The 72089-nt window shown below is 33.1% G+C and overlaps 2 protein-coding genes, 1 long non-coding RNA gene and 1 pseudogene across 3 annotated transcripts; 3 read left to right on the plus strand and 1 right to left on the minus strand.

The window, feature by feature from the left end:
- Window positions 1-11332: 11332 nt before the first annotated feature.
- Window positions 11333-13693, plus strand: LOC131623204 (uncharacterized). The gene is made up of 9 exons (XM_058894202.1): window positions 11333-11473; window positions 11564-11831; window positions 11913-12131; window positions 12224-12317; window positions 12455-12593; window positions 12677-12834; window positions 12936-13056; window positions 13137-13307; window positions 13541-13693. The coding sequence occupies exons 1-9, from the start codon at window positions 11333-11335 to the stop codon at window positions 13691-13693; spliced, it is 1464 nt and encodes a 487-aa protein (XP_058750185.1).
- A 2854-nt stretch (window positions 13694-16547) lies between these two features.
- On the plus strand, window positions 16548-22401 carry LOC131623205 (uncharacterized; annotated as a pseudogene).
- A 306-nt stretch (window positions 22402-22707) lies between these two features.
- Window positions 22708-25430, minus strand: LOC131623221 (probable glucuronoxylan glucuronosyltransferase IRX7). The gene is made up of 3 exons (XM_058894218.1): window positions 24524-25430; window positions 24164-24414; window positions 22708-24071 (listed from the first exon to the last, which is right to left on the minus strand). The coding sequence occupies exons 1-3, from the start codon at window positions 25166-25168 to the stop codon at window positions 23591-23593; spliced, it is 1377 nt and encodes a 458-aa protein (XP_058750201.1). The 5' UTR covers window positions 25169-25430; the 3' UTR covers window positions 22708-23590.
- Window positions 25431-31836: 6406 nt separating this feature from the next.
- LOC131623193 (uncharacterized) lies at window positions 31837-32905 on the plus strand. Its single transcript, XR_009290161.1, has 3 exons — window positions 31837-32432; window positions 32556-32625; window positions 32798-32905. It is a non-coding gene; the product is annotated as an uncharacterized LOC131623193 (long non-coding RNA).
- Window positions 32906-72089: the final 39184 nt, after the last annotated feature.

The raw sequence follows: 72089 nt of genomic DNA on the forward strand, positions 1-72089 counted from the left end.
AGGAAGGGAAATCGGTTAAATTAGATGCACATTGGTCTCTTTGAGCCTACAAATGTGAGTCTAATAAGTATTTCTTGGGGCAAGTTCCTCAAGCATTACTTGGGTCAAGTCCCTCAAGCATTTCTTGGGTCAGTTACCTCAAGCGTTGTTTGGGGTGAGTATCTCAAGCGTTGATTGGGACGAGTCTGTCAATTTTTCATTAGGGCAATTACCTCAAGTGTTGCTTGAGGCCATACATACATCATTAAATGCTATGTCATGATGAGTTTGTCTCCAGAAGGTACAGTTGTTTTGAACATTTGATCTTAGTACATGCATAAAAAATGAGTCGTATTTGGCTTTATTCCTTAATTTTGGGTGCGTACCAATGGTATGGCAATGATGTCCTACACGACCTAGGTAATTGGATCTATAACAATGGGATTTTAACCGCTTTCTTATCCATGCTATCTCCAAAATTTCTATAATATCTCAGTGCAAAGTTCTTCTTAGATTCTTCCAATTCAACTTCATCCTTCCTCTTTCGTCATCTCAAGTGTAGGTATTTAATTTTCCCTTCCCTTCATCCTTTCTATTCTTGGAATTTAGAAGTTTCTCCTACTATCGGTCTTCTTCCATTTCTACGGTACTAAGATTGCTAGCAAAGGAGGATGGTTCACTGTGGATCCCTTCCTCGTATGGTCTTATTCACCCCTCACTAGAACAATTATAATAACTAGAAAGATATGTTTGTAAGAGTGAGAGGACGAGACAATCATTTTATGGTGATGTTCAAGGGGACTGGCATAGGATGATTTCTATTTTACTAAACTAAGGACCCTATGGCGATAAATGGTTCCAGCTAATATTTTCTTATTGTAACAGAAAAAGAGGTCCTTGATAAATTTGGATGAATTATGCATCCTAAGTTCTAAGGACATGGTATAATTTGATAAGACTGATGATGGTTCTGAGGAAATTGGGGGATTATTTGCATAAGTTTAATGTCTATTTGGGTGTTCATTGTTTAGAGGTCCTTTCCCCTTTGAGTTGTCAAAGTCAAAGTTGGTGGGGCTAGAAGGGTTTGATAAATTAAAAACTCTATCGAAAAATTTTCCATTAACAATCTCTCGAATGACGATTGGCGAAAATCAATTGCTGGTTTTTTGGAGAATCCAACAGGGGTGATAGATCGAAATATCAAATATAAGGCATTAAGTTATGTTACTATTGGGAGAAAATTGTTTAAGAATGTAAGAACAAGATTTGATTCTGCATCTGGCCTTTAATTTTGATGATAATACTACATTGTTTCTTAGAGAATAATTGTATACCCTAATGGTTTATGTTTAGTGTATAGATTTTGCTTACAACTTCTAACTCTGATAGAATGGCGTGTGATGTTATCAGTTTCTGGAATCAACACACTCTGACTCTAAAGAGATAACAATGTGTTATTTACAGTGAATAGTCTAGTTCTAGAAGACTCTTTGACAAGGCTTCTGATAGAATGCTCATCAATTGGCTTCTTACTCTAACTCTGATAAAAGGGGTTCTTAAGATTCTTAAGCTCTAACTTTTGGCACAAGTTCTGAAGACTCTGAAGACAAGGTTCTCGAGAACAAGTTCTGAAGACAAGGTTATAAAGACTGTATTCAAGCTTTTTATCCTTCTAAACATGTTTCATCAACATGCATTCTGAAGCCTCTAAAGATTAGAAGATAAGATCAAAAAGGTTTTACGTGAGTGAATAGTACATGGTACAAGATCAAATATTCCTTCCACTACACTGATTTTGTGGGGCAAGAACAATATTATGGTACGATTTTTTCTACTACTCTCGCTAACCGTTATGCAAGAGTACAACTAAGAAATGTGGAATTATATCTTCACCCTTCAACGGATCTTTTCATGCCTATATAAAGAAGACTTGGAATAATGGAAAGCAAGAACTTTTGAATACGCTGAAACTTTGTTTAATTGAAAAGTTCTAAAGCAAGGAACTTTTGTTCAAGTCTTTCTCTAAACACTGTTGTGATATTTCATTGTATTTTATTTTGTGTAATCTGCTTATCAAGAAGCATCTTTGTAAACACACCTTTGTATTTTAACTTGTGAGTTGATATTGTTCCTTGAGAGACTAGGGTATAGTCAGAAGTCTCAAGAAGATATTGACAATAGTTTTTTGTGTGTAATCAGTTTGGTTATAGTGGATTAAGTCCTTGTGAGAAGGCAAAATCACCTTGGCGGGTGGAATGGAGGTAGCTTCGTTAACATCAAACCATAATAAAAAAATTGTGGCATTATTTTTATTCCTTTCTCCTTGCTTGTTTGTCTTAGTTAAAGAAAAAGTTTTCATTTTTGAAATCCAGTTTAAACCCTCATTTCTTGTGTTTTCTTTACCTTCAAAGAAAACTCTTAATGGAATCTTGCTTAAATGCGTTAGTGGAGTGAAGCTTATTTGGTAAATTCTTCTGTCCATAGTGGGTCTTGTGGTGCTCATCAAGTAGGCCACATGATCAAATGGTTGTTGTTTCGAAAAGATTTGTATTGGCCAACTATGTTGAAAGATTGTGTCAAATTTGTGAAGGGTTGTCAGGAATGTTAGAAGTGTGCAGGTATTCAACATGTTCCTGCAAGTGAGTTACACTTTATTTTTAAGCCTTGGCCATATAGTGGGTGGGCTTTATATTTAATTGGTGAAATTCAACCTACAGCATTCAAGGGTCAATATCTAAATAGGAGATTTATTTTCTCAATATTATTGTGGATATGTGATTGTATGAACTCGTGTAATATTTGCCAAAACATATTGGAAGAACTACCTTCAGTGGGAAACCATTAGAGAGTGGAGTAGGTTCCTGCGAGGACGATAGAGTCGAAACACTAAACATCCCTTTTCGTAGGTTGTTAAATGTTTAGGTAATCGTTTCTTAGTGTAGTTTATCGTCAATTCTTCTTGGTGGCGATTAATTATATAAGTTTAGGTTATGTTAGACTTGGAACCTATTTGTGTTTTAATGATGATTAAAATCTGCAGAATGTTGTGTGATCAGTAAAATAGCAAGTGTACTATTTTGCCTCTGCAGTAATAAAAGGAAAATTCCCCGAATCTCGAGGACTGCTTGACGAATCAGAGTTTTATCAATATTTCAATTAAACAGAAGTTATCAGAGGTTTTGTTTGGTTTTGAATAAAAAGCAATTACAGTAAATAATTAAAGTACGGATGAATTAGACAGATATGAGTAGGATGCTAGGGATGGCGAATGATTTGATCATGCAACAAATATAACTATATCTTGCAACAATGGTTTGTCCAATTGACTATCAGTTCTTAAGGTTTATTATTCCCAAGTCCTCGGGTAATAATTCTTTAATCCCTCAACCTAATCACTATATCCATAGAAATTACGGTTGACATTAAGCTTTCCAATATCAAGAATATTCTGATTATTGAAGGGTATCCTAGTCCTAGGCAATATCTACTAAAATATGTTCTCAGACAGATCATGAACAACAGCTTGTCCGGCTTAATTGTATCACACAAAATCAATTTCCATTTGTACGACAGAAAAAACAATAAAACAATCAGAGAACAAATCAATATAGAACAAACCAAATTATCATTGCAAAAATATAAATTTATTCATTACAGATTAATATCAGGTTCATCCTCTAGCATTGGGGGGTTTAGCTACTCATAACAATAGCAGAAAACATAGTTTGAATTGTAAACATTACAGATAAACAAAGGGGATAAAATCTTCAATCGCGAACGCTTATGGAAATCTTTAATCCTTGCTTAGAATCTGCATTCTCCAGCTTCTCCAATGTATTTTCGCACCCAAAACTGTCCAACCCTTGTTCAAACGCATTCTCCTCCTTTTATTCCTATCTGTCTGGGCTTTTCAGCAAGAAAGCCCAAAAATTCACGTGCACACGCGTCCAGACACGCGTCCAGGCAGATGACACGCGTCTGGGGACGCGTCCCAGCAGGGGACATGATTTCCTTTGATTTTTCTCCCCTTGAAACGCGTCTGGGGACTCGTCCTTGGGCTGACACGCGTGTGGAGACGCGTTTAGGCATATGTGCTGCTTTCCTCTTCTTTGCAAAGCCTTGGACGCGTCTGGGGACGCGTTCCCTCAGCAGATGGCTTTTTCCACTTCCCACACGTGTCTAGGGACGCGTTTGAGCAGCAGGAGGTACTTTTTCTAGCTCCACACGCGTCTGGAGACGCGTTTAGCCAGTTTGTGCGCTTTTCTTCAATTTCCTCTCTTTTGCACTGATTTTTCCTGTTTCGTTCACCTGAGCCTACAAACACTGAAACACACAACCAAAGCATAAAATGCGGAATAATGAAATAAAATACTAAATAAAATAACTTAAAGATAACTAAAAACAACGGTAAAAATATATGTAAAAACCACTGATCAAACTCCCCCAAGCTTAAACCGTTGCTTGACCTCAAGCGACAATTACAAGAGTTAATGACCTTCAAGGCACACCGGTATTCATACATGAGATATTCGTTTGTATTAATGAAGAAACAGTTGGTCTGGCATTCACATGACGCGATGAGTTCCTGCTACAACATTAAACCTTAAGCTCCCCTTTCGGATACCTCTCCAACTATGGTTTGCACTCAAGTCTCTTTCCGATTTTCCTCCTCTTTCATTCGGACAATCACATTAAGGCACTGCATTTCATATAATAATCATCACATGCATGAGACGAATCAAGGCTTTTTATTTTCTTTTTTTGGCACCAAACAAGCAACACTTACTACTTTTTAATTACCGATGAAATTTTCAAACTTTGCAGTTATATATTGTCCTTTTGGACGACGTTTGGGGATCAATCTCCTTTGGGCTGAATAACCGGGTGAGGGTTACCCAACTTAGCGAGCCGATTTCCTTTTACCGCCTTTTCATCATTCGGTGCCAACTTTATATTATTTTTTTTCAACCAGTCATCATGCACGTGAATCTGAATTATGCCAGACTGTATCAATAAACTACTCGAGGAGTACTTCTCAGGAGACAAGTACTATGGTGCAAATCTACACGTTAGACTCGTATTTATTTTAGGGAACCAAGGGTGTTTAAACAAACCTCTTCTTGTCACATTATTCCGAACTTCCTGTCCTCAAACAATCCTCCCTTCATCTCTATATACTATTCTCGATCGCTCTTTAAGATCAAAACTTTTCAAAAATTAAAATTTCGATCAAAATCTGGGACAAATATGATTCTGTATGTCTTACACATATTATAGCAGCAATATAAATTAAAATGCAAAGAGTAAAACCTCCCCCAAATTTGAATGAAACATTGGCCTCAATATTTTAGAACAAGCCCGAGAGAGGTGACTCATAGAGGAAATGCACTCCAATGATCACTTCTGAGCTTTCACTAGAGATGTCCTCTTTTATTTCCTGAAAATAAAAAGAACAAACAGAGAAATTAATTATTAAAAGTGTGGGTTGCCTCCCACGAAGCGCTTCGTTTAACGTCGCATGGCTCGACGGTCCATTTCCCTTTATTATGGAGGGTATTTTCTCTTCCACACATGGTTGCTTTTCACCTCTGCAACCAAGAACATATGAAGATGAAAAGCATGGACAACTTTTATCTTCAATTCACTTCCCATGTTCTTCTTTACTTCCTTATCCTTCTTAGGACTTTTGATAGCTCCATAAGTTTGTTCCACCCGAGAGGCTATGCTTGAAACTTTTTTTTGGAGCTGTTTAGGCCTTTTGTCTTTTTCCTCACTTTCTGTCATACCAACAGAAATTTGATTATTTACAACCGCCCTATGTTTATTAACTCCTACCATATTCAAGGTTACTTCATCAAATGATTTCAGCGTTAGCGTCCCTTTTTCAATGTCAAAGTTGCAGCGGCCTGTCAACAAAAATGGTCTCCCAAAAAGGATAGGAGTTTCTTCGTCTTCCGGAATGTCCATGATGTGGAAGTCAACAGGGAATACAAACTTATCAACCTCCACTAGTACATCTTCAGCTACCCCATATGATTTCTTAATTGTGTGATCGGTGAGCCTTAACTTTGTCTTACTTTCACTAATCTTTTCTAATTCAAGATTTTTGAAAATGGACAGTGGCATTAAACTCACACTAGAACCAGAATCGATGAGTACCTTTTTAAATGTTATATTCTTGATAGTGCATGGTATTGCCACCGCTCCAGGGTCTTTCCTCTTGATTGGGATCTTTCTTGCTGACGAGACTATACCACACTTCTCCATTGCAATTTTTGGTTCTCCTCCCAGTGATCTCTTTTTCGCCATCACCTCCTTCATAAACTTCTTATACAAGGGCATGTGCTCAAGTGCTTCGAAGAAGGGTATATTTACCTCTAACTTTTTGAACAAGGCAGTAAACTTCTCAAAGTCTTTCTCTTTTGAATCCTTCTTTGTCATTCTGGAAGGGAAAGGTAGTTTGATCACCGGTTCAGCATCTTTCTTATTTTTTTCTTCAAATGGTTTAACCGATGGTACCACAACTTCTGGCTCTTTCGGATTCTCTCTTATTTCCAAATCCACCTCTATTACCATGGGGTCATCTATTTCCTCTTTTTCTTTTTCAGATTCTGCCATTTTTTTGCTCCTTGTTGTAATTGCATTAATCTTCTCTTGGTCCTTCGGGTTTTTCACAGTTGAGCTCGGAAAGGCACCTTGTGCCTGTAGAGTGAGGTGTTGTGCTATTTGACCCACTTGAACTTCCAGATTTTTGATTGACGCTGTCGTGTTCCTGTGGTTAGTTCTTGTCTCTTCTTGAAACTGAGAGCATTGTCCAGCCAATCTCTCGATAGCTACTTCCCACTCCGCCTTCTGAGGGCCTTGTTGTTGATCTTTCCAAGCGAAGTTGGGATGATTCTTCCACCCTGGATTATAGGTGTTAGAATACGGATTATTTTGCCTCAAGAATTTGATTTCTTCAATATTCTTGGGAGTAGCAACACAACACACAGTTTGGTGAGGGCCATTACAAATTTCAAATATTACAGGTTGAGCTTGTTGCACTTGAGCCACCAATTGTGTACCTATATTAATAGCCTTCAATCTCTTTTCAACTTCAGCCGCTATTGCATCTTCGACCCGAATTTTGTTGGTTTCTAGCTTCAGATCAATGACTCCTTCAGGTTTACTCGTACACCTGTCATACAACTCCAAATGCTCATTTGCAGCTATTGCTTCAATGATCTTGATGATACCAGAGGCTGTTGTGAAATTTGTTGAGCCTTCAGCTACTGTGTCGATCAACTGCTTTGTCTTGATTCTGAGCTTGTTGACAAACATTTGCATCTGTTCAGTTTTGTCCATATTATGTGTTGGACATGCCACCAGAGTCCTCTTGAACCTTTTATAGGCATCCCCCAAAGATTCACCTTCCTTTTGCTTGAAGTACAGAATTTCATACCTTTTTCGTAGAAAGACTGACGCTGAAAAGTATTCATTCAGGAAAGCCTTTTCCATCTCTTCCCACGATGTGATGCTGCCCGCTGGTAGAGAATAGAACCACTCCTCTGCCTCTTCCGCTAGAGTGAAAGGAAACATCCTAAGCCTCTTTGATTCTTCCGTGTGACCGTCAATTTTTAGAGTGGTGCTCATGGTCAAAAATCTCTCCAGATGCTTGTTTGCACCTTCGTTAACCTTTCCGGTGAAAGGTTTCCTTTCCAGCTGATTAATGGTGCTTAGGTGCAGTTGAAAGTTGGCAGCATTTACCGGTTGGTTGAAAATTGTTTGTCTTCCCCTCGGTGTGTTTGCAACCCCGTAGTCACCAAGGAGCCTCTCAGGAGGAGGAGGATTTTCACCCATGACTTCTTCTTCACTTTCAGAATCTGAACCTGAATGAACTGTAACAATTTCTTCTTCAGATTCCAGCTTAGCCAACCGAGCTTGTCTGCGCCGTGCGTGCAGAGTTCTTTCAATTTCTGCGTCAAAAGGAAATTCAGCTGAGGTAGACAAATATTAGAATTAGGAAAAAAATAAAAAGTGCAGAAAATAAAATTTTAGTCGCAGAGCAACAAAATTCTAATTGAAATAAATATAAAAACTCTATCATCTTTGGCAGTCCCCGGCAACGGTGCCAAAAACTTGATCGGTAAAATAGCAAGTGTATTATTTTGACGAATCAGAATTTTATCAATATTTCAATTAAACAAAAGTTATCAGAGGTTTTGTTTGGTTTTGAATAAAAAGCGATTACAGTAAATAATTAAAGTACGGATGAATTAGACAGATATGGTAGGATGCTAGGGATGGTGAATGATTTGATCATGCAACAAATATAACTATATCTTGCAACAATGGTTTGTCCAATTGACTATAATTCTTCAATTATGTGATTATTGTTCTAACATCTATTTGAGGTTGAGGAAGAAGATGAAGACAGATTAAAAGATGAAAGGAAAAGTTACAAATTGAGATTGAAGAGAGAAAAAATGAAAAAATAAAATAAAATCTTTTGATGTTTTACTTATAAAAAATCAAAGATAAGGATGAAATCTTCACACCAGCTCATGGGAGAAAAGCATTGAACCTGCATGATAATTAGTAGAAAAAACAAAAAATGAAAAGGAAATTTTTATTAGTTTTTCTTAATTATTACAAGATGGGCTCTTGGTTTATATAGGCCCATTTTACAAGTTTGTTAGAGAAAAAAAAGCCCTTAGTCTAATTCTATAACTAACAATTAATTAAAAATTAATTACTTAACAACTAGCTAATAAAAACATATTACTTCATCCTAAATTATAAATTATTTAATAAAAAATTGTAAATCATAAAACACTTTACAATTTCAATATAATATTAATAAAATTTTAAAAAAATATTATCTGTTATTTATTATTTTTTTCTCTCCAAAACTTTAAATTTATCCTTATATATACATAATTTTTTTCTCATCCAAAATTAATAACTCTCATTATTCAACTTAATTTATGGCAAGAGAGTAGAGTTGTTAAATAGGTCATTTCAGCTCAACCTGCCTTAGTCTGGTGGGATAAAACCTATAAATAAATTGAAGTGGATCTGTTTGATTATTTAATAAACTATTAAAAATGAGCCCGACTAAGTTTTTAATGGGGCATGCGGTCCAATGGGCCAATCTGGCCTATATTTTAATATTTTAATTTTAATTTTATAAAAAAGAATATAATGGACAAAAGCTAGATAATATAAGTAGAGAGTAATATTAAATTTAGTTAAGTGATATTTAAAATATTCATCAAATCAACATCCATATATATAAGTACTACAAAAATATTTATGTAAAATTAGAGAGTAACTTAATATTATCTTTAATACTTATTAAATTTTCTCTTCATCTTCATCTAGTTAAAAAAAACATTTCATCATCTGACAATCATTCCTTTAATTACATCGTCTTAAGAATATATTTTTATTTTCTTTAACTTTTTACATTTAAAAATACAATTATACTAAAATTATTTTATAAAAAAAAAAAATCATTGTGTCAATCCAAAGCTCTCTTGACCAACCTAATCCGACCTTTGAAATATATGGGCCTGATGAATGTGCCAAAAAAAATAGGGCCATAAGTTTTAAAGATTTTTTACGACTCAATCTACCATAAATTATAGGGATTATGGATTGACATGATAGATCAAGCACATTTTTAAAGTTCTAGAGAGTAGTTAACATAATTTAACTCTTTATCTAATAAAAAATTGTGCCATTTATCTAATTATAATTTTTTTTTTATTTCGTATGAGTGTTTGTTTTATTGAATTGTATTTTAAAAAAATCTTCAGTACCATGATAACTAATTAGATATAAGTAATTGAATTGTATTTTAAAAAAATCTTCACTACTATGATAACTAATTAGAAGCAAAAATAGGTCAGACTAATAATAAAATCTAAGGTTTAGTCTATACGGGTCTAAGCCAGACCAAACTTTTTTTAATAAATAGAGAAGGCTCATATTTTTTGATAAGTTTATTTGGTTAGAAAGTCTAAGTCACGGGCTCAAAAGAGCTTTTTATTTACACCAATATGAATAATTTTATTATTATTATTATTATTATTATTATTATTATTATTATTATTATATGATGTTTGTACTTTAAATTAAAATACAAAAATAAAGTTTAGTTGTTAAGGACATATAAAAATAAGCAAAAATAAACTTTTTAAATAATGTCATAAGTTGTTTTCATTAGTTCTCTCAAACAAAAAGTATCACAAAACATATGTTAATAGGTAAGCTTAAATAAATCAAGGCAAATAAATATTTAGTCTAAATAATCTTTTATTTTGTTACTCTATTTTAACAATAGTTGAATTGCTTATTTGAAAATGTTGAAATAAAATAGACTTTTATATAGGTTAATATGTCAATCAGGTCTTCTAAAAGACAAGACTCAGATCTAAAAACAAGTCTTTGATAGGCCAAAGGTCAAATTTAGACTTTAAAATTTTTAGCAAATCAGACTCGAGATCGGCAAAACCTAACTCAGCCTAACCTATTTCCACACCTAGATACAAGTGACATATCATTGAATAATAGTATTTTATTGGACAATGATACTGACACCCAACTAAATTCAAAGGACATAATGTTCATCAATAAAAAATGTTAAGTCTAATATAATATATAAAAAGTAAAGTACCTGATAATTACACTTTAAGCCCTCTGATTAAATAACTAAAACCGTTCAAATTCCATGGGTAAATTTGTCCTTCTGAAAAATAAAGCCACCATATTCATTTGACATTAAATGCTATCTATTGTGTCACTGTTTGATTGGTTGGTTTCATTTTTATTTATTTGATTTTTCCTTTTTTTATCTATTTTATATTATATTGTTTTATATTATTTTATATTTTAGGTGAAATAATGTCAAAAGCTGCATTGATAATGTAATTGGGTTTAAATATCAAAGCAATTCCATAATTACTCCCCTACACAATAAATCCATCGCCACGTGAATCAAAGAAAAAAAACCACAAATCTGGCTTGGGAAACACAGAACTCCATTTGTTCATTAACTGCAACCTTTCATTGTTCCATAAACTTTTTGTGTTCCATAAGCTGCATAAAACATGACCAAATGCATAACCATGTATATTCTGCTGCATCTGGGTTCCCTGCGATTTTCGCTCCTCTTCCATCTCAAGCCAAATCATTCGCCTCCATCACCTTCCCCGCGATTTTCACTCCTCCTTCGTCTCAAGAAACTATCTTCTTCTCCATCCCCCCGTCTCTAACTTCTGCTAAACACTGTTTATATTAATCTCCATTTGATTCATCTTTGATAATTAACTGAAATCTCTACTCTTCTTGCACAGTTTGTATGTGAATCATGTCTCGCCCTATTGAGCCATTGAAAGAGATCAATGATTCAAAAGATTTGTGGAAGATCGCTGTTAGATGCAAACATCTATGGACTGTCACAAGTTCTTCAAACAAAGAACACATGGAGATGGTTTTGGTTGATTATAAGGTACTGTAGCAGGATATGGTTCCCCACTGATTACTTATTATATGTTTTGTGTTGATTAACCACTGATGATGAAATGTTCGTTTCTTTCAGCGTGATATGATTCAGGCTGTTGTCCCTGCTTATTTGCTTTCCAAATTCAAATCTCAAATTGAAACAGGAAACTCTTATATCATGCAAAGTTTTAAAGTTGGGAGGAATGATTTTGCTTTTAAGTCGACAAATCATACATACAAATTGGTTTTTTGTGGCTCAACTTCTGTTAAGAAGGCAGAATTTCCTGACATCCCTCATAACTATCTTAACATTATTGCTTTGAATTCCATAGTTGAAGGAAGGTTTCAATCAAATGTTTTGGTTGGTAAGTTCCCTACACCCTACTTTCAGAAATTATAATTTATTTTTGTTGAAAATTTTTAACCAATCCATTTTTTTTTCTTAGATTTGATTGGAGGAATCACTGATATCACTCAAACCCAAGTTAACGGTGACAACAGCAAGAACAGAATAGTTTTTTCAATTGTAGATGCCAGCAAAACAGTTGTACAATGTACTCTTTGGGGCCAACTTGCAGTTCAGCTATATGAGTATTATAAGAATAATAAGCAAGCATCAAATATTGTCATTGTGCTAATCAATGCAAGGGTTAAAGAGGCTCAAGGTAATCATGCATGATACAATAGTTTAAATGTAAATGCTCAATATCTTTTATATCCAACAGTTGTAAATGTTTCTTCAATACTTGTGATTCAGGAGGATTTCCAGTTAGTGTTTCCAACACATGGAATGGAACGAAACTGTTGATTAATGACCTTGCTATTGAGGAAGTCAAGAGTCTAAAAGAAAGGTGCTATAGCATGTGTCTGTTTCTTTATTATATCGTTCGGAATGCTTATTGATCTTCTTCTTAACTGTCTTGCATAATAATTTATTTAACTTGATGTTGATTTTAATTGAATTTAATGTTGTGTTTACATTTTTCAGACTTGGTGTTGATTTGCCTTTGTTATCATCTTCAAGTGTACAAGTTGAGACGACGCAAAACTCATTTTATTCTGACTATGACAAATTTGTTTGGAAGGCTGAAATAATGAGTCTCTCTGAGATAACAAATCTGCAACATGTAAGAAAGAATGACTGTTTCCTTATATTGCTATCGTTCTTAAAGCCTCATATAACTGTAATTGATATTCGCCAATTTTGTAGGAAACAACCTGTGTTACCGTTGCTACCCTCGATAAGTTTGACGCTGGGCAGATGGGGTGGTACTATGATGGATGTGTGGAATGTACAAGGAGTGTGACTGCCAAGGATGCAAAGCTGAAGTGTTTTAAGGATCATATTAGCCCAGAACCTGTGCCACGGTATACTTTATATTCCTCTTCCATTGCCAACTGGTAATGTTTATATTCTCTTACAAATAGTGAAGATTAATGTGTTCTCCTATGTTTCATGAATCATTAAGGTATAAACTTGATATAACAGCTGTTGACGGCAGTTCGAAGGCAAAGTTCGTCTTTTGGGACACAGACTGCGTGAAGTTAATTGGGAAGTCTGCTCTTCAAATGAAGATGGATTTAACACAGGTATGTAATTGTTGCATAAAACAATATTTAAATCAATTGTTTTTGGTTTTTAAGGTGTCTAAAACTTTTTATTCTTATAGTCTGTTCATTACGATCCACTTGAGTTCCCTTACGAACTTGACTCCATATTGGCAAAAGAATTGGCAATTAGAGCTGTTTATCAGCCTAAAAATGGGAGACTTTCTGTCATTGGCTTCAAGACTGGTGAAGATGTGCGTAATAAAATTAAGGAGAGTTTCAAATTTGAAGAGGTAATCTTTTGTAATCTTCGTTTGATGAGTGCTTAGTTTTCTTAGGGCGTACACTAACTGTTTTTTATTTTCACCAGACCTCAAAGCTTCGAGCACCAGAACCTCTGTCCCAGGATGACATGAATATCATTTCTGTATGTATTTTTTACATGTGATATTCTTTACTTGCTGGGCAACTTTATCATTGTGTCATTATTGTAAATTTTATCGTTGCCTTTCTTTATTCATGATAGGAACCTCTATCTGCATCTGCAGAAAATGATCTGAGCATTGAAAATTCAGGACTCACTCCATGTAAGAGACTTATGAATGATGCAGTAGAAGATAATGATAGTGTACAACAATCATCAACCAAGATGGCCAAAGATATTAAACAGGAGAAATAGTTAGCTTCAAAATTTATAAGTTTTAAATTTACATTGCCTTATGATCAAGACATTTGGTTTATTTAATTAGTTGGATGATATTTTATTTTGCCGTTCTGGTACTTAGTTTATCATAATTGTTGAGTTTGAGGTTTTCTAAAGACTAAGATATGTTGAATTACAATTGTCCCATTTAGTTATGATATATACAAGGTTTTCATTGATTTGAGTTTATCATGATGGGCATTGTTTCAAATCTACTTCTGTTTGAAATGCTTCTAATGAATTTGAATTTGAATTGCTTAAATAATATACCATTGCTGTCATATACTATTAAAGATTTTAATTGATCGAATTCCTATGCATTTGTATATGTTTTATAATTTAGAATTGATGGCATGCTTTATATTCTAAGTAGAAAACAAAAACTCTAATTAAAAAACACCCTGTCTAAATGAGCCTAACTATAAACATTTTAAAAAACAGATATGTGAATAACAGTTATGGAAAACTATGTAGAAGTTAGGTTCTGCCCTTACAAATTGACTGTAACAAGTTTTGGAAAACTATAAGTGTCATCATTACATAGATATTTGGATTGTGATTGACAGATTAGGTTTCTAAATCCAAAATGGTGAGTTCATTCCTGACAAGCCAATGTAACTAAAACCATTGAGCAAATTATGAAGTTGTGTTAACAATATATTTAAACAGCAAAAAAAATGTATAGTCTGATCCAGATAATATATCCAGTGCAGACAAAATAAGTAACCTTATATTGAATACTATCGTGGTTTAAGTTATAAACATATCTACATAAGTAGGGTATCAACCAATAATGGACAGGCAATGTGTACACATTGCGAATTTAACGAGAAAATTAAAGAAGAACACCATATATGCAAATTTAAACATTAAAGATAATTCAGTACTACCTTCATTATGAAGGTTACTTAATCATGCATCAAAATATGTCATGGCCAATAAAACAACAGTTATCAGCACATGTCTTAAATATCCTTAACAAAAAAACAATTGTTTTGATTGTACCCACAGTTAAGTTAAAATCAAAGAGAAGAAACAAATACACATAGATAACAAAGCTTAATTGCTGGTCTGCTTCACTTTCCTCTCAACCCTCGCGTACAAGATTTCCTGGTCTGAATTATAGTTGAATACCACCTTATCACCGACCTTCAACTTTCTGTCATGTACAAATGCATACCAACCATAACCAAGATACATTTCAACGTATTTTCTGTTTGACTTCAGAATCTTGCACTCATAAAAAGATAAGTCTTCAAGATCATACAGCCTGCATCCTGTTATGTCCTGTCTTAGAGCTTTCTTTATCACCTCCTGAGGGAATTGCTGCATCACAAATTGGTTGTTGTTACAAATGTTCACATCATTAATCGTACAAACATCACTTTAATATTGAAATCAGAGATCTTATAAATGATGCAGTAGAAGATAATTAATAGTCTGCAACAATCACCAACCAAGATTTTGAAGATATTAAAAAGTATAAATAGTTACATGATTTTTTTCTAACTTTTGAATTTTCCATGCTTAATGATCAACACAATTAGTTTATTGAAGTTGTTAAATGATGTTTGGTTTGTGTTGTTGCATTACAAATTTGTTGTTATTAACAATGTTCACATCATTGACCGTACAAACTAAAGTACTGTTGAAGTCAGAAATCTTACCATCACTTGATGACCTCTAATTTGGGACTTGGTGATCTCTTTTTCCCATGATATCTCTTTCTGCAGCACTTTATCATTGTTATTCGTCTGAGAAGGCTGGCCAGCATCACGCTCCATTTTCACATCCTTCAACAAGGCATCATGGTTTGCTCCAGAGGTTTGCCCTAATTCATTAAACAAAGAAGCAGTTAGGGTCTTTGAGCTTTGCCCTATTTCATCCTCCTCAACTTTCACTTCTTTCAATACAGATTTGGTGTTTCCATCAGATACTTCATCATCATCAGCTTTCTGGCCTAAGATGCAGTTGATTTCCTCAGTGTCAAGAGACAAGAACCTGTTTTCAAACAGAAGTTACCACGGTTGTTTCCATATTATTATAAAAAAACGATCAAATGGATGTTGCAACAAAGACAAACAGAGGTATGTACGTTCTATGCATAACCTTACCCGCCACTCCATGAAGAATAAGACATTTTCGCAGGGATGTGTTGAATCGAATGCTTTGGGAGTATGTTTCTTTGACTGGTTTTGTTTTTGCATGCAGGGGATAATAGTAAGAGGAGCTATGTGATTTGATTTTTTATTATAACACAAGAAGAAAATCTGGAAGCAAATCTCAAAAGGTATGGCCTTGCAAAACGTGTCTGCCCTTTCACATTACAAGTATAAGTTGTTACTATTCATTGGTGAGGGATTATACTTACTGCATTTGCATTTTCCAATGTTTTTTTTTCTTTTAATTTAATTGCATTTTTTGTTAATGCCATTTTTCTGTATTCAATGTTATCATTGATTGTAACCTTTTTGTGGTTTACCAACAGTTTTGTTATTTTACCATTAATTGATTAAATGGAATAATTATGCTGACCAAACACTTAACCATCAACTTTAATATCCCCTCTCATGTCTTTAACGTTTTTACTGTGATAATTAGATGGTTAATTATTAATAAGGCAAAGCACGTTAAAAATAATAGCAAATACCATTGTGCATGGACATTTAATATGTATACACATCCTTACCATATTCTCTCTGTTTAATTGGCTGACTGTTCAAATAACAAAATAGGTATGAGAAAAAACTTTTCACATTAGAATTCTATAGGTGTTGTCTTTTATTTTGTTTGCATGAGGTATACTTAGCAAACCATTTACATAGCTATTATGGAATCAGACGATTGTGAGAGTAAGAAAGTTGCAGCATTGGCAAGAAGAAGGAGGAAACAAATTCTCAGTGAAAGAAGATTGAAAAGAAGTAGAGTTGGTGATAAAGTATTGGATTTTGAAGTATGTTTCAGTAGGAACTATCATCCATCCATTGAAAACATCAGAACACCACTTTCTAACATCACTTCTTCGGTGATTAATCAAAGGAGTCAAAAATCGAATACACATCCAGCAGAGCTTCTAAGGTCATCAGCAACGCTAGAAACGTCAGTGTCAATAAGTTTCAAAATCAAAGGCAACGCAATGCTTATAAACTGAAGTCAAATACGACAACACCCAATGTTGGTTCATGCAGCTCAAATTCAACATGTACTATGGATACCATGTCCCCTAACCTGGTAGCTGCGACATCATATCAACGAACAAAGACAATTATTCAACCAAATACCCCACGGCTGAGCAGACAACATGCTTTCAATTCTCCTGTCAGCCTCGATACAAACACACCTTCAAGTGGTACAACATCTTCCTTTTCTAATCAAGTCTTCAAAAACGTTAATACACTGCAAAGTGGATCAGTCGTTTCATCCAGAAGACAATTGAATGTTGGTGCTATTCAATCTATGGCCGCCAATCTATTCAAAAAATTCTCAAATATTGATCATTATGGTGAGTCTTCATCCACAAGCAATATTCACCGCAACACAAGTGTTAATAACGAAGCAGATGAAACCGTTGAAGATGGAACAACGGATGATTCAATATCTGATAGTGATTGTGAGTTCATAAATGCAAATCCTGACTATGACACAGCATCAACTCTTGATGATGAAGAAACCTTAGAACCAAACTATGCGCCGCAAAACGTGAAAGATTCTGGTACATATGTATAGATATATGTAACACTTTATTTTATACTTCAAACTAACTAATGTGATTTGATTCCTGTAAGCCATGCCATATTCAATGCTGCAGTCATGAAACATCTATAGTTGTGACTATTTTATTCTAAATTCTGACTTGCTTCGTGTTTGTTTGAATAAAACAGGCTACTCTGATATCGGTGATCCAATTGTCGAATGCATACATTGTGGAGCACTGATGTGGTATCAAGAGAAGACAGACAAACGAAAACATAGTGATGTACCCAAATTCCAATTATGTTGTGGAAATGGTAAAGTTGTGTTGCCGCTTTTGAATGAACCGCCACTGTTACTAAAGCATCTATTGTCTGATGATAATGATTCAGACTGTATAAACTATCAACAGTATTGCAGATTGTACAACATTATGTTTGCCTTTACGTCACCCAAAATGAAGTTTGACAATAGATACCAATCGGCAGGAGGACCGCCTAACATAAGGATACATGGACAGACTTGCCATAGAATTGGGAGCATGCTCCCTTTAGATGGAGAAACACCAAAATTTGCACAGCTTTATATTTATGACACTGATAATGAAATCCATCATAGAATGGAAGGAATAGGGTAATGTCTGAATTCTTCCTTTGTTTTATGACATTATTCTGTTTTACCTTCTTCTATATAAGTTCATAATGCATGTAAACTAACTGTTTTATAAAATGTGTTTCAGTCATAATCCTAATGTGAATCCAGAAACGGTTGGAAAATTGAAACTTATGCTTGATGAGTTCAACACACATGCTAAAACATTTAGGATGGCAGCAGATCGACTAAAAGATTCTCATGTACCTGATCTAAAATTGAAATTAATCGCCGATCGATCCAAGGACGGAAGAGTTTATAATCAACCAACAGTTTCTGAAGTTGCCGCACTTATCGTTGGTGATGTTGATACAGGATCTAAGAGACATATTATACTTGAGAGACAGAGTGGGAGGCTGAAAAGGATAAGTGAGTTTCATCCAAGTTATCTTGCTTTACAATATCCACTTTTGTTTCCATATGGCGAAGATGGTTTTAGAATCGGTATTCTACACAGGGAAACAAAAGCAAAGAAAAAGAATAATAAACTTACTATCAGAGAATGGCTTACGTTTGGATTCAAACCAGAACAGCCGAAGCACACACACTTTTGATGTCCAGAAGGCTTTTTCAGCAATTTTTGGTTGATGGTTTCACCATGATGGAGTCTCAAAGGTTGAATTACATACGCAAGCACCAGAAAAAATTAAGAGTTTCAAAATACAATAATTTGAACGGTCCAGAACAGGATCAGAACACTCAAGGAGCAAAAAAGGGTAAGAGGGTTGTTTTACCATCAACTTATGTTGGAAGTCGAAGATACATGGAGCAATTGTATTTTGATGGAATGGCTATTTGTAGTCATATTGGTTTTCCTGACCTTTTTATCACATTTACATGCAATCCAATGTGGCCCGAAGTCAAAAGACTGCTTCACCCAATGAGGTTGCAGCCCCATGATCGTTCCGACATTATATCAAGAGTTTTTAAAATTAAGTTGGATGAGTTGTTGTTTGATTTGACTAAGAAGCATGTCTTAGGGAGAGTGGTTGCATGTAAGTCATATTATTAATTTCATGCCGTCAAACTATGTTTTATGTTTATCACTTCTATTTAAAACCTCATATAATAATAAGCTCTCATTGCTATAATTTTATGCAGATATATACACCGTTGAGTTTCAAAAGAGGGGTTTACCACATGCTCATATTTTGCTATTCATGCATCCGCAAAGCAAGTATCCCACTCCCGAGGACATAAACAACATCATTTCAGCAGAGATACCATCAAAAGAAGATGATGTGGAATTGTATAATCTGGTGAAGAGATATATGATTCACGGCCCGTGTGGTTTGGCAAACATGCTGTCACCTTGCATGAAAGACACAAAATGCTCTAAATTCTTTCCAAAAAAATGGCAGCCTCAGACCATAGTTGATCAGGATGGATATCCTGTGTACCGAAGGAGGGATACTGGAAACACTGTTACGATAAAAAACGTTGTTCTTGATAACAGATCTGTTGTTCCTCACAATCCATATCTGTTGAAGAAATTTCAAGCTCACATTAATATGGAATGGTGTAATCAAGGTACTTCGGTTAAGTACTTATTTAAATATATAAACAAGGGGTATGACAGGATTACCGCTGCTGTCGTAGGAGACAACGACAGTCCTTTGACCGCTAAAAATGTCGATGAAATCAAGCAGTATCTTGATTGTAGATATGTCTCACCAAGCGAAGCATGTTGGAGAATATTTTCTTTTCCCATTCATGGAAGGTCTCCTGCAGTAGAAAGATTATATTTTCATCTTGAGGGCGATAATTCGGTATATTATACAGATTACGAACTGATAGATGAGGTTCTTGAAAAACCAAGTGTGAAGGAATCAATGTTTACCGCTTGGATGGAAGCAAACAAAACATATCCAGAGGCCAGAAATCTGACCTACTCAAATTTCCTCACTAAGTTTGTTTGTGATAAAAGATACCGACGATGGAGACCGCGTAAGAGAGGGCACACCATTGGAAGACTAATCTGGGTTCCTCCAAGTACAGGTGAGCTGTATTACCTGAGAATGATGCTGACTGTTGCAAAAGGGCCAACATGTTACGAGGATATAAAAAAGGTCGGTGGAATTGTTCGGGACAGTTTTAGGGATGCATGTTTTGAAATGGGATTTCTTAATGATGACAAGGAATATGTTGCAGCCATTAACGAGGCCAAAGATTGGGGTTCGGGACATTTTTTGAGAAAGTTATTCGTAACTATGCTATTGTCCGGTACAATTAACAGACCACGCCACGTTTGGCAAAAAACTTGGAAGACGCTGTCTGACGGTATTCTGCACCAACAAAGACAGTTAACTAATATAAAAGGTACATTGTTGCAATATATTTATAATAGATTATTTGTTGTGTGTATAACAAACTTTTATGCGTATCTCAGTTTGAGGATCTCACAAACAAGGAATCTTCTAAAATATGTTCCATTTAAATTAACTTCCATGCCACGACATATCAAGTTTTAATTGGTGTTTTTTTATAGATATGCAGTTAACAGAAGCTGAGTTGAAAAACTTGACCCTCATTGAGATTGAGAATATGTTGCAATCCAATCGAAGAAGTTTGCACGAATTCAAAGACATGCCTTATCCGGATGCTTATGTCACACGGCACGTTGGAAACCGACTGATTTACGAAGAACATGATTATAATACTGAAACTGAGCGAGAAAACTTCAACAATCTCTTTCGAGCCCTTACAGGTGATAATTTATATTTATACTATTTGATTGCATAAGCTGACAGTCCCACAGGTAGATATTTTTTGAAATATCACAATTTACATTATGCATGATAGATGAACAACGCTCAATCTTTGAAAAAAATCATGGAAGCTGTCGGAAAACAAAGAGGAGGGGTCTTTTTTTTACACGGTTATGGAGGGACCGGTAAAACTTTCATGTGGAGGACACTATCAAGTGCACTTCGTTCGGAAAAAAAAATTGTGCTTGCTGTTGCTTCAAGCGGTATAGCTTCGTTGTTATTACCAGGTGGACGAACTGCTCATTCCAAGTTCAAAATTCCTGTGCCAACACTTGACAACTCCACTTGCAATATTGACAAAAACACTGAACATTCTCAATTATTCGAGGCAACGGACGTGATAATATGGGATGAAGCACCTATGGCTCATAAAAATTGTTTTGAGGCATTGGATAGAACACTTAAAGACGTCATGGCCAAGAAGGGATTTGGGAATAAAATCTTTGGCGGCAAAGTTGTTGTTTTTGGAGGAGACTTCAGACAGATTCTTCCAGTTGTTCCGAGAGCAGGGCGTTCTGATATTGTTCATGCATCCATATGCTCCTCTTATATCTGGGACTATTGCCAAGTTCTAACACTAACAAAAAACATGAGACTTCAGCAGGGAAGCGATAATACAAGTTCTAATGAATTAGCGGAGTTCTCAAAATGGATTTTAAATGTCGGTGATGGTAAGATATCTGAACCAAATGATGGATTGGTGGACATAGAGATTCCTCAAGATTTATTGATTACCAATTATGAAGATCCTATCAAAGCTATTGTTGAGAATACATATCCCAATTTGGTTAATGTATTCCAAGATGTTGCATATCTACAAGGAAAAGCAATTCTTGCCTCAACCATTGAAGTTGTGGATAAGATCAATCATTATGTATTGGACCTTATACCAGGTAATATTTATTTATTCTTTTTTTGGTGCATGGGAAAAAGAATATGCAGCCTATGATTTTGAATTTACTAATGTTCGTATCTTTCTGTTGATTTTTTTTAGGTGAAGAGAAAGAGTATCTTAGTTACGATTCAATCGATAGAACTGACTCGAGTTATACCGAAGCTTATGAAGTGCTAACTCCAGAATTTCTTAGCAAATTAAGGACATCAGGTTTACCAAATCATAGAATCAAATTGAAAGTTGGTACTCCCATTATGCTTATGAGAAATTTGGACCAGACAGATGGATTGTGTAATGGAACAAGATTGATTGTCACAAGGTTGGCCAATCATGTCATTGAGGCAAAAATTATTTCTGGCAAGAACATAGGTAACCTTTTTTACATTCCTCGAATGTCTATGTCACCTTCAGAGTCACCGTGGCCATTTAAGTTGATTAGGAGACAATTTCCAATTATTGTCTCTTACGCAATGACAATTAATAAGTCTCAAGGCCAGTCTCTTGATAGTGTTGGTTTGTATTTGCCTTCTCCCGTGTTTAGTCATGGACAACTTTATGTTGCAATCTCAAGAGTTACTACAAAAAGTGGTCTTAAAATCTTAATACACGACAAAGAGAAGGTTCCGTGCTCCACTACCACAAATGTTGTATACAAGGAGGTTTTCCAATCACTTTGTTAGAAGGTAAGCTTATTCTTCTTTTCCATCTTTGTAACTGTATATGAAACACAGAATATTTATATGCCTTAAATTTTATTCTTAATCATATATTGTTTTATACATTTTATAATGTAGGTATACGATGCATGTTGTTGCCTGGTTGCAATCATACAAGAAGATAGCATCTGATATTTATACCAGCAAATATGGTTATTGTTTTTATTTTAAGACATAAAAAATTGAATGTATTAATAGCTTTTTCATTGTTTTGCCGTTTTGTATCATGTGTTTAACATTTATTAATATTTACTAAAACTTGGAAAACACTTAGGCTAAATATATGTCGTTAATTTATATAAGAGAACATTACAGGTGATAGACTGATTCATGTAATATCATCCCGACCAGACCCGTGCGATAGCACGGGTTTCCTACTAGTTTTACTTAACATTTTGAACCTGTTAGTTCTTTAAAAAATTCATGGTACAAAAGCACTACAATTATCTGATGTAGAACAAACAAGAGATGAGAACACAGAACACATGATACATACTACACCAAAAGTTCCATGTTGAATTCTTCATGCATTGATTTTGACACCCCATACCTTACCCGTGATCACTGACACCCCCCATTACCTTTCATTGCTTTCAATACTACTCCCTACTATTCAAAATTAAATTACTGCAATAAAGTACCTGACACACACAAACTTTCCACATACATGTCCATTCTCATTAATCATTTCACACACCAAACACCAATATCTCATCAACCCTTTCCCCACATTTATCCTCATTTTCCAATACCTTTTCACTCAACTCAAAACCTTTACCCAGTTCCAAGCTAACCAATTCCTAACTCAATAAAATAGTACTACTAGTATAAGAAACACCAACACACACCATTTAGAAAATTGTTTGTTATCTCCCATATTTTTTTTATATTCATATACAATTTATTTACAAGCAAAAATGATTTTACATAATAATAGTATCTCTCAAACTATTCAAAACCGCACGGACAACGAATCAATGCTACCATGGCCATGTCACCTTTAAATCTCTCAAATCTACTTCAATGGGTCCCATCATCACCCATTCATTTCCAGCTGTACTCCATTAATTCTTCTTTATATTTATTATTTACATTTATTCTTTTCCAATGTGTGTGAATCTATCTATGTGTAAAATCCCAATATTCAAACCCATTACGTGTCAAAATCTAATTGGCGTAAAACCCTCGAACTCCTATAAGACCTACCCAGCTTCTCACTCAAAGAATGTAACACCTGCCACGTGGCATCCCCTTCCTGGACCCTACTATTAAAAAGCAGTGCTTTCCTTGTCCGTGGGTCCCACAACTTCCTCTGAATCAAGCTTAAATTACTCGCTGCCACATTTTCCAATATCTCCGCTAGCCTCCAAACATCCCTCTCCGCCACCGTAACTGAAATCTCCGACCATTTCACGGCTGCCGGAAACGGTAACCGAATTCCATCCGCTATAATAACCGGCACACAACCCAAAGCAACAGACTCAACCAACCTTGGACTCCATGGGGCCCACCCCAGAGGACACAAACAAAACACCGAGCGAGCAATCTCCGACTGATAACCGGCAAATCTCCGCCGTTGAAGATAAAACCTCCGGTCGCCGTTGAAATTTTTCCATATCACCGTCCTCACTTTCCTTCAAGGACAAAACCGTAAATTCAATACAAAATCCATTAAAAAAAATAAGCATGCAAATTAAAATTTTGATTGGAGATTAAAATTGATTACTTGCTGTAAAATCTTCCACTAACGTTCTTAGGATGAACCTCCATTTTTCCACGGAAGAAAACCCAAATATCTCGCCGTCCGTTCACCGGAAAATTCTTCAACGTGTTAACTATACTTCCCGGTGAAACAAACGGCGGTATCACAACATGTTCAACCTTCTGACAAGGATGATCATACGTAACTCCAAACGTTTGTAACACAATTGATCTCTTCATGATTTCAGGCACTCCATCTTTAATCGCAACGTCCTCCTTCAAAATCCAAAAATAAAATTTATCATTGAAAAAAATACATGTATAACAATAACAATTAACAACGTAAGATAAACTAATATTAATATTGAGTTGTTTATTTCTTTACCAGGGTATGGAAACAAGAACCGAAATCATGGGAAGCTACGAAAACATGGTCGGAGCCTCTGCTCCGGTTCCAGAACGGGTAATCAGAAGAGATGAGATGAACTGCGGAAGAAATTAAGGAACGCGCGTGACCGATGGCAGGGAAGCCATTAACGGTGCTGAAGTTGCAGGAAACGTAAACGGGAACGAAGAAAAAGTCAGCGTCATAAGGGTCAAAAGTTCGAGAATCGCTTGTTAATAAAGCTTTATGGATAGCAACTTCTGAAGCAAATAAATGAGTTTTGCATCGTTGGTTTGTAAGCCAAACTGTGTTGTATTTCGGAGGAAGATCGTAGATGAATATTTTCAGGTTTTTTATATTTGATGTTGTTTTGTTGGTGGAAAAGGATTGAGATTGAGAAAGTGATTTTATGATGTGGATTGGTTTTTGGTTATGGTGGTGGTGATTGTTGTTGTTGTTGCTGATGAGGTAGGAAGTGAAGAAATAGAGAGAAAGAGAAAGCCAGAGAATCCATTTGAAGTATTTATGGAAAGAGTTGTATTTTTCTTGTTGAGGTCTAAAACCATGTTTGTTGTTGTGCATGAGTTTCATTTTAACATAGTATCCTTTGTTGTTTTTTGAGGATGTTTTCTTGAGATTCTCCATTTCATTTATTGAAAAAAGAAGTATGATGTGAGAAGGAAATGGATTGAAGATGAAGGATGGTGAGAGGTTGAGGGAGTGTTTGGTAGTTGGGAGGGTGTTTTCGTGTTCTGGTATGGGAAGAAGTGGAAGCGAAGAAACAGTGATGGAGGAGAAGGAAAGGTGTGAATTTTTGTTGGGATTTCGTTATTGAACAGAGAGGATAAATTGTTTTTTATTTTCGGAAAATGGGTGTTATGTTAAATTAATGTGTTATAATTAATGCTTTTAAATTTTAATGGGTGTTCTGGTGTGTTAAATTAAGGCTTTTAAATATTTATATTTTTCTACAGGGTGTAATGTAATGTAATGTATAGTCTGTATTGTTGTCCTTGTGGTTTTATTCGGAATGAGTGGACATTTTCCTACACTTGCTCATTTATTTTACAATAGTTGTTGTATAGGATGATATCACACAATTTTAAATTTATTATAAATGAAAAAAATAAGATTTTATTAATTTGTTCTTATTACCTATCATTATAAAAAATATATAGTGAACAATAATTATACAGAAGTGATATAAGATTTATTAATTTGAAAAGTCAATTAAGCTTATATATTTGTAGATCAAAATTGACAATTATTTAAATCAAATATTTTCTTGTAAATTTATAAACTGTACAAAAAAAAAAATCATATATCATTAATTATTTTGTTTTTTTTTAATTATGTATTTTTTTATTTTACATTTAAAACAACTAAAATATATATTTTTTATCTTATGTATCAAAGAAAATTTATTTTTTAAATATAATAAATATTTAAAATACCCTAACAATATATATATATATATATATATATATATATATATATATATATATATATATATAAATTTTAAAAAGTATATATAAATAGAACCATGTGAGATAGTTAACATAAATAATCGAATTGTATTATTGTAAGTCTTTTTATTTTTTAATTTAATAATTTGAATACTAGTTAAAAAAACATAAGTTTATAATATATAGAATATATTTCAGTTTTTCATTTTTAAAATTATGACATATATTACTTATATTGATATTAAAACATAATTAGTCAAATTTAAATTTATAATAAATTTAAGAATTTATTTCATACTTTTTTATTTATTTATAGTAGTTTTAATTAATTTATAATCTCATTTATTGCTTTTGAAAATTTTAATTTGTTTACTTATGATCAATATTACAATTTACTTTTAATAAAAAGAGAAAATTTATTATAATAATTGTTACAAATATGTTTTTAATTAGAATGTCATCTTGATTGATTCTCTTTTTATTTAACGCGTTAATTTTTTTTATTTATACAAATTATTAATAAATTAGAAATATCCAAATTATTTTATAATTTACAAAGAAAAATAGTTAAATAAACTTCCATATATATACTATTAATAATAATTATATTTTATTTTATTTATACAATAGACAATAATAATCTTACTATAAATAAAATTTCTAAATTATAAATATTTTTAAAATTTTTTTATTTAAAAAATATTTAATCCGTGCCTCGGACAGTCTAAGTGCTGGTTATCGTAAAATTCAGAACATTATTAGTATCTTATAAAAAGAATAACAAGGAAAAAGAACATGAAAGTTGAAATGGAAAGAGATGGATTATTTTCTTCTCACGTGCATGAGTAATCAGTAGTAATGGATCATAAAGACGAAGCTCTTGGTAACATGCAGCTTTTTTTCTCATCTTTTCTTTTGCATTAAAATTAATAAATTGTGATTGCAAAGTTTAAATAAATAATAAACCTATAAAATATGATGACATAGTAAGTAAAATATTAGGGATTCATACTTGCGTTCTTATAAGAAGTTGTTGCATTTAGTTAGCTAAATGGAACTATGACTATAATATTTTAAAGGATTAATACCTATTTTTCTTATGTCATATAGGTTTTTTTTTTTTAAAACTCCTCTGCAAATAAAAAATCTTGTATGAAATATCCTAACTTTTAAAAATTATTTGTCTTTAATCTTTGGTCATGCCACACCACCAAAATTGATGATGTGGCATCGTTTTTTTATTATTATTAATTTAGAATAGCTGTCACATGTGTTTATTGTCTCGTGGAAAGTCCAAATTGCCCTTCTACAATCAAAACATAAACTCAAGTTCTGCAATTTGGATTGTGAAATACATCTCAGCCTCTTTGTGCAACACTCAGATGCTTTGGATGAAGAATCAACTAGAGGATTATCGAATTTATGAGATCATCGGAAGATGTTTCGGTCAGTAACATTCATGATTAAATAGAGATATTTTGATCTTCTAGATTCTGAGAATATTAAAGGCGTCACTCGGATTTGATTGATGTGTGTAACCCTGATTATGCAAATAATTATTTCTACCAAGTGTCACTTGAGCATTATGTTTTAATCTACTATAAATGATTAAAATCAAATTATAATGATCATTTATTACTTCTTATATCTTTTGATTCCATGCACTACATACTCCTTCTATGTGCCATGCACTATTCATTAACCACCTCTCGTTCTTGAAATCAGAGAAATCATGTTTTTACCCTTAACATTTTTTTTGAGAAATCTCATCTCAAGCATCCAACTTCATTCCCTCCTCTATTTCATTGTACTCCATTTCATCATCAATAAGGCCTTATTTATTGTTCTTGCCTTCTAAGTTTCATGTTCTTCACTCATAAATTTTTTGATTATGACAAAAAGGGGGAGTAATATCTAAAGTCAAAATTTTGATGCTAATAATCATCTTCCTGAAATAAAAATGCTCATATTTTCTAACATCGCATAAAACGGTTGTTTCTGTTATAAGTGATTTTGTTTTCCATGATATCATGAACTCTGATGGTAATCAGGCTCTGAAAAGTGATAAACAACGAATATGATTGGAATCAGATTCTAAGAAGATGTTATCCATAATCAGGCTCTAAATCTCTTCAAATATCTTATTTAACCAATCAATCTCTGAATTTAATATCCAGATTTAAACTACCAGGTAGAGCAACAACCAGGCTGTGAAAGAATATTATTCAGGCTTTGAGTTTCTAAGATTAGAAATCAAGCTCTGGAAATGAAATTGGAAAGCAGGCTCTGGAAATGAAAGATTCCAAGACTCTGAAGGATCGTAATATCTGATCTATTGGAACCATGGGAGTTACCTAGAACGGTTCATATCAGGATATTTGATCTATATTAAGTCTCAAACTCAGGGGGAGTTATGTATACAAAGGATAAGTATTTATTACCCTCCATTCTAATAAATCTTTCTCTGATTACATACAAAATTGTGTCATCAAAATACATAGTTTTGTCATCGTCAAAAAGGGGGAGATTGTTAGAACAAGATTTGGTTCTGCAATATATCTCTGAGTTTTGATGATAACAATGAGTATGTTTGTAATGAACAATTTTGGTACTATAATGTTTGTTGCTTTGAGCTTTTAACAAACAGGTTCTGAATCTAATGAAAGGTGTGGCCAACACATCAGAAGATACCAAGTTCCGCATTCGCGCTACACAAGTTCTGATGAACATTAGCAAAATGCTTCAGAAGCATATGAAGTTATCACTCTAATACAAAGTCTGAAGAAATCAATATGAAGACCAAGTGCTGAAAAACTCTGAAGACGCAGCTCTGAAGACTTGAAGCTCTGAAGATTCATGTTTCTGAAGACAAAGGGTACTGAAGACCAAGTGTTGAAGATGTGGTTCTGAAGACCCAAAAGCTTTTTTTTTCTTCCAACTCATGATGTCATTCTCTGAAGTTCAAGAAGAAAAGAAAATAACATTATGTAATATGAAGTACAAGGTACAGACGAATGTTTTGCTCCACTACTGAGAAAGGACGAACGTTGCATACTATCTTGTCTCCCACTACGATCAAGCCGTCAAACTTCTGGAAGTTCTAGAATTGTCCTCCAACGGATATATTATTATATTGGCTATATAAAGGGATTGAAGACTCAAAGAGAAAGCTGCATGATCACATCCATTCTTGAAAGACTGTTCATAGCTTTATACTCTTAAGTCTATAATTTGAAATATATCATTTACATTCAGCTTGTGTAGAAGCATTTATACTATAAACAAACTCTGATTCAAACGGTTGTTTGATTGTGCCTCAAGAGACCTGTTGGTCAGAAGTATTGGGAAGTTTAGGACTATAGAGTCTTAAAAGTTGTTTGTCACTTGCGGTTGCTTGTGCAGAGTGTTAGTCACTTGCGGTTTCTTGTTCAAAGTTAGTCACTTGCGGTTGCTTATGCAGAGTTAGTCATTTGTGGTTGCTTGTGTAGAGTTAGTCACTTGCGGTTGCATGTGCATGATTAGTCACTTGCGGTAGCTTGTGTAGAGGTGTTTGTCACTTGCGGATGCTTGTGCATTATATTGTGAGTCACCAGCGGTTGCCTATGCAATTGTAATCAATTTGGTTATAGTGGATTAAGACCTCGATTGAGAGAGGCGAAATCACCTTGGCGGGTGGACTAGACTAGCTTGGGAATTTCTCAAGTGAACTAGTATAAATATACATTTTGCTTTCCTTCTTGCACTTTATAGTTATTATCAAGAGTAAAAAGTTTGTTGTCGAAAGAGGAGATTTGTTTTTTTTTTATCAAAGTTTTATTTGTTAAAATCCCTATTCAAACCCTCCTTTCTAGTATTTTTCACACCTTTAGTCAGCTGATGTTTTGAGTTCATAGTTTTATTTGGGTTATAGATTGTTAATTAGAATTTTTTTGTTGGAACTAATATTAACCAAACTTGTTGAATTGCTAATAGGTTTGAGTTGATGGTGGAGTTGAGTTGTGAATATGTAAAAGGATGCGTTTCTTAACTATGAAGATGTGAAGTTTAGTTCCTAGATTCAACTTCCTGATTATGTGGAACTAAAGTTAAGGGTAAGTATAGGAAATTAAAATTTTGTGTAAATTGAATATTTGAAATTGAAGAGGAGTTTAGTTTCTAGATTAACTTCCTAATTTCATGATAGAATTAAAATTTTGTGTAAATTGAATATTTGAAATTTGTAATGGTCCCCTAAATGGGAGGGCCCTTTTCAAGTTATCCAGGTGTTTTTTAATGGTGCATACGAAATTGAAGAATTAAGCGAAGATAAAATAATCTTGAAAGTGAATGGAAAATATTTGAAAAGATATAAGTCTGCACTTCAAAAAATCAAAATAATGCAAGAATAGTACACACACACACAACAATCGAAACCAATATGGTAAACAAAGAAATTAAAATTTGTCACAATGGCTAAAGTCATTACATAAAGGCCACGAAGGGAAATAATCCGTCATAATAAAAAGAATAGAAATTCTTAGAACATTATAAATTTCAACAAAAAGTGGTGGCAGTTATAGCTACTTACGATCTCCTAGAAACTAGGAGTGACATGATTGAAGAAGATTCGCGCGTGAAGTCTTGCAAAGATGTCATAATGATTATGACGTCATCGGAACTGAAGAGCTTAGCGTCGAAATGAATGTTCAAAAAATGTCTTTTTCTTCAATATGTTGAAATTGACATTTTTAGGGGGCAATTTGTTAGATGAAGTTTTTGACGCCATGTTATCTTAATAAAGAGTGGGAAATATCTTTGGAGATATTATGAACTTTCGACAAGAAAGTGTGTTTGCTAAAGATCTATCGAAGTTGCCCATATGCAAGAGGAAAACATTGGATGGGGACTTAAAAATATTTCAGGAGTGTTCATTCATTTATACAATATCTCAAATAAACTCAAAGTATATGCGTTATTGAGAAAAGAGACCCCTGAGAAATGTACACACCATTTTTATTCAATTTACAATTTATCATTTCCAGAATTTACTTACTTCTTGCAATTTACTTTCAATTGTCTTTACTACATTTTCTTTATAAGTTTCGCAAGATTACTTTAAAGATTAACTTAGATTAATACAAAATTATGAATATTGTCGAATTGTTCTTAATTTCCAAGAATATAATTTAAAATAAAAGCACACGTCCTAGAATCAATATAGTCGAACCTGTGAGCAACCTAAAAACATTTATTTTAGAAGACTGGCGCTTGTTTATCAAATTTTAGGGTAAACATAGGTGTCCCGTTAAAGAATGTTAACGGAAGTATAAATGTAAGTGAAACAAAGAATGCTCTATCGTGTTAATCCCTAATTGCCTCCGACAATTTTTCCATTTTTAATAAATAATAATAATAATAATAATAATAAAAATAATAATAATAATAATCAACAATGATTTTTTTTTGAAATCATCTTATTTTTTAATTTTTAATATAATATCAGTGATTTGTTTTTAACTATATCATGTCATTAATAATATGACATATTTCTTAAGTTATTATTTTCATTTTATTATTATGATAATTAATGGAAACAATTTGATAAAATTGTTATTGTATTTTCATCATTTATAATTTCTATATAAGCTCTTCTTGGCAGGATTACTTTTTTACTTTATAGTTCTGTCTTATATAGTAGTTTATAAGCTCATATGTTTTAAAAGACGTGTTTGATAACTAACATTATTTTTTCAGTTTATAATTTATTTTTATTAATTTATAACTTGAGATCATACACCAATAACATTTTTTGGAATCTATCATATAAGAAAGATAGATGTTCTTGAAATACCATTTATACCCTTTTTCCAAATTCTCTTCAATTAGGCTGTCCACGTGGACATCCTCTTTTTCCAATTTTTTCCTTTCACTAACTCTATACTCAGATAACCTTTTTATTTTTTTTCCTTTCCCTTACTCAACCTTTTGCTTGTCTTTTCAGTTTTCTTTCCTGTTGCTTTTCTTAATACCATTTGTTACTTTTCTTTCCATCCTATCCTATCAAGTCTGCAGCAGATTGAACCTATCAGTTTTGCTTGTAACTATGGATTTGGTTGAATCGATACAAACCACTTCTCTCTTAAATATCTTTCCTAAAACTATACCAACATTCAACTCTTTCAAAATCTCTCTCATTTCTTTAAACCTGTTAATATTTTGTGTGTGTTGAATTTGTTATAACTTTATTGATTAAAGCTACTATTTTTTCTCTTCGATTTTCTTCTTCAGATCTGTAGAAGATTGTAGATGAGATTTTGGATTTGGAGCTAATAGTATATCAAAGGTATCTTATCTTCAAGTTCTGATGATTTTATGTTTTATTTTTATTTTCATAGCTGTAAAAATATTATGGACGAAACTTTGTAATCAGGAGAAGTTTGATGAATGAGCCTTTATGAAATTTGGTAAATCTCCATCTTTTATTTGATTTCTTTGTTAGTTTCATTTTATTCTATTTTTTATGTTTCTCATAAGGGTTTCATGATTTGAAACTCATATTTTTGTTTCTTTTCCATTTTCTTCTCCAGATCTATAAAAGTTTGTGGATGAGATTTTGAATCTAGATCCAATAACAAATCAGCGATATCTATGTTCAACGTCTGGTGATTTTATGTTTTACTTTCATTTTTAGATATGTACAAATATTTTAGTTTCATGTTATCAAATAATCAAATTTTTATATTTATTTCTTGTATAATCATACATCTGTTTTTCTCTGCTTTGTTTTTTAATTACAGTGAAATTGATTTTTGTTTCTGAATTTACACAGAATGATCAAAGGGAATATGAACTGATCTAACAAGAAGAGGATGCAGGTATATGTATCTCTTTCCTTTTTATTTATTTTGCTTTATATCAATTTTGTATCTACAAGGAGAATAAATTAATTTTGGGTAATGCTAACGAGTGCCCCAGGGGCACTGGTTAAGAGATTAAAAAGGTAAGTTAACCATTGTTTAATAAAGTAAAAAGATCTGTTTTTTACCTAAAATATATGTAATCAATGCATGAAAACATAAATAATTAATTTTTTTTAAAGAATATTGTATATATTCAATGCATTGAATATGCTTATTTTCTTTATTAGGAATGCTTAACCAGTGCCCTCGTTAGCATGACCCATTAATTTTTCATGATTTTTTTTAAGGGAACAACAGATAAATGCAGGTACCTCCCATACTTTTTTATATTCTCAATTATTTTTCTATTTTGGTTGTAAGATTATTTTTGATTCTCTCATTTTCTAATATAATGTATTAAATAAATTGAGGTATATTGATTCTATTCTGCTTTTGGTTAAGGTTGCTTAGTGCATCTAATTGATTACTAATTAAATTCATTCTAATTTTTAAGATAATTTCCTTTTTCAGCTTAAAGATTATGTTCTTCATTATCATTTTTTTGTTATATATTTATTTCAATGTTAAGAGTTTCAAAATAGTTTTTATTATCTTATTCAACATCACGTGCACCTTTGTGCAGTATTTTTTGTTAAAAGAAAAGTTAAATTTTAGTAGGAGAACTTTTGTATAGCTACTCTGTCAAACATTAATTACATTGGGTGCTCTATAATAATTGACAGTAGATATGTATTTTTTACAATAGTACATTGGGTGCTTTATACGTATGATCAAGCCTTAGTTTTTTGGTACAAACATGTCCACTGCTTGCCTTTGCATGTTGCACTCTGACTGCTCTTTAACCATATTTTTTATCAACCAAAACAGATAGTCTGATACACATCATGTTGATAGGCATATTTTTTTATCAAATAGTCAACAAAATAGATATAAATTAGAGTGAAGACCCATTTTAGTCCCTCACAAATATTACACGAGTCAAATTAGTCTCTCACAAAAAAATTGACACAACTTAATCCCTTACAAAATTTAACCAGATCATATTAGTCCTTCTGTTAATATTTTTCTCAAATGGGTTTTTTTTCTAGTTTTAAACCGTGACTGTACTGTCACGTTGGATTTTATTTATTTTTTATTTTTTAAACACTAAATTGATTTTTATTTTTAATTTCATTTTTAAACAATTATAAATTAATAATATAAAAAATCCAAAATTGTTTCTTATAAGGAGTTGAACTCAGGCCCACGTGGTTAATCTTAAACAATTCTAAATTTAAAATAAAAAAATGCAAAATTTGTATCAATATGGTCTCGAACCTAAGTATCTTCAGATTAAATGACAGTCAATTTAATACAATAGAAATTGATTTGTCTATTTGTAAATGATAGTCACTTTACTAACAATAGAAATTGATTTGTCTAGTTGCTATTGATAGTCACTTTACTAACCGTAGAAATTGATTTGTCTAGTTGTAAATGATAATCACTTTATTAACAATAGAAATTGATTTATCTAGTTGTAAATGATAATCACTTTACTAACAATAGAAATTGATTTGTCTTGTAAATAATAATTGCTTTACTAACAATAGAAATTGATTTTTCTAGTTGTAAATGATAGTCACTTTATTAACGATAGAAATTGATTTGTCTAGTTGTAAAGTGAAAATCATTTAACTTGAAGGGACTTGGATTTGAGACCTCATATGTAAAAATTTATGTATAGAATTTGTTAATATTAGTATAAATCATGGAAATTACTTGTTTAAAAATTATTTTATAAGAAATAATTTTGGTTTTTTTGATATTATTCATTGATAACTGTTTAAAAATGAAATTAAAAATAAAAATTAATTTAGTATTTAAAAAAAATATAACGTGTCAGTCCAGTCACGGTTTAGAAGTATGAAAAGAACCGGTTTAGAAGTAGAAAAAACAGATTTGAGAAAAATATTAGCAGAATGACTAATATGATCCGGTTAAATTTTGTAAGGGATTAAGTTGGGTCAATTTTTTTGTGAGGGACTAATTTGACTCGTGTAATATTTGTGAGGGACCAAAATGGGTCTTCACTCTATAAATTAACTGTCCACTTGCAACACATCAAATCTTTTTTAAAAAATTAACATTCGTCACCTCAACCTTTTTTGTAATTTACAATTGGTCATAATTTAGAAACCAATAAATAGATTTAATATTAATTTTAAAAAATTAACATTAAATGAAAATAGAAAATAATAAAACAAAATTAAGAGAAACTAAATTTTAAATTTATGTTACTAATATTTGGTGTTGTTTATACCATATAATCATTATTACACTATTAAAAAAACTTTATTACTCTTTTCAAAATTTATTGTCTATTATTTTAAATATCATTCACTTATAGTTACAATATTTTTTTTAATAATTACTTTATTAAATTCTATAATTGATACTACTGTAAAAACACTCTAGAATTGACAACTATTTAAAAAAAAACTAAAATAAAATGGAAACAATATATATTACAATAACTTACACTTTTCATATTAAATATCATATTTTTCAATATTTTAATATATATATTGTTAAATATATTGTAAAAAAAAAATTAATTGTTAACAATTTTTGAATCTCTTATTCTTTTAAATTTTAATATACCATCATTTTTATTTTTATTTTTATGAGACAAAACAAACCAACACCAAAATAATGACATTTAAACAATACTAATTATTTATAACTTAAAAAATAAATTTATTACTTTAAATATATTTTTTTCAAATTTAAAAGAAAGAGAGATTTTAGAAATAAATGCAAAATAAAGAGATCAATATAAATAACAATTAATTTGCATTTAACACCTATTAAAATTTTTTAAAATTCATTTCAAATATATGTATAACCGATTAACTTTTTTAAAAAAAGAAAAATAATTTAAAGTTGTTTTGTGAGAACAATTATATAAAAATTGAAAATAAAAAATAAAAAATTATTAATTATTAATTTTCAAAAAGTGTTTGAAAATGAAAAATAAAAAATAAAAAATAATTAATTATTATTACTATTTAATATATAAAGAATAAAGAATAATATTTTTTATGTTTGTGAGATTAAAATATCATGAATCTATCAAAATTTAAAGACCTTAAAATAAAATAAAATAATTTAAAAAATTACTAAGATCTTTAACAATATCAACACAAATCCAAAAACATCACAATCAATAATATTTTGTAATTATTTTGTAATTATAATTTTTAATTAAAATTATAATTCCAGTGATACCTATGAAATCTTTATATCTATATTATAATTTTAACAGACTTATTAAAATTCAATTTTCCTACTTAATACAATAACTCCATTGTTCTAATTAAATGATCTCATTTTACTTTTCAATTATTTTAAATGTAACACGAATAACACGAATCACATTGTTGCAGTTTTCAATTATCTGTAAAATAATTATATTATAATGTTATCCATAAAATAAAGGTTATAACGTGACGCGAATGACGCGAATCACAGTGTTGCAGTCTGGCGGGATTGATGACAATGGAGAGAATACCCGCGAAATTGAAGCACGAAAGTCTTTGTGAAGTAAAAGAGTTAAAAATCATACTATAATTAGAATGTTATAAATAAAAATAAAATTTTATATTAAAAAAATGTACATCTAATACTAAAAAAAATGTACATCTGAAACGGGATATGAAGTTATTGATCAAAATATTGATTATTAACGGGACACGAAGTTATTGATCAAAATATTGATTATTAACGGGACATGAAGTTATTGATCAAATTATTTTTTTCAACGGGACATGAAGTTACTTAATGTTGATTATTTATTTCCCAAATAATGATTATTAATTTTAATTAAAAAAATTATATTAAAAAAATGTACATCTAATATTCAAAAAAGAAATTACATCTGAAACGGGACATAAAGTTATTGATCAAAATATTGAGTATTAGCGGGACATGAAGTTACTAATGGAAATATTTTTTTAACGGGATATGAAGTTACTTAATGTTGATTATTTATTTTCCAAATAATGATTATTAATTTTAATTAAAAAAATTATATTAAAAAAATTGTACATTTAATATTAAAAAAAGTACATTTAATATTAAAAAAATGTAAGGACATGAAGTTATTGATCAAATATTGATTATTAACCGGACATGAAGTTACTGATCAAAATATTCTTTTATTAATTATACTTTTAATTATTATTTTTTTACGGATAACCAAATATTTTTTTTATTCAAAAATATATATATAAAACAAATGCGCGTCCCGTACCAGAACACGTGCGAACACATGGTTTGTTACTAGATATTATTATCATCATACAATGAAGATAAGGTTGTAAGTATTTCATCAAGACCAACATGACAAGCATTGTCTGACCATGATCCTTGAGAAAGGAACACGAGTGAAACATACAGCTAGGTCAAAGAGAAACTCCTCATCAAGAAATTGTTTTTCTTATTATTTGTGACTTGGGATGGAATTTGGATAAAATAATATATCAGAAATTTCCTCATATTGTAATTGGAAAAATCTCAATTTATATTATGGTATCCCACTACACCATTTACTCCCCACATCGGTGTGTTTATCTAGTGGCCTTCTATTTAAAGACAAACTTATGACATCACTTTCTTAATCATTTTCTTGGCCCATTGAAAATACAAGTATTAATTATTATTTGCTATTTTCAGCATTTGGTTGTATTATAACAAAGTTCTAACTTCTACAAAAAAAAAATGTTATAGACTTTATTCAAAATAATAAATAACTGGATGAAGACCCACCCGCATCGGGTGTAAATTAATTTTTGTGTTTTTTCATTGAATTTTAAATATATTATACAATATGATTATTAAATTTATATTACAATAATTTATTGTGGGTTGTAATTAAGACAAGAATATGAAAAAGTAGGTGATATTGTCTTATTTTGATTCTCTCACACACACTCATATATATATATATATATATATATATATATATATATATATATATATATATATATATATATATATATATATATATATATATATATATATATATATATATATATATATATATAAAAGCTAGCAAAGGTTTCTTTTTTAGATTCATTGAGTAGTATATATATTTGATTTCGATATTTAATTTTAAGTCGTTAAATATATGCATTAATATTTAGTGTTAAATTAAATAATTATTATCAAATAAATTTTTTAGTATCTTTATAAATTTTATCTTTACTTTTATCAAACTCTAGTTATATAATGAACAAGGGTTAAAAATGTTAGTTGCTATATTAGCTTAATTATTTTTTTAATTTGTTATTTTAATTTTTTAGAAAACTCTATATTCTTATATGTGAGAAATCAAATTTTTTGTTGTTTGTCTTTAGTTTATTATTTTGTATTGTATAAAAAGTATAGTAGTAAAATATATAGGCACGGTAAAAAATTGTTGCAAATTCTATTATATTTTAAGATTAACTTATAGAGACTTATCTCTTAAAAATGTGTAAGAACTACTTTAATATTAAAAACATTTCAATAGTGTTATTTTTATTGTTAGAATTTTAGGAAAATAAAATATTTTACTGTATTTGGATTCTCACATCTCTTTTATTTTTAAATTTTCAAATAATATTTTTGGTTGAATAACTATTAGGGGAACATACATAGTTAGAGTAATGGTTGATTTGTTGGACCATTTTATTTAAAATGAGATTTTTTTTCGGTCGTTGCTATTGTTTGGGAGGTGCCGTATATTACTATGGAATGATGTAACACAAATGGAGTAGAAGTGTTAGAATTATAGTGCGCGCTTCTGTTTTAATATATTATAATAGATAATAGATAAACAACAAAATTCATGATATATTGGAGGATCATTTCTTCATTTTTTTCTTCTCTCGTTCCCTCTTCCTATCTCAGTAAATATTTCTCTCTTGAATATATTTTTATTTTTTAATAAAGCGGTAGTAAAAAAGAAAAAAGAGATAAAAAGTTAGGAGAAGGAAGAAGAGAAAAATGAAGGAGATGATTCATACCCTTCATAACATGGTTAGCTAAATTGGTTGCAGTACTACACTATTTTTGTAAATTTTGTTGGATTGGGCCAAAGTCCATTATGCATGAAATCAAGTCATCTAAGTCACATTGGGTAAAGTGGACTAAGGAGGGGACAATACCTAGAGGCGCTCTCGATTAGGGTCGGGCAGACCCTCGTGATCGTCAAACGGGGGCTCAAAAGATTCACTAGCATTTGTCTTATAAAAAAGATTACCATAAGAAGTTTATAAGACCTCTAGCATAACGCTATTGATTCATACTAAAACTCATATTCTTCTAAATCTTAAGCATCATTATACAATGTATACTAACTTAACCGTTTGAGTGTTTACAAGTACATCCTTCACCGTTGGGAGCAAACACAACAATTATTGTCGAGGTGCTCATCATTATCCTCACTAGCATCTTAACCACTTGAAGTTTTAGATTCTCCTACATCATTTGGCCTTGTCTGTAAGAATTGTGTTCAATATTTCCCCTTTATCTTTAATTTGTTGGTGATACACCTAAAAACATTCGACCATGATACACCTAGCCAAAAGAATTCATAAGGAAAACCCTAGAAAACAAGACATTCTCAAAACTTCGTCATTCTATTATTAAGTTCCCACCCTGCCACGACGAATAGGAGTTCCTCTATAGGTTGTGGATATCCTTGTGGTTTCACCCAACAATCTAGAAGCCTACAACCTCCTAAGAAATTAGAGGTGATTCAATAACAGAATGGTTGTCTAATGTGGATTGAAGTTAGCCGACATTCACCTCAGCATAATCCAATAGGTTTCATGGGACAAGCCATGGCACATCACAGCAAGTCAAAGAAAATGTTTTCTTCACTCGAGATTCAATGATTGTATCCTATGAGGATCTATGTGCTTGTAGGTATAACTGTCTGCAATTATTAGATGATCTTATTGGTTTTGATGATGACAACACCTTATATCAAAAGGATTTGGTGAAAAGTGTCCAACAATCTCTAATGATGACATATGATCAAGAAGTTATATCAAGTCTCATCAGTTAGAAAAGTCAAATTCAAGTTGAAATGCTAAGTAATTGATGAATATAGAAAGGGACTCGAAGCTCCAATGTTATGAAAGAGAGGAAGTGTCAAAGCTCCCTCCCTCTCTCTCTCTCTCTCTCTCTCTCTCTCTCTCTCTCTCTCTCTCTCTCTCTCTCTCTCTCTCTCTCTCTCTCTCTCTCTCTCTCTCTCTCTCTCTCTCTCTCTCTCTCTCTCTCTCACGCGCGCGCGCACACACACACGCAAACAAACCATTTTTGACAATGATATATTATGTAGCAAGATATGACGTGATATTTTAACCCAAAAAATTCCAAAAGGTGAAATAATGCGTGGAATTTGTGGCATGCACCTCAAAATGCACCTAAATAATTCAATGACAAGATAACTATCACTACAACATTTATTGCTTCTGGCAACACTTTTTTATGCAACATGTGAAAATTGTTGCCTAAAAGAAGATCAGGCAACAATTTTTGTCTGTTGCCAAGATAATTCTTGCAACACCACAGAAATGTTCCCTAAAATACTTCTGGGAACAATTTTCAAGCGTTCATATAATTTATTTTTAGTAATAATGGATAAATGTCCCCTTAGATACTTAAGGTTACAATTTTATATTGTTGTATTATTTCTAAGAAAAGGTTACGTTTGTCAATTCTTACATATATTTCAAAAAAAATTAGTGACTACTTTTGTTGCAAACACCCTAACATTTTATTTAACATTTATTTTAAATATTATAAAATTTATTTAATAATTAAATTATTAAAAAAAACATTCAGTAAATTTTTTTTAATTGGGCCATCTTGAATCTAAGACCCACAATCACAATACCGATACCACCTCCACACAGAAACAGTGAAAGAAGGGAAAGAAATTTGAAACCTAATACAGACGAAGCATTTCTTCTTCCTCCCCCAAACTCTAGGTATCTCGCCGCCACTCTCTTTATGTATTCGGCTACGTAAGTTCAAGCACGAAAAGGAAATTGGGCTTCCATATGGAACTCTTGCATTTGGGATTTTTTCATCAAAACCTTATGTTTTAATATGAAACTGAGAAGACTGAACAAGAGTGAGAGTTTCCCTTCAACCACATTGCTAACCTTTCTTCTCGGATCTTTGATTTCTTCGCTCAATTTTTAAGCTTGAACATAATCTCATAGATTTTGATTGAGTCCTTTTTGTTTGTCATGGACCAAGTAAGTTCAACGCATCTGATTTAGGTTTCAATTTTTAGTTTGTTTTGCTTCTCTTTAATTATGATTTTTGTGAATCTTGATTTTGTAGTATGAAAAGGTTGAGAAGATTGGTGAAGGAACTTAAGGTGTGGTTTACAAGGCTCGTGATCGCGTCACCAATTAGACTATAGTTGTGAAGAAAATATGACTCAAATAGGAGGATGAAGAAGTTCTTAGTAGTTCTATTGGTGAGATTTCTCTTAAAGAACTGCAGCATAGGAACATTGTTAGGTATAACTCTCTTTCTATTCATTTATATGTTAACTTAATTTTATGATGTAGAAGATAGAGTTCTTGTGTTTACGTAGTGAATCGGAAGGTTAAAGATGTATTTTTTGTTAATTGGTGTTTCTTTGTTGTTATGTATTTATATTTCGAGTGTCTTTTTTGATGTTTGATATCGGCAACCAATATTTATCCGGCTTGGTGGGGTTGGATATGTGGATCAACTAACAACCTATTTTTGATAGTTCGATTCCATTTAATGAATGTTATGTTTGAAAAACTGGTTGAAGAATTTGTAAAGCGTTCGTAAGTACTTGTTGGATAGCTTTATGCTCTTTATAGTTCATGTAGTTTATTGTTGGATGCATTATCAATTGTTAGCTTTATGCTCTTTATTGTTGGATGCATTATCAATTGTGTAAACAATTTCATCATTGAGTCTTACTTTTGGACTTACTAAATTCCTATAATTACTGTACTATGGTGGTTGTTTGTGTGGATGGCATGTTGCAGGATATAGTGCACAGTGAGAAGCGATTGTATCTAGATTTTGAGTATTTGGACTTAGATATAGAGAAGCATATGGATTCATCTCCTGAGTTTGTAAAAGATCCTCGACAAGTAAAAGTGAGTGGCTTCTGTGATTTTCTTATCTCTCCCTCTCTCTGTTTCTTTTACGATGTTACTCATGCTTCAATCTCAAACATAATTTTTATTTGTAGGTTGTCTATTTCGAAAAATTAAGAGTTTTATATCTATTATTCATTGAGTAATTAAATTATTTCGGAACCATATTATTGTTTTCACGTTCCTATGATGTTACTGCTGCTGCCATATCTACATTTTAAGTGATTTAGTGATTATTTTATATGCTTGTTAGTATTTAGAATAATTAATGGATTTGAGTATATGCTTGTTCAAAACGATTTTCAACTTTCAACAGTTAATAGTATTTTTACAAGTATTTTAATAGTAAGCTTCTTTAAAAGAATTAGAGAAATTACAAGTTAATCGTAATGCTTACAATAAAAATGTGTACATCTATGACAAGTGGTCAGTGCTACTGAGTAACACAAGCTTAGATATTCAAGCTGGACAATTTTTTTTCCTATTAACCATGGATTATAATGCATGTTCAGATTACTACAATATAGGTTTTTATTTTTTTGCCTTAATTTCTTGGTCTAAAGGAACTATTTATTAATGCAAAATCAAGTCTTAACTAAGGATTAGTTTCTGCGACAGGTTAGGAGTTAAAGTTATCACAATGGAATTCTCAACTAAGGAGCCTTGGTAAATGGAAAATATTGAGCCATGATTGCACCAAGTTTGTGGGTCTGGAAGTTATTTATTGGTAAGAGATCCTCTATATAGTGAAAGTTAATTAATATAATGTTAGGTGAATGCTCAAGGCCAAGTTTGATTTAATGTGTTTTTAATAGGACATGGGTAGGGAATTTATGTATTTCGTGGTTTTCACTAGCCACTCTAATTATTTGAGGGGATTATTTTTTATTAGATGTTTATTGTTCCTACTATATAATTGTTCTATCAATAATATTTATTTTATCATTTTATTCAGTAGTCTTTTAAATACCAAAGATCTATCAAATTCTAAAATAGTAAAAACTAAAGAAATGTTATTTGGTTTTCTTAATACTTCTCATTAGTTGTTGGGTTTTTATTTTGCTCTTTTGTTTGTTTAGTGCTTCCTCCTCCTTGTATCAATTTGAAGTAATCTTTTGTACGCAATCTTGTTGATAAAATGTTGATAATATATTTGCAGTTAAAAAAGGTTGTGATTGATTTTGTTTGTCTTCGTCTTTTATAAGAATTGTCTGGGCTGATTTTGTTTCCATTTTCTTATGCATCAAGGTATCAATGAAGATAATGAAGAGGACGACGACGTAAGTGCCAACTTTCAAGAGGGCGACGCAAGTTATGAGGATGATGTACGTGATGAATTTCAAGAGGACGACATAGGTGATGATGGAGATGAAAATGAGTTCAAAAAACTTAAATGAGTTGGATGATGTTGTGTTAGGCTTGTAGTTAAGCATTAAATTTAAAGAAACTATGTATTTTTCCATTTTGTTAGACTTATACTTCTAAGTATTAAACTTATAGTAGTATTAAGTAATGTTAGATATTTTGTGTCTCTTGTGTGTATTTAAGCTAATGTTTGAATATCTCTTGTTTGGTGAATACAATTTATTTTGGTGAATTTCTTGTTTGAATTGTTTATTTTATGGGAAATATGGTAAAAAATATTCCATGTAACTTATAAATACATGTGTCTAGTGTATTCACTATTTCACTTTTAGGGAACAATTGTAGATATGGCAACATTTCAAAACTGTTGCCACATAGTGCTCTCATTCTACCACTTTTAGGGAACGATTTATCGTCGTTGCAAGTTATAGCAACATTTTTAAAGCGTTGCCTAAGATGTCACAGAAAAGCGTCCCCTTTTTCTATAGTTTAGGGGACGTTTTATAAAAGTGTGGCCAAAGAGTGATAAAAAGCGTTGCCATAAACAATAGGCAACGCTCGCACAGAGGACGCATGTGAAACGTCCCCTATTGTTTTAGGCAACATTTTTCACAGTTCTGGCAACAATTTTCACTTGTTGCTTAAGATGACAAATGTTGTAGTGTATACATGTCATTAATACACTAGTTGATGCAACCTTACTATGAGGTCTAAGACTTTGGTGTTAGAAAAATCAATAAGGAGATTTACATGGAGAAATCAGAAGGTTATATGCTTCCTGGTAATGAACATAAGATTCAAAAAATAAAAGAGGAGACACGCAACTTAGGGAGAATTTTCAATCTTATCAAAACAGGGATTCAAAGAGTTTGTCATCGTCAAAAAGGGGGAGATTGTGAAGAATATAGTTTATATATAGTTTTGATAAAGACAAAGACTATCAAAGAAGAAAAGGATCAAAAGTGTCATACACATCAAAGATGAAGTTGATCAAGAAGGTTGAACTAAGCGTTTGTACACAAAATTGTGTGAGAATATTGTGATATTCCTTTGTCTCTATGTTAATTATATGTTGATCATTAGCAACGAGATGAATGGAATCTTAGAAACAAAGAAGTTTCTAGCTTTCATATTCAAGATGAAAGATCTTGAAATAGTGGACACTCTTTTGGATCAAAGTAAAGCAAAAGAGTGGGGGTTTAAAACATAGTCAAACACACTTTATTGAGAAAACTTCCACATTCAATATGAAAGATCTTGGACTAGTTGACACTTTTTTGGGGATCAAAGTAATGCAAAAATAGTGGGGGTTACGAACTTAGTCAAATACACTTTGTAGAGAAAGTTCTTGATAAGTTCAAATGGTCACGTTTCAAAAAGTGAATATTCAATTTGATCTTAGTGTTAAAATGATGATGGAAGAGTTATGGCTATATTAGAATACACAAGTGAAATTGGTTTTCTAATGCAATGTATATATGCAATATAGCAGTTCCAATTAGTAAATGAGTAGATTTACTAGAAATCCAAACAGTGATTATTGGAAGGCCATCACAAGGATTTTGATTATCTTTTAAAAACCAAAATCTTGACCTCCATTATGGTAGGTTTCCTGCCATATTAGAAGGATATACCAATATGAGTTGGATATCGAGTGTTGGAGATCATATATTTACAACTAAGTGGATATTTACACTAGTTAGCGGTGAGATTTCTTGGAAGAGCAAGAAACAAAGATGCATCGCTCTTTTGACTATGGAGCCATAGTGTGTGGATCTCGCTTCCACTAGTAAAGAAGTTGAATGGTTGAAGGACCTTCTGTTGGAAGTTCCATTGGCTAAAGACAATGTTTCAAAGATGTTAACACAATGTGATAGTCAGGCCAATTAAGCAAGAAAATTCAGGTAAGTATAAAATAAAAAGTCTGGGCACTGAGGCCTTAGACATTCTTTTATGAGAAAATTGATTAAAGATGTAATCATTTCATTCACATATATACGATCGATTTATAATTTGAATGATTCATTTACTAAACTACTGGTCAGGGATTTAGTAAAGGCAACCTCAAGATGTGTGAGGTTGAAACTCCTTGAATAAGTGTTTCGACAATGATAGTAACCCAATTTTAAGTTAATACATCTTAACCTAAGATTCAATGGGTAACAACAAGTCGTTGATTTGGAAGTTGGTGCAAAATTTTGTGACAATGTTGACTATTACATAATTAAGGGTTGAGTTTTTTTTAAAACTCTTAATGAAGTTCTATATCGAGGAGGATATGTATCTCAAGAAATAGATACAAACTGAACTTCACCTATTTGAATTTCAAGATGGTGCCGTCTTAAAGTGAGAGTTGGAGTTTCTCTCATGAAAAATTCATGAAAATAGGAAAAGCACATGGCCATAAATAGTGCTAGGCGAGATATGTAGGTGAAGAACCTTTAAAGAGTGTGTGTATAGTAATGCCGGTCTGATCACATGTGATAACGGTTCAAAGCATAGCTACCTAATGTTCCGATTAGGCTTTGCGTTGTCTTTACTAAGGTTAAGTTCAAATCGAAAGATACCTAATTGTATTAACACTCTTTTGCTTTCTATATTCTAGAATTAGACTTGTCATTATTAGAACAAGTGGGAGATTGTTGCAAATTATTAATAATAATTAATAATATGAGTGTGTTCAAAAATGACAAGGAAAATATGCTATGATTTGATTTTTGAATTTGGAGAGTGACAACTCTTCATGAAATGCTGCAGAATAAAACCATGCAACTATTGGTGAACCATGTTGTGGGCCAAAAGTCATAACTCTTGAAAAAGAAATTGTTTCACCAAAAGTCATAACTCTTGGAAAAGAAATTGTTTCACACCACAAAAAACCGAAAATCCTCTAAAATAATTCCAGAGCACTCTTCGCTGCATTCAAGTTTTCGTCGGTCTTGCGCAAACTCGATAAGGCTGAATTATCCTGGGTATTCCTGGGTATTCGAGAGTGCTTGAAATACTTCAAGGAAAGTGTTTCGTACACGATTCTAGCCTCAATTCCATTCGATTTGAATTGATTTTTCTAACATTTGGAGGCAAGTATTTTGGACTGGATCGAAACCTAATTTGTGTGAAATTGATATCATCCAAGTTTAGTTAAGTGAAGAGGGCCTGAGAATGGACACACCTTAGAGGTACAATTGATTCAGGTTGGTACGCCCCCATCGACAAGAACAAAGTGAACAAATAATATTGTCAAAGATCGTCACAACGGATCGGTACGCCCCCATTGACAAGAATAAGTGAACAAATAGTATTGTAAATGATTATCACCACTTAAAATTTTAGATACTTTCTAATTATACATATTTTAATTTGAGCCTATCTATATATCAAATTATATAAAACTTGTAATTTATGATTTAAAAATACTTTTATATATATATATATATATATATATATATATATATATATATATATATATATATATATATATATATATATATATATATATATATATATCTAAAAAATACTTTCTACATTTCCTATAACACCATATAAAAAGATTATATTGTTTAATACTTTCTATTTTCTACATTTTCTACATTTCTTAACATGGAAAACAGTCGCTTTCCCTAGTCAAAGGCATAGCCACAATAAAAAAGCTACGTGAGTATTGGGAAATAATTAAAAAAAAAAAAGCAAAAGCATGAAACATGATTTTTCCAACAAGTCTCGTATACGGCAAGACAATTTTTATATCTCTCAAAATATAAAGTAAACAAGTATTTATCTCTTTTATTTTTATTTTTGTTTTAATATTTATTTCTTTTAAAAACATATAAAAATAGAGCAATTAATATATGTATTAGTGGAATATTTGCTCAAATTAAATTATTTAGATGAGACCAAAGAAACTCCATAATAAAAAGTCCCCACACATATTTATTCACCGGCCAAGTTGGGTATACATGTTTGTCACACATTGATATAAAAATATAGAAAAATAAATTATTGATAGAGAAAATAAAGAATAATCAATTTGATTGTGTCTTGTAGTCAAAGGCATTAGGATTAGTATGCATCACCTAAAGTGAAATGAACAAAAACAAAGACATTCTATTCTATATTGCAATTGGAGGAATTTTCTGGTAGGAGTTTTGGTCAGATAAGCATTCAATTACTTGTTTAATAAGCTACAAATAATCCTAGTCACAAAAATGCGTCTACCCTACGTCCCCATCATTCATTTCTTCATCAATAAACATATTAATTCGTGGCTATCGTTGATTTGCCAATTAATTTTAAAATTTATTATTCTATAAATATTGTGAAAATAAAATGAAATATCTTCATCCTATTATTTATTTATTTTGATTTTTTTTTAATGAGAAAGAGGGTCTAAGCTCGAGAACAGACATAACTAAACAACCACTATTTTAGCAGTAGTACACTCAGCAGAATTATTTTAAAGAAAATTTTTGATATGATGAGGAGTCTCTTCAAAAATTTGATATTCATTCTTCAACAATCTCGCGTCTCTAGCAAGGTAATTTGCTATGCTAATAGCTTCTCGAAATGTATGCTCTAGAATTACAACATTGTGCCTGGTCATTAACAAGCGAATCTGACATATTACCACCGAGTCAGAATATCCATTGTTATCCTTTCACATAATTGCTTTGATAACCTTCTTCGCATCTATATTCATCATAACCTCTAGGTAAAGATAACTTTCTTCGCATCCATTTTTTACTTTTTAATTGACAAATCTTGTTGACTTATTGATTAAGCAAAGTAAAAGGCATTAATTGGAAATTGTATTAAAGGTGAAAGTTATCTTTGAGTGTATAAATGTTCAAATAATAAATGACCATACATTAAGTTATTTAAACACGTGTATGTAAATTTGTGTCAAAATTGAATACTCGTTTTCTCTTTTTGTTGGCGGCATCAAGATTGAACCGTATGATTCCCGTAAAGAGAGTTCCTTTTTATAAGTTATTTGATCTAACGGTTCTTTTAAAATAGATTTTGGTTATAAGTAATTGATTAAAGGTATAAAAAAATAACCTAAAGAATAAACATAAGAAATGAATATAGGAAGATGATTTCAATTATGATTATAGGGGGACGAGAGTTAATGGGGTCCCCTTATAAATGCACTTCAATGTCATGATGCATTACTCATTTGTTGGGTTCCATTTGCTTGTTAGAGTTTGTATCCATTAGGAGAGAGCTTAAATAGGTCAGTTCGGCCTAATAATTTTATTTATTTTTTATAATTAAAAGGATGTATTAAAAAGCATTAGTGGTGTTTAACCCGAAAATTATAAAAAGAAATAAGATAAAAAAGAGGGCAAAAAACCCCACCCGGAAATAACCAATCCAACAAAATCCATAAGCCCTCACCTAAAAAAAGTCTCGGATCGACATACCAATTCAGTCACGATAAACTAACATCAATCTTAAAAAAAAGTCATAAACAATTCTCAAGAGATGAATTTAATCAACCTCATCCCATCAAAATTAGACAAAATAGTACCTTTAAAATGATTTCATTCTTACACTTCCAAAGAACCCAACAAAAAATCAACCCAAAGAATCAATCCAAATTCATTCGAAAAGATGACTTACAAGAGATATTCAATAAAGAAAGTCGCTCCAAGATAGTTCCGGCCGAAGAAGCATCATCTAAACGAAGCCAAAGAGACAACTTACTCCACCAAACTCTAGCAATATCACAATGACGGAAAAGATGGTCCAAATCCTCATCAACATGACAACACAAAGGACACACCAACAACTGAGGAGCTATTAAGACTTCAGGTTTTGCCAACTCCAATTTCGTAGGAAGTTGTCGATTTGGTGAGTCAAAACACATAAGGGAATTTTTTTTAATATATCTTATGTATTATTAGCACTTTTAAATTTTAAAAATACATTTTCGGACGTATCAACACCATTTTATTTTTTAAAAAAATAGTCTTGAAAATATATTTTCAAATTCGGAAAATACATTTATCATAATAAATAACATTGTCCTACTATAAAATTAACATGTTAGTGGATTGTAAAATTGAACGATTAGCATGCTTTTATCATGTTTGTCTACATTTGGTTAGTGTGACCGGAAGTTCTGGGGTATAGCATTGAATTGGCTTTGTTTTATAAAAATGGCCCTTTCAAAATTAATGACAACTTGTCTCTTGTGCAGAATGAGTATGGTTGGAACAAGGGAACCTGATTTCACATTTTTCTATTTAGAGCACCGCAGGTATGTTAAAGTTACCGGAGATGATAAAGATAAACAGTACTCTTGACAACAAATTTTTCGAATATGTGTTTTTCGATTACAAAACTTTGTTTTTGGAATATTTTTTTATTAAATGCAGGTGTAACTCACTTACACATGTAGTTGGTGTATTTTGAGATACGTTCGAAAATACATTTTAAAAAAACTAAAGACATTTTCAAATTTTTATAGGTTTTTTTAGGGATAACAAACACTCTCAAATCCACGGAGTCCACCCGAATCCGAATCAACAGATGAAAATTCGAGCTGATTGGATTCAGGTGCCACCCGATATTTCGAGTGCGGATTTGGGTAATGTGAAACTCGCGTCCGAAATCGGAAATCACACCCGCTTATATATATATATATATATATATATATATGAGGAGGGATATTCTTACTCCAGGAGTAAGTTATCAAGACTTACTCCTCATCATGACCATTGATTCTATTCAATCTTATGGTTAAAATTAATAAGTAATTAAATATGAAGAGAGAAAAATAATACTCATTAATTTTAATCATTAGATTGAGAAGAATCAATGGTCATGATGAGGAGTAAGTCTTGATAACTTACTCTTGGAGTAGGAATATCCCTCCTATATATATATATATATATATATATATATATATATATATATATATATATATATATATATATATATATATATATATATATATATATATATATATATATATATATATATATATATATATATATATATATATATGGCATATCATATGAGAATGACATATTTATATGAGAATATGAGAATGAATCCGAACCATTGGATTTTAAAATAAATGGTGGAGATTATGAGTGAATCTTTTTTTCTCTCTCCTACTTCATTTATTTCAAGATACAGGAGAGAGAAAAAAAAGATTCACTCATAATCTCCACCATTTATTTTAAAATCCAATGGTTCATATTTATTCTCACATTCTCATATAAATATGTCATTCTCCTCTATATATATATATATATATATATATATATATATATATATATATATATATATATATATATATATATATATATATATATATATATATATATATATATATATATATATATATATATATATATAGTAAGCAATTAAATATGGAGAGAGAAAAATAATACTCATTAATTTTAATCATTAGATTGAGAAGAATCAATGGTCATGATGAGGAGTAAGTCTTGATAACTTACTCTTGGAGTAGGAATATCCCTCCTATATATATATACTCCAAGAGTAAGTTATTCTAACTTACTCCAAATTTAGACCATTGATTCTTTTCAATCTAGTGGTTAAAAATAATAAGTAATTAAATGTGGAGAGAGAAAACTATTATTTATTATTTTTAACCACTAGATTGAAAAGAATCAATGGTCTAGATTTGGAGTAAATTATAATAACTTACTCCTGGAGTAAATATAACCCTCCTGGAGTAAATATATATATATATATATATATATATATATATATATATATGTGGGTCAGGGTCAAATGACACCAAAGTGTCAAAGTTTAATTTGACATCAAATCTCAACCGTTAATAGAATAAATCAAACTGTCATATAAATAGCCTATTTTTTAGGCACAAAATAGGCTTTATATTTTTTATTATTATTTTATTAAAATTAATATGACCGTTGAAGAAACGAAAAACACAAGAAAGCGGGTTTGAATTGGAGTTTTCAAAAAACATTAAATCTAAAGACACATTTGGTTATCCTGATTCATTTGAACTCAAACTACTCAGTCCACCGTGCTCAGGTGATTTCGCCTCTCTCTTACGAGGTCTTAATCAACTAATCAAAACTTTGATTACAATGACACGAAGACAACTGTCAACGTCTTCTCAAGATCAAACCACAACCCGGTTTGCTCAAGGAATAACAATTAGAGATTAATTCTTTAGTGTGTTTACAAAAATACTTCTAGTAAGCAGTATCACAACCGTGATGTATACACGAAATAGCACAATAATAATAAGAGATAAAAATGTATGAATATTTTATGAGCTCTCTTTTTGTTTTCACGTGCGTGAGTGTTGTAGTCGAATTCTTCATCGTTGTCCTATTTATATAAATTGAGCTTGGAGATCTGTTGAGAGACACAATGACTTGATTTGGAAGGTTAATAAAATGAGATATAAATGTTCTTTCCAAACATAGAGATTATGTTCGTAGAATTAAAGTTCTAGTCGTTACTTTGTTTGATCATGTATTAATGATTGTAACATAATGAGAATCTTCTGATTATCAGAGCATTGAATCCATCAGAAACTTCTTGTCAGAGTATAGAGTGCAGTTTTGTCCTCTAGTGCTTGTGAAGCGTCTTAGAATCAGAACTTCTTGTTTTGTAAACTTCTATCAATCTTCAGAACTTCTTGTTCTTGTAAACTTCTCTCAATCTTTAGAACTTCTTGTTCTTATAAACTTCTCTCAATGCAGCCTTCTGCTTCTGGGAGATCACTTTTATAGTTTTGTTTTCTTCTTAGAGAGCTTCAGAACTTCTACAAATAAACTCACACAATTAGAATGCATATTTGTTCTTAATAAAATTATGTATTTGTTATCATCAAAACTAATACAAGAATGTAGAACCAAACTATAATATATATATATATATATATATATATATATATATATATATATATATATATATATATATATATATGTTATAAATATAAGAAAGTTGTAGAAAAATGTATTTTATGTATTTTGTTGCGGGTTCGGGTGAAAAAAATCGAACCAAACGGGTGTGAGCGTGGGTGTTATTTTGCCACCCGAACAAACTTTGGGTTTGGGTTTGGGTGACGATTTTGGGTGCGGGTTTGGGTAGTGTGAAACTCGTACCCGACCCGTTGTCGTCCCTAATTTTTTTCCACATTAAGAAATTCCCAACATATAAAAGAATTGATCCAACGATCATATTAAATAAAATAAAATAATAATAAAATATGTATAATCGATTTTTTTCTTCCTAATTTCTATTTATTCATCTAATCTTTGAGAAAATGAAAACTTGTCTTAATGTACTTTTTTTCCATGGCAAAGGAGATTTCTTATTAGATTGATGGTTGACTTGTGAACTATCTTCAACTTGGCTGGAATGTTTTTGCTGATCTGGCAAGGTGCTGTAGACCCTACCATATACTCAGCTACCCAACTTGATAGGGATGCAATAAATTGTTTCTTGGAGCACCAAGACATTTATGAGATCAGTTCATGGGTATCATCCATTTGGCTTATGTTGATATAAATAGATAAAAAAACAATGTTTTAATGTGCCAAGGGGTATCTGTGTTGTAGAGCTTATAACTTTTGGAGAGGGTCGGGCCCGAGTACAATGAGGTTAGGGAAGCCACATCTGTAGAGTCCACTAGCATGAATTTATATGATTTGAACTCCTGATGGAACCATACCCCATTAGTGACGAAGATGATGGTGAGGAAGCCTTGCCCATGGAGGCATGAAGGAATAATGATCATTTGAATTCAAACAGAGATTTTGTGGAAATCCTTATGAGGGACGATCCTTTGAAAATAATTAGGAAATAAGTTAAAGTAATTGAAAAGGCGAGGGACTAGTTCACGATATGCTTACATGCCAACGTCAACCTATTCGTTTGTATTAATTTGGTCTCTAGAAGAAATGCTTAGGATTGATTCTGAAGTCACTTGATACCCCTTGGCACATTAAATTTGGCCCATGGAAAATTTAACCACCGGGATCCAAGAAAATCTTGGTACCAAAGGTGAAACCTTAGTGTGTTTTTACATGTATGTTTTGTAGCTCGATGTCTTAGCCAATATTAAATGAAGTTGTAAAAAGCAAATAGGTATACATTTAAGTATACACTAACTTAAAGTCTTTAATCCAAGAATGTATAATATCAACACAGGTGGACAAAGAATTTTTTTTTCAGGGTGTCTCAACATTTATGATCCTTAGTGATCAATTAACCTCATACCAGGTTAAGTGGATATGTTTGTAATAGACTCGTCCATCTTGTTTCTCTTACCAACTTTTGCATCAATTGATACGTACAGTAGGACACACCATAATATGATTGGTGTTCCCTTTAAGGGAAAGCTTTTATCAAAGCCTCTTGATATTTGAGGTAGTACACTATTTTAAAGTTGAAATGGTCAAAAAACCCTGCTTAATCCTTTAAAAATAGTGGTTTTAAAAAGACGAGCTTCTAAGTGTTTTATAAAAATGGGGTGCAAATAAAGCTAAATAAGGGTGCAGAAGAGTAATAAATCAAACACAAGGCCCAAAATGCTCCAAGGAGGCTAAATTACGTAAGTACAATTGGAGAATCTTGGTGCGTATGTTTTTATATCATATCCAAGCTAAATGTGTGCTCCAAGGCAATCAAATCTCATCACTAGAGATGAAAGCTCAAAATCCATAAAGATTTTATAAACCAATCGATTGGATCTCATAGCTAATTGATTGGCACACTTAGTTTGGAAATATTTTAATTTTATTTTTAATCAGCACAATCTCCATTGATCGTTTTCCAAAAATACACGATTAAATCATCAGAAGGCGCATTGCAAATAGGTATGCTCTTTCACTCATTCTTGCATCTCAAAATTTTCCTCTTCTTTAGCCTTTTTCTTGAGTTCTCTTGTTGTAAGCATCATCATGGTCTCTTCAAGCCAAATCCCAGAGAAACACCAAAAAGCGACGTGTTCACCACGAGGTTGGTAATTAGAAAGCAAGAAGAGAATATGATGATCTTAGGGAAGAAGGTGATTTAACCCTGGTACATGAAGCCAAGCCTCTTGAAAAGACACAAACTATATCATCAAATCTATAAAGCCTCTCTGAAAGATTTCTTCATACAGGTACCAGATAGATCCTTCCCAAGTCTTGTAAGACAGATCTATTTAAACCTAAGACTTGTAGAAAATAACATTGGTAAGGGTAGTATAATTAGACATCCGCAAGGATAATTTTGGAAGAATATCTGAGCTACCTTTTGAAGCGATGTCCTACACACTACTACAAAAAATAAATTTAATAACGGTTGGAAAAGATATATAATCACGCAGGTCCTGGCGTTGTTATGTAGAGTGTTGTTGTAAACGCGTTACTTATAAAATCACGGTCCTGGGACCGTTGTAGTATATTAGAAAGCGTGCGCGATATCACAACGGTTAGTTAACTCAACTATTGTGATAGACCTAAAGGTCCCAGGTTCATTTCTCAGCAGTGATATTTTGGAACATAAATTACAATTCATCACGGTTACATTAGATAATCATTGTAGAAAGTACACATAGTTTATTATATACTATTAAGATTGCTTGTTTTTCCATACCCCTCATTAAATAAATACAACCATTCAAATTGATAAAGAAGTATATAATCTGAAAATTAAACTATTCTTGAAAACCAACTTAAACAAACCACTATTTTCTGAATTGCATGTCTTTCATCATTCATTTCCCGCTCTTTAACACATAAAATATGGTTCAATTGTATGATTCATTCGAATATAGTTTAATTTAAATAACATCAATTTATTGGCTTGGTCTACCTCATCACCGTCACTTATCATCGTGATTGTTATGATGACTTATCATCATAACAATCACGAGGATAAGTGATGATAATGAGGTAGACCTAGCCAATAATTAGATTTTATTCAAATTAAACTATAAGAGAAGATATCGATGTAATGAAGCAATCAGGTCATTGAATCATATTCTAAATGCTAAAGAGCGTGAAATGAATGATGAGACGCATGCAATTCAGAAATTATTGATGATATAAGTTGGTTTTCAAATACAACTTAATTTTTAAATTATAAGTTTCTATGTCAATTTAAATGAATTTATTTTTAGTGAAAAGTTAATGAAACAAACAATCTACATAACATATAATAAACAAAACTTCATCTACTGTCAACCTGTATAAAAATTTAAAGAACAAAACATTGCTAAGTCACAAGAAGCCTATTTCTTGTGCCTTAGCATTATTTTATTATTGTTTTGAGAATATTTGTTAACAACAACATACAAGAACACAACAAACACATGCAACAAAATAAAATAAAATATTTTAGCAACAAAACACTAACAACATACAACATCACAAGATATATTAAATTTTTTCAAGAACACACCTTTTTATTGAAAATAAATCATGGAACTGTAAGAAATTATGAAGTTCATCTAGTTTGTGATGCTATTAAAAAGAAATACAAGGTGGATGAAGTTTCCATAATAACTTCATACTTATTGTATTTTTTTCATAGCAACGCAAACCATATGTACCATAGCCAAAGTATGTGCTTTGTTAAGGTGGTGAAGACGAGTCTGAAAAAATGGTTTGTCAGCAACAACAAGCAACAAAAAAAACATGTGAAACCAAAGTAAATAATATCAACAAACATTTATGTACATTCACCAAGAACAACATACAACAATTAAAAAACCATAAACTATTTAACAAGAAAAAAATCATATGAAAATCACGTGAAACATAACATCAACATACACGAAAATGAGAGAATGAGGAAAAAGAAGAAAAGCTTCATGTATGAAGAACAAGATTGGCGATTATATTTTAGAATAGGAAAGCTAATGAAGAAGAAGAGAAAAAATGGGTGCTAGAGTTTTGCTGTGAAAGATACGACGATACTATCAAGAAGCGAGAGTTAATTCGCTTATATACGAGTAAATTTTTTACAACGGTTTTCATTACCAACCATGGTGATAGGTGTATATATCTCTATCTGTCTGTGTGCAGGGACGGAGCCAAGGCCCAGCTAGCTCGGGCAGGCGCCCGAGCTCAACCTCTATTTTCTTTGTACTTCCCCAATTTAATAGTTAATTTTTAGACAAAATCAGGGGCAAAATTAGGGGTAAAGTTAGTAAAAATAGGGTGTGAAAATTAAAACGGATGAATAATCAATGGTGTAAAGTTTTTGCCCAGACTGTCTAAAATTCCGGGCTTCGCCACTATGTGTGTGTGTTACAATGGTTGAACAAAACAACTATAGTGATATCCCTTTTTTTTTTAAAAGGTGCGCCTTAACGTTAAAGAAATAAAATATTTTAGGGCGTTGAGGTTCGAACCAATACAAGCTTGATTGTATCACCACTGTGAGCTCAACAACCGTTATTATATCCTAACAGTTTTTAATTTAAAAATTAAAAAAAATGTTAGCTTCCGAGTTTAGAGATGTCACCACGGTGTTTGGAAGAACCGTGGTGACTTGGGCGTTGTTGTTTGTCCGTTTTGTAGTAGTGACACCCTTGACAAAACTTACAACTCAAAAATAGTCCTACTCTTCTATCAAGAATGCTATTAGAGAGGCTCAAAATAAGCATACAAACCCTAACATATTCTACCGTAAGTTCTACTTTTCAATTAGGTTTGTAGTCTTCTATTTAAAGCACACATCTGGTCTAGATTCGGGCTTCAAAATGCAGCAAGGAGACTGTTAAACATCTGCACAAGATTCTCCATAAAAATAGATCTCCAATCATTAGTTTCCTTAATATTCTCCATATTAAGAAACTATGAATACATTTTCAAAGCAGATAAAATCTCTTATCCTTAAATTTAACGCCATATCGGATTGCATAATATTCTCCAAATATACTGCATCTATTGAAACATAACCTGATCCAACGGTCCAACCCAAATAGTCACGATGTCGAGTGACTCTGCATAGGACATCTTTTTCGACATGTTATACCAGTTGCAATAGATAGAACATCTTGTTCAACATGATGTTCAACATATATTTTCTACAAGTTGGAACACCTTGTGACCTTTAGCAATAGATCCAAACGTCAGAAACCCAATCTTCATATGAAGGTTATCAGGACATCACATTTGATATCTTTTCACAGTAGTCCAAACACCTTCATTTGATTCAGCACCACAGTTCAACAACCTCAGGAAAGGAGTAGAAAGTCCTGAAATAATTTGGTGTACGTGAGGGAGAAGATAACTGACACTCTCCCTTAATGCAGGAACCAAATATTGACACTGATGGAATTATCTAATTTCCCCTACTGATGGATAATTCTTCCATAGGGCATAAGCGACCCATTAAGCGGCATAAGAGACCCCAATGTAAATAAATCTCAAGCCTCATTGCCAAGAAGATTTAAGTGAGCGTCTCCACGACTGGTTTACTTGACAAGTCTTGAAGCTCCAAAGTGTAAAAGAGAATAAGTGTGAAAGCTTTTCAAATCGTGTATGAATGGATCGTGTTTTGTAAAAACACTAGGTTTTTTTTTGTAAATTAATACGGCTCAATCACACACGCACTAAAACAAGATTATAAGCCTTTTTTCTTAAGAAAATATTCCTAAAAATGTTTTAGAGATGTGCCAGTTGAATTAAGAATTATCAGAAAAATTTTGGGCTAAATTTGTACTAACTAATCAATTAACACTCATACCCAATCGATTAGTTTAGTGCAAAAACTATCTTTAAATGTTTGGGACAACATATTAATGAAAGTTAACGACTATGTATCCTTTCCTTTCTTTTTAAACATTCTAAGCGTATAATTTTGTGGCTTACAATTGATTGGAGCAAGGTGCCAATCGATTGACACATTACATTTATTCAATGGATTATTCCTTTTTTGTGCCAACCTCTAGCCTAAAAATAAAGGCTCTCCCCTTCAGAATTTCATATCCAGAAATGCGAGTATCCTATCTCACTCCTCACTTTCTCTAAAATATTTTTTAACTTTCTCTCCCATAATTTTAGTTGTAACGCTTCGAGAAAGTCCTTTTGTATAGCGAGATATTTTTGTATTATGGAATATACATTTTTATAAATTCACCAAGGAGTATTTTATCTTGGTCGAATAATTTATCCATAAGGGAGTGTTTTGTTTGTTTCAAAGCTAAATCTTATAAAATCTTTGGTTTGGGGATTTAGGTCTAAATCGCTAGTTTAGTTCGTAAGCTAAGCCTAGTTAAAATGTTACCTATGTTTGAGATCAGCCCAGTTCAAAATTTCAACTTGGTTCATGGTTATCATTATAAAAGCTTTGGTTCGGTTCGTACATTCATCCCGGTCAAAAGCTTATTTTGGTTCAAGATAAGCCTGGTTTAAGATCTCAGAGGTTCGTGGTCAGCCTGGTCAAAATCTCATTTTGGATTTTGAGTCCATCCTGGTTCAAGAGCTTATCTTGATTCGAGATATGTCCATAGAAAATATAGGTTTAGCTTGGGGACTAATTGCTTCAAGTTATTATTTGAAAAGAAGACTAATCGCTTTAATCCGCTGTTTTAAAGAAAGACTATCTGCTTCTCTCTACGAGTTTGTGTTTGGAAGGAAGACTAACTGCTTCCCTCTGTTGTTCATTGTTTAGTTGAAAGTTATCCTAAAAAATCATTTTCCTTGTATAATTGGGTTCGAGAGTTTAAACTACCAAAAACTCTTAAGATTTCCCGGATACTCTCAAGATCAAATCTTGGGGACAAAACAAAGTCTTCTTGACTAAACATGCATAAAATCCTAGTGTCTTTTATTTTCCACAATTTTAATTTCCATTCTGTCTTTTATTTTCCACAATTTTAATTTCCATTCTGTAGGTAGTCTGTAACGCCCGGAAAAATAAGTATATGCTGAATTTGGACGTTTGTGACGTTTATTGGAATTTTACCATTTTTGGAGTCGTTTCAGTCGGTATTAGTTCGGGATGGCGGACTAATATTTAATTGAAGGTTTTCATATTTTGGTACTAGAAATATCATTAAGGTAATATTCCGCGTTTTGGGGCGTCTGAACGATATTTGAGCGTAGGGGCATTTTGGTCATTTCCGCGAGGAAGATATTTTCTTTATAAAGAAAACAAAGAAGAGAAAGAAAGGAAAGAAAGAGAAGAGAGAAAGAAGAAGAGGAAAAGAAGGAAAAAGTGTAGATTGGTGGATTCTCGACCGATTCGAGTTCCGATCGTTGCTATAGCAAGGTAAGGGGGTGAATCTAATTTATCTTGGATGTATGATTCTTATAGTCTTGTTCTTGTTCTTGTTCTTGTCCTTGTTCTTTTCTATGTTTGGACAAAAATGGTGGATTGTGAGTTTTGTGAGTTTAGAAGTTATAAACATGATTTTGTGGTGTGTATGTGTAGTGTGATGATAGATACCTTCATTGATCATGTTTGTTTTCCATTACCATGGCTTGTATGAGTTTGGAGATAAAGTTAGGTTTTGAGATAGATTGATGAATCAACCATGAAAAGTGTGATAATAGGTTGTTTCTATGGTTTGTATGTGTTGTATTGGTGTTGTAATGATGTTTTGGAGTGGTTTTGGTGGGTATAGGGGGCCTGGAACAGTTCTGGTGCGTTCTGGTTTTTTCTGGGTTTACGCAGGTCCGCTGAGCGGAGGTGGGTCCGCTGAGCGGAGGTCCTGTTGCAGAAAATTCGCTGCCAAGGTCCGCTGAGCGGAGCTGAAGCGGATGACAGCTTTTTCTGTTTTTCCAAAACTTTGAAACTTCGTAACTCTTGAACCGTAACTCCGATTTTGTCGCCGTTCGAAGCGTTGGAAAGCTAATGCAATAACCTATATTATTATCTAATTAAATAATTCATAGGATGTAGTATCCCATTATTTTTATTAGGATCAAGTGATGAGTTGTGTAGTGTGTTCAATTATCCAAACTTTGAAACCTTGTAACTTTTGATCCTTAGCTCCGTTTCGTACGCCGTTCGAAGTGTTAGGAAGCTAGTTGGACGTTCTATATGATAGTATAGGCTTGGTTAGCTTGTTATTAATTGTTTATGAGGTGTTGTTGATGAAAACACATAATTGTTTATATGCGCGATATGATTGGTAAATAATCATAGTGCTTGGTTGTAATTGTTAATGATGTAGGATGTAGTAGTGGTTGGTTGATTTTCATAAATGGTTTTGTGAAATAGTGCATGATAAATCATGATGATGTGTTGTGTGAATGTTATCGTATTGGTACGAGGTATGTGATTAGTTGTCGATAACATGAGATCATGTTCATATGTGTTATGTATTAATGAATGTTCGTTCTTGATGTGAGACGATGTTTGGTTGTTTGTTATTAACATGATGTGTGGCCTTATGGCAAGTAAATGTTGTTATGAGAATGATGTATTATCATTGTTGAATTGTTGTTATTACAACTTGTTGATGATGTATTGATGAAGTTGTGGGCCGATGGCCAATATTAATTTGATGTGTATAAGTGTGTTATACGTTCATCTATGCCGATGTGGCCAATATGTTTGAACGGTGAATGTGTGCTGTGTGCTTATTAATGCCTGTGTGGTAATTATGGTGTGATGTAATTGATAACTATGTTATTAATTGGTGATGTATCCTTTTGGATAGAATATAAACGGTGTAACGTGGGTATGTGACCGTGTTATATTGTTGATGATGTTGTTGTCGTGTAATAGAGTCATATATTTGCACAGCATAACATCTCATTACGTTAATGGCGGAATGCTATTAGCAGGTGGCCTGTATTGGCAATTATTACCAGTGGGGGCTTAATGCTCGGTAAAAAGGTGTATTTGCCCGAGTGGCAAGAGGTCATCAGTGGGGGCTAAATGCTCGATGACGTTTAGTCGTAGCTTGATGCTCGACAAAGGTGTATTTTCCTGAGGGAAAGAAGTCCCAGCATAATGCTCGGCAAAGGTGTATTTGTCATAATGACAAGGGGAGTTTTACTCCGGATTTGGTATCACATGCATATGCATAGTCGAGTCTCATTCATCATTATCTGTCTGTATAATTTATGTTATCATTCATGTGTCACATTACTTATATATTGATTGTGGTTGAATGAGTGGATTACTTTGTTGTATGATTCTTGATGATACTTGTTGGCATTACTATAATTGTCATGCTTTCATTATGAATTATATTCTCACCCTTCTGCTGATTTGATGCTTGAGTGGCATCCTGCAGATTAGCCGCTTTAGGAGTCTTTGGAAGAGGTAGTTCTCCAGTTGGTCTTGTCGGTCGCTCTGATATGTAACACTGGGTAGTCGGGAGTCTGTTGTTATTTATTTGTATATGACTCTTTTGAACATGTATATATGTTAACGTGCCATTGTGTATCGTAAACACTTTATTTTGGAAAACTCCTCTTTGAGAGTGAGAACTATACGTATATATTTATGTTCATATCTTCCGTGTGTTATGTATCATTTTATTGGCAGGTGTGTATGCTTTTGGCATCGCTGATGTCCGTTTGTTTTCAAGGTGTTTGTTTGGTTACTTAGTGTAACATCCTGATTGTGTTGTATGAAATTTTAATACTCTGATATTTTCTTGCCTAAATGCTTTGGGTAGACTTGGGGTGTTACATTAGTGGTATCAGAGCAGGTCGGTCTGTCCGGCCAGTGTTGTCTAATGTTGTTTAATTCCTCAGTACGTGATAAGTGTGTGGAGCACTGTCAGTACTTGTTGTGCCTCTAGTCAGTTGTATGCAGGTATGGTTTGAAGCTAAGTGGGGGAGAAGATATGCTTCTCGGATATGTTTCAGTTGCAAGATGTTAGTATGCTATTGAGGGCAGCAGTACTAGTGTTGTTGGAATTTGTTGTTTTCTGAAGTGAAGGCGACTTGGACTTAAGACTTTGGTCGTTAATCAAGTTGGAGTGTCACGGAGTAGATGTTGGTTAATTCTAAAGAATGGAATTTAGAGAGTTGTGATGCTCTAACGCTACTGATGGACTATGAAGTTGTTGTTTGAGTAGCCTTGTGTGAGGTGTCGTTGTTGGATCAATGACTAAGGAAAGCATTGTGGTAGACTTTGTTGTAGGAGTTATTGACGTTGTTGGAAACGTTTTGGAACTCGAGTGAGAAGTAGGAGTATGAAGAGTTGAGTAGGATCTCAGGAATTTTATTCTTGGGATTTGTTAGAAGTGTTTTGGTACGTAGCTACCGGACATCGGGTTGGCTGGTTCAGATGATCTTGAGAGATTTGTGAATTATGGAATCATAGTGCTTCTGTGCTATGAGAAAAAGTTGGAAAAGAATATTATTAATGTTAGTACTGATAGTTTATACTCTATTATGATTGTCGGCTACCTATTTACAAATTGAGGACTTGATCACCCTTAATCTCTTGTTGATAGTAGACGGAATCGTATTGGATGTGATAGGCTTATCTGGCTAGTTTGATAATATTGGAAGTGAATGAGTCGGTGCAAGGTGGTACGACGTTGTTTATGTTGTCGACGACTTTGGATGTCCTTGAGAAAGAGTAATTGTGGGAATTGCGGATAGTTGCGCATTTGTATAAGTATTTCTTGAAGGTTTAAGTGATTCATCGTCGAAAGGAGGAATTCAGTCTTGGAGTTCTGTTTTGATGGATTTAGTTCCTAGAACTATTGTTGTGTCGAGGGTTCCGTATCGGATGCCAACTTCTGAGTTGGAAGAGTTGAGGAGTCAACTTAAGGATTTTCTTGAGATGAGGTTTGTTCGTCCGAGTGTGTCGCCGTAGGGTGCACGTGTTTTGTTGGTTAAGAAGGAAGATTCTATGAGGCTTTGTGTCGATTTTAGACAATTGAGAAAAGTGACAGTTAAGGAAAAGTATCCACTTTCGAGGATTGATATTTTGATGGATCGAGTTGGTTTGAGCTTGTTTGTTTTGCAAGTTTGATTTGAGGTATAGGTATCATCAGTGTGAAGATGATCATGCTAAGTACTTGAGAATTGTTTTGTCCGTGTTGGGAAGAAGAAGTTGTTTGCTAAGTTTCCTTGTGTGAGTTTTTGGTTGGGTGAAGTGAATGTTCAAGGGGTAAGTGGAGGTTTATGCTTTTATGCAAGTTAAGATTTTTGAAAGGATTTATCTGTCACGAGATTTAGAGTTGGAAGTTGTTATTTCTGTTTGGGAAATTTGAAGGCACTAATTATTCGGATCGAGATTTGTGTGTGTAAGTGACTACAAGAGTTTGAAGTATACGTTTGATCAGAACGAGTTGAATATGAGAAACCATTGCATACGTCTATGTCGATGATTCGAGTATTGTGATTGTTGAAACAGTCGTGAGATTTGAGTTTGGTTCGTAAAGCGACTTCTTCAAGTGTTGAGCTTTATATGTGAAAGCTTACTTATGGTATTCTTGATGAGATTAGAAAAGGTCAGAAATCGGATTTGAATGGGTTGATAAGATGGCATTTTTTTAGTCAAAGATAAAGATGGTGATCTTCGGATTGATAAGAGCAATGTCAAGGGATGTCATGATCAAGGTTGTATTCTTAATGTTCGGATTTGAAAAGAGGACTTTGGATGAGGTGCGTCGTGGTGATTTGAGTATTCATCCTGATGCTACTAAGATGTATCAAGATTTGAGAAGGTCATTTTTAGTGGCAAGGTAATGAAGAAGGATATGAAGGGATTTGTTTATTTGTGTTTGACTTGTCAGGAGTCGTCTGGTTTCATGTAACTGTTATCCATTCCTGAGTAGAAGTGGAATAGCATTTCTATGGATTTTGTTTCTGGTTTGCCAAGGACGTCGAGTAATTGTGAGGCGATTGGGGTCATTGTGGATATATTGACGAAATCTGCTCATGTTATTTCGATAAGAATGGATTAACCGATGGAAGTACTAGCGAGTGGTATGTTGATAAAGATGTTTGTTGGTTTGTTTGTTTGCATGGTGTTTCGAAATGTATTGTTCAGATTGAGATCCGAGGTTTATTTTTGAAATTTTGATAGGGTTCACAAAGTACTTTGGGTACGAAGTTGCGTTTGAGTTCGGCGTATCATCCTCAAACGGATGGTCAGACTGAGAGGACGGTTTGGTCACTTAAGGATCTATGAGGGCTTGTGTTGTGAAACAAGGATGTGTTCGGATTAGCTTTTTACCTTTGAATTGGATAATACAAAGACTTTTGTCTGGTGTGCAAGCTGACACGACAGATTAAGAGGTTGAGTATGTTAAGAGAGAACAATGAGTTTCTGGTGAATACTAGAAGGAGTTGGAAGTTGGTTATGAAATTGGTGAATCTGTTTGTTGTGGGAAATCAGAGTGCGCATCGGAAGCGTGAAATGACGCGATTCGTATGTGCGTGTATGAATTGTTAGAGTTCAAATTATGGACAGTGGATGTGGTAGGAATTATAAGACCACCAGATGTTTTGATTACATGATTGACTGCTATGTCTTGGCATGGTTATTTGGATGTTGTGCGACCGGGTTGTTGTCTGTGTCTTGATTATTTCTTGTGTTTTGGTGTTAGTCGATGAGTGCATTGTATGGGCATTGCATCTCGTTGTCGTTGTTGTGTTTTGGTTGTTTTGCTTTTAGCAAGAGTGATTCGTTGTTTGGCGCTGATTGTGTCGTTGCTTTCGTGGCTTGATAGTTGGTTAGTCGGATGCGAGAGCGTATCAAGGTTCGTTTGTGTTTGGGATATTTCCGAGGACGGAAATCTTCTAAGTGGGGGAGAGTTGTAACGCCCGGAAAAATAAGTATATGCTGAATTTGGACGTTTGTGACGTTTATTGGAATTTTACCATTTTTGGAGTCGTTTCAGTCGGTATTAGTTCGGGATGGCGGACTAATATTTAATTGAAGGTTTTCATATTTTGGTACTAGAAATATCATTAAGGTAATATTCCGCGTTTTGGGGCGTCTGAACGATATTTGAGCGTAGGGGCATTTTGGTCATTTCCGCGAGGAAGATATTTTCTTTATAAAGAAAACAAAGAAGAGAAAGAAAGGAAAGAAAGAGAAGAGAGAAAGAAGAAGAGGAAAAGAAGGAAAAAGTGTAGATTGGTGGATTCTCGACCGATTCGAGTTCCGATCGTTGCTATAGCAAGGTAAGGGGGTGAATCTAATTTATCTTGGATGTATGATTCTTATAGTCTTGTTCTTGTTCTTGTTCTTGTCCTTGTTCTTTTCTATGTTTGGACAAAAATGGTGGATTGTGAGTTTTGTGAGTTTAGAAGTTATAAACATGATTTTGTGGTGTGTATGTGTAGTGTGATGATAGATACCTTCATTGATCATGTTTGTTTTCCATTACCATGGCTTGTATGAGTTTGGAGATAAAGTTAGGTTTTGAGATAGATTGATGAATCAACCATGAAAAGTGTGATAATAGGTTGTTTCTATGGTTTGTATGTGTTGTATTGGTGTTGTAATGATGTTTTGGAGTGGTTTTGGTGGGTATAGGGGGCCTGGAACAGTTCTGGTGCGTTCTGGTTTTTTCTGGGTTTACGCAGGTCCGCTGAGCGGAGGTGGATCCGCTGAGCGGAGGTCCTGTTGCAGAAAATTCGCTGCCAAGGTCCGCTGAGCGGAGCTGAAGCGGATGACAGCTTTTTCTGTTTTTCCAAAACTTTGAAACTTCGTAACTCTTGAACCGTAACTCCGATTTTGTCGCCGTTCGAAGCGTTGGAAAGCTAATGCAATAACCTATATTATTATCTAATTAAATGATTCATAGGATGTAGTATCCCATTATTTTTATTAGGATCAAGTGATGAGTTGTGTAGTGTGTTCAATTATCCAAACTTTGAAACCTTGTAACTTTTGATCCTTAGCTCCGTTTCGTACGCCGTTCGAAGTGTTAGGAAGCTAGTTGGACGTTCTATATGATAGTATAGGCTTGGTTAGCTTGTTATTAATTGGTTATGAGGTGTTGTTGATGAAAACACATAATTGTTTATATGCGCGATATGATTGGTAAATAATCATAGTGCTTGGTTGTAATTGTTAATGATGTAGGATGTAGTAGTGGTTGGTTGATTTTCATAAATGGTTTTGTGAACTAGTGCATGATAAATCATGATGATGTGTTGTGTGAATGTTATCGTATTGGTACGAGGTATGTGATTAGTTGTCGATAACATGAGATCATGTTCATATGTGTTATGTATTAATGAATGTTCGTTCTTGATGTGAGACGATGTTTGGTTGTTTGTTATTAACATGATGTGTGGCCTTATGGCAAGTAAATGTTGTTATGAGAATGATGTATTATCATTGTTGAATTGTTGTTATTACAACTTGTTGATGATGTATTGATGAAGTTGTGGGCCGATGGCCAATATTAATTTGATGTGTATAAGTGTGTTATACGTTCATCTATGCCGATGTGGCCAATATGTTTGAACGGTGAATGTGTGCTGTGTGCTTATTAATGCCTGTGTGGTAATTATGGTGTGATGTAATTGATAACTATGTTATTAATTGGTGATGTATCCTTTTGGATAGAATATAAACGGTGTAACGTGGGTATGTGACCGTGTTATATTGTTGATGATGTTGTTGTCGTGTAATAGAGTCATATATTTGCACAGCATAACATCTCATTACGTTAATGGCGGAATGCTATTAGCAGGTGGCATGTATTGGCAATTATTACCAGTGGGGGCTTAATGCTCGGTAAAAAGGTGTATTTGCCTGAGTGGCAAGAGGTCATCAGTGGGGGCTAAATGCTCGATGACGTTTAGTCGTAGCTTGATGCTCGACAAAGGTGTATTTTCCTGAGGGAAAGAAGTCCCAGCATAATGCTCGGCAAAGGTGTATTTGTCATAATGACAAGGGGAGTTTTACTCCGGATTTGGTATCACATGCATATGCATAGTCGAGTCTCATTCATCATTATCTGTCTGTATAATTTATGTTATCATTCATGTGTCACATTACTTATATATTGATTGTGGTTGAATGAGTGGATTACTTTGTTGTATGATTCTTGATGATACTTGTTGGCATTACTATAATTGTCATGCTTTCATTATGAATTATATTCTCACCCTTCTGCTGATTTGATGCTTGAGTGGCATCCTGCAGATTAGCCGCTTTAGGAGTCTTTGGAAGAGGTAGTTCTCCAGTTGGTCTTGTCGGTCGCTCTGATATGTAACACTGGGTAGTCGGGAGTCTGTTGTTATTTATTTGTATATGACTCTTTTGAACATGTATATATGTTAACGTGCCATTGTGTATCGTAAACACTTTATTTTGGAAAACTCCTCTTTGAGAGTGAGAACTATACGTATATATTTATGTTCATATCTTCCGTGTGTTATGTATCATTTTATTGGCAGGTGTGTATGCTTTTGGCATCGCTGATGTCCGTTTGTTTTCAAGGTGTTTGTTTGGTTACTTAGTGTAACATCCTGATTGTGTTGTATGAAATTTTAATACTCTGATATTTTCTTGCCTAAATGCTTTGGGTAGACTTGGGGTGTTACATTAGTGGTATCAGAGCAGGTCGGTCTGTCCGGCCAGTGTTGTCTAATGTTGTTTAATTCCTCAGTACGTGATAAGTGTGTGGAGCACTGTCAGTACTTGTTGTGCCTCTAGTCAGTTGTATGCAGGTATGGTTTGAAGCTAAGTGGGGGAGAAGATATGCTTCTCGGATATGTTTCAGTTGCAAGATGTTAGTATGCTATTGAGGGCAGCAGTACTAGTGTTGTTGGAATTTGTTGTTTTCTGAAGTGAAGGCGACTTGGACTTAAGACTTTGGTCGTTAATCAAGTTGGAGTGTCACGGAGTAGATGTTGGTTAATTCTAAAGAATGGAATTTAGAGAGTTATGATGCTCTAACGCTACTGATGGACTATGAAGTTGTTGTTTGAGTAGCCTTGTGTGAGGTGTCGTTGTTGGATCAATGACTAAGGAAAGCATTGTGGTAGACTTTGTTGTAGGAGTTATTGACGTTGTTGGAAACATTTTGGAACTCGAGTGAGAAGTAGGAGTATGAAGAGTTGAGTAGGATCTCAGGAATTTTATTCTTGGGATTTGTTAGAAGTGTTTTGGTACGTAGCTACCGGACATCGGGTTGGATGGTTCAGATGATCTTGAGAGATTTGTGAATTATGGAATCATAGTGCTTCTGTGCTATGAGAAAAAGTTGGAAAAGAATATTATTAATGTTAGTACTGATAGTTTATACTCTATTATGATTGTCGGCTACCTATTTACAAATTGAGGACTTGATCACCCTTAATCTCTTGTTGATAGTAGACGGAATCGTATTGGATGTGATAGGCTTATCTGGCTAGTTTGATAATATTGGAAGTGAATGAGTCGGTGCAAGGTGGTACGACGTTGTTTATGTTGTCGACGACTTTGGATGTCCTTGAGAAAGAGTAATTGTGGGAATTGCGGATAGTTGCGCATTTGTATAAGTATTTCTTGAAGGTTTAAGTGATTCATCGTCGAAAGGAGGAATTCTGTCTTGGAGTTCTGTTTTGATGGATTTAGTTCCTAGAACTATTGTTGTGTCGAGGGTTCCGTATCGGATGCCAACTTCTGAGTTGGAAGAGTTGAGGAGTCAACTTAAGGATTTTCTTGAGATGAGGTTTGTTCGTCCGAGTGTGTCGCCGTAGGGTGCACGTGTTTTGTTGGTTAAGAAGGAAGATTCTATGAGGCTTTGTGTCGATTTTAGACAATTGAGAAAAGTGACAGTTAAGGAAAAGTATCCACTTTCGAGGATTGATATTTTGATGGATCGAGTTGGTTTGAGCTTGTTTGTTTTGCAAGTTTGATTTGAGGTATAGGTATCATCAGTGTGAAGATGATCATGCTAAGTACTTGAGAATTGTTTTGTCCGTGTTGGGAAGAAGAAGTTGTTTGCTAAGTTTCCTTGTGTGAGTTTTTGGTTGGGTGAAGTGAATGTTCAAGGGGTAAGTGGAGGTTTATGCTTTTATGCAAGTTAAGATTTTTGAAAGGATTTATCTGTCACGAGATTTAGAGTTGGAAGTTGTTATTTCTGTTTGGGAAATTTGAAGGCACTAATTATTCGGATCGAGATTTGTGTGTGTAAGTGACTACAAGAGTTTGAAGTATACGTTTGATCAGAACGAGTTGAATATGAGAAACCATTGCATACGTCTATGTCGATGATTCGAGTATTGTGATTGTTGAAACAGTCGTGAGATTTGAGTTTGGTTCGTAAAGCGACTTCTTCAAGTGTTGAGCTTTATATGTGAAAGCTTACTTATGGTATTCTTGATGAGATTAGAAAAGGTCAGAAATCGGATTTGAATGGGTTGATAAGATGGCATTTTTTTAGTCAAAGATAAAGATGGTGATCTTCGGATTGATAAGAGCAATGTCAAGGGATGTCATGATCAAGGTTGTATTCTTAATGTTCGGATTTGAAAAGAGGACTTTGGATGAGGTGCGTCGTGGTGATTTGAGTATTCATCCTGATGCTACTAAGATGTATCAAGATTTGAGAAGGTCATTTTTAGTGGCAAGGTAATGAAGAAGGATATGAAGGGATTTGTTTATTTGTGTTTGACTTGTCAGGAGTCGTCTGGTTTCATGTAACTGTTATCCATTCCTGAGTAGAAGTGGAATAGCATTTCTATGGATTTTGTTTCTGGTTTGCCAAGGACGTCGAGTAATTGTGAGGCGATTGGGGTCATTGTGGATATATTGACGAAATCTGCTCATGTTATTTCGATAAGAATGGATTAACCGATGGAAGTACTGGCGAGTGGTATGTTGATAAAGATGTTTGTTGGTTTGTTTGTTTGCATGGTGTTTCGAAATGTATTGTTCAGATTGAGATCCGAGGTTTATTTTTGAAATTTTGATAGGGTTCACAAAGTACTTTGGGTACGAAGTTGCGTTTGAGTTCGGCGTATCATCCTCAAACGGATGGTCAGACTGAGAGGACGGTTTGGTCACTTAAGGATCTATGAGGGCTTGTGTTGTGAAACAAGGATGTGTTCGGATTAGCTTTTTACCTTTGAATTGGATAATACAAAGACTTTTGTCTGGTGTGCAAGCTGACACGGCAGATTAAGAGGTTGAGTATGTTAAGAGAGAACAATGAGTTTCTGGTGAATACTAGAAGGAGTTGGAAGTTGGTTATGAAATTGGTGAATCTGTTTGTTGTGGGAAATCAGAGTGCGCATCGGAAGCGTGAAATGACGCGATTCGTATGTGCGTGTATGAATTGTTAGAGTTCAAATTATGGACAGTGGATGTGGTAGGAATTATAAGACCACCAGATGTTTTGATTACATGATTGACTGCTATGTCTTGGCATGGTTATTTGGATGTTGTGCGACCGGGTTGTTGTCTGTGTCTTGATTATTTCTTGTGTTTTGGTGTTAGTCGATGAGTGCATTGTATGGGCATTGCATCTCGTTGTCGTTGTTGTGTTTTGGTTGTTTTGCTTTTAGCAAGAGTGATTCGTTGTTTGGCGCTGATTGTGTTGTTGCTTTCGTGGCTTGATAGTTGGTTAGTCGGATGCGAGAGCGTATCAAGGTTCGTTTGTGTTTGGGATATTTCCGAGGACGGAAATCTTCTAAGTGGGGGAGAGTTGTAACGCCCGGAAAAATAAGTATATGCTGAATTTGGACGTTTGTGACGTTTATTGGAATTTTACCATTTTTGGAGTCGTTTCAGTCGGTATTAGTTCGGGATGGCGGACTAATATTTAATTGAAGGTTTTCATATTTTGGTACTAGAAATATCATTAAGGTAATATTCCGCGTTTTGGGGCGTCTGAACGATATTTGAGCGTAGGGGCATTTTGGTCATTTCCGCGAGGAAGATATTTTCTTTATAAAGAAAACAAAGAAGAGAAAGAAAGGAAAGAAAGAGAAGAGAGAAAGAAGAAGAGGAAAAGAAGGAAAAAGTGTAGATTGGTGGATTCTCGACCGATTCGAGTTCCGATCGTTGCTATAGCAAGGTAAGGGGGTGAATCTAATTTATCTTGGATGTATGATTCTTATAGTCTTGTTCTTGTTCTTGTTCTTGTCCTTGTTCTTTTCTATGTTTGGACAAAAATGGTGGATTGTGAGTTTTGTGAGTTTAGAAGTTATAAACATGATTTTGTGGTGTGTATGTGTAGTGTGATGATAGATACCTTCATTGATCATGTTTGTTTTCCATTACCATGGCTTGTATGAGTTTGGAGATAAAGTTAGGTTTTGAGATAGATTGATGAATCAACCATGAAAAGTGTGATAATAGGTTGTTTCTATGGTTTGTATGTGTTGTATTGGTGTTGTAATGATGTTTTGGAGTGGTTTTTGAAGGATAGAAAAACACTTAGAAAGGGGGGGATTGAATAAGTGTGACTTAAAATCTTGAGCGATGAAAATAAAATGCACAATTATTTTTATCCTGGTTCGCTGTTAACGAAGCTACTCCAGTCCACCCCCGCAGAGATGATTTACCTCAACTGAGGATTTAATCCACTAATCGCACGGATTACAATGGTTTTCCACTTAGCCGCAACTAAGTCTTCCAGAGTCTTCTGATCACAACCTGATCACTCCAGGAACAACTGCTTAGTTCACTCCTAAGACTTTTCTAGAGTCTACTGATCAACACGATCACTCTAGGCTTAGTTCACTCCTAAGACTTTCTGCTCAGCCAACTGCCAAGACTTCCTGCTCAGCCAACTGCCAAGACTTCCTGC

The sequence above is a fragment of the Vicia villosa genome, unplaced genomic scaffold (assembly GCF_029867415.1).
Source record: "Vicia villosa cultivar HV-30 ecotype Madison, WI unplaced genomic scaffold, Vvil1.0 ctg.000058F_1_1, whole genome shotgun sequence".
Classification (NCBI taxonomy): Eukaryota; Viridiplantae; Streptophyta; class Magnoliopsida; order Fabales; family Fabaceae; genus Vicia; species Vicia villosa.

Bases quoted from the DNA above. Each gene is read 5' to 3' on its own strand.
- LOC131623204 (XM_058894202.1), top strand. From the start codon at position 11,333: ATGTCTCGCCCTATTGAGCCATTGAAAGAGATCAATGATTCAAAAGAT. The intron at 11,474-11,563 runs GTACTGTAGCAG...CGTTTCTTTCAG, and splicing joins TGGTTTTGGTTGATTATAAG to CGTGATATGATTCAGGCTGT. The intron at 12,835-12,935 runs GTATACTTTATA...TGAATCATTAAG, and splicing joins AGCCCAGAACCTGTGCCACG to GTATAAACTTGATATAACAG.
- LOC131623221 (XM_058894218.1), bottom strand. From the start codon at position 25,168: ATGGAGAATCTCAAGAAAACATCCTCAAAAAACAACAAAGGATACTAT. The intron at 24,415-24,523 runs GTAAAGAAATAA...TGGATTTTGAAG, and splicing joins GTTCTTGTTTCCATACCCTG to GAGGACGTTGCGATTAAAGA. The intron at 24,072-24,163 runs GTAATCAATTTT...TTGTCCTTGAAG, and splicing joins AGTGGAAGATTTTACAGCAA to GAAAGTGAGGACGGTGATAT.